The sequence below is a fragment of the Callospermophilus lateralis genome, chromosome 11 (genome assembly GCF_048772815.1).
Source record: "Callospermophilus lateralis isolate mCalLat2 chromosome 11, mCalLat2.hap1, whole genome shotgun sequence".
Lineage (NCBI taxonomy): Eukaryota > Metazoa > Chordata > Mammalia > Rodentia > Sciuridae > Callospermophilus > Callospermophilus lateralis.
The window spans coordinates 90,196,372-90,268,460 of NC_135315.1; the positions used below are offsets into that span (position 1 = coordinate 90,196,372).

At 47.2% G+C, this 72,089-nt stretch overlaps 2 pseudogenes; one reads left to right on the forward strand and one right to left on the reverse strand.

The window, feature by feature from the left end:
• The first annotated feature begins 13,656 nt into the window (after window positions 1-13,656).
• LOC143410670 (adenylate cyclase type 10-like) lies at window positions 13,657-51,557 on the forward strand (annotated as a pseudogene).
• A 2,693-nt stretch (window positions 51,558-54,250) lies between these two features.
• On the reverse strand, window positions 54,251-63,056 carry LOC143410671 (myelin protein zero-like protein 1; annotated as a pseudogene).
• Between the last annotated feature and the right edge of the window lie 9,033 nt (window positions 63,057-72,089).

Below are 72,089 nucleotides of genomic sequence, written 5' to 3' on the forward strand. Positions count from 1 at the left end.
TTTCTGGTCTAATTCCTAAGTGTTTGATTTACTTTAAGTGGAATTTTGTGCAGGGTGGGAGATAAAATTTTTACCCCAGTCTTGTTATTGACCTTCTTTTTGGCAGGTGGTGCTCTGGTCTTTGTGCTGGAAACCTGCCTGTGCCCTAGTCCCTCTAGGGCTTGGGTGAACCCCCAGTCTCTACCAGTCCAGTATTTTTTTGATATTTATTTTTTAGTTATTGGCAGACACAACATCTTTGTTTGTATGTGGTGCTGAGGATCGAACCCAGGCCGCACGTATGCCAGGCTAGCGCACTACAACTTGAGCCATATCCCAAGCCCTAGCAGTCCAGTCTTGTCCCCAAATCATTGCATGGTGGCTAGGATTCTTGTCCTTGGTGATCAACTTATTTTGTGCTTCCTTCCTGCTTAGATTTCTGAATAACAGGGACTGTGCTTTGCTTGCTTATTGGACTGCTACCAATTAGACCCCTCACCCCCATCTTCCCATGCTTTTCCATCCCCATGTTGGCCCCATCATCAACAGTATGAGCTTGCCTGAGCCTCCACTAGGCTCTGCATTTCTAGGCCTTGGCCCAGCTTTCCCATCTATTCTACCTCTGAAACCCTCCTTACCTGCTGGCTTAATCACACCTCTGCCTCCCCTCCAACAACTGCTGGTGTCTATAAGACCAACAGACTCTAGACTCTCCTTTTCCTCTGACAGTTTCTCAGGCACAAGAAGTCAAGTGTTCCCAGGGTCACTCAGGACTAAAAATAACAGTCCACAGCTGCCCAGGGTCCCTGGGGACATCTCAGCCCCAGGGCAGGCTAGCAGCTTTTCTTTACCTCTCACAGACTGGGTAGTTGAGGCTTGTTATTGGCTGTTCTAGAGGTGAGCTTTTCAGTCACAGAACTGATGTTACGATGGACTGGGTGATGCTTGCCTCTGGGCTCTACCCTCTAGATGCCAGAGGTACCCTTCCCTCAGTTGTGGTGGTGAAACCATCTCACCATTGCCAGTCACCCCATTACCACTTACACAGAACATAGGGCTGGGGGGTCAAGTGGCACTAGAGAAAGGATCATGCCACAGTGACATCCCAGCAAAACTCCATGAAAGGGATATCCTCCCTGTAGCAGGGGTTGAAATGACCCAAGGAAGAGGAAATGCTGACTGAGAGGGTCTCCTTGCAAGTGGAGCTCCATCTTTGAGGACCTGAAGCCCTCTGTGTCACAGTCATTTCCCTATTTCTAATTCCGTTCATCTTGTCCCACGTGGGTTTCACCTCCTCGACTTCTGAGAAATCACAGCGTTCATGTCAAGGAGTCTCAAGGTTTTTCTAGTCACCGAGACACAAAAATTGTTGTGGGTAAAGATTTCGAGAAGGTGGCTGAGAACCGGACAGGAAGTTCTGAACCCCCTTGAGTTCTCCTTTCCTTTCTACCCATGATTAGGAGTAGATGAGCACATACAGATGCTTCCAGACCTGTGCAGATCAACCCATCTTAAATTTATTTACTTATTTTTAATTTTTTTATTAGTTGTTGATGGATCTTTATTTTATCTACTTATCTTTTTATATATGGTGCTGAGAATCATACTCAGTGCCTCACACATGCTAGGTAAGAGTGCTACCACTGACCCAGCCCCAGCGCCCCCATCTTGAATTTAAAATACCCTAAGTTGAAAATGCATGTCATGCACCTGACTTACTGACCATCACAGTTTGGCAACACAGTCCACTGCAGGGTGGGGGCTCTTCCCCCATGATGGCTTGGTTACTGGGAGCTGGGTCTCACTCCCACGGCCCAAATTGCAAGTCTGTTGTAGTGCATATCGCTGGACCAAGAAAAGATCAAATTAAAAAGTTGCAGTACCTTTTCTGCTGAATACACTTACTTTTATATCATTGTAAAGTAATATGTGTATACACACACACACACACACACACACACACATATATATATATATATATATATATATATATATATATTTATTTATATATTGTGTCCTATGGACTGGGAGGTCACAGTCCTCTCTCTGCCTCTTCAAGGGGCCTTGGGCAAGTAACTCATCTCCAGACTAAAATCGTACAGTCCCCTTGAGCTCTTGTCCTCTTGGGCCCCCTTTGGTTGTTGGAAGAACATACAGATGTTAAGGTGACACATCATGAGATGCTATCTTAGCACCAGGCTAGTGATTGACAGAACAGGGTTGCAAAACTAATGTTCCACCCAGGGGAGCTGGGAGGGGATGTGTCACCAGGTGCCATGCCCTGTGAGTACACATGCCCTTTGCTGGCCTTTGACAGGAAGGAGCCTCAAGATTTCTGTAGTGGCCTCTGCCTTTCCAGGTATTGTATAACATCGTTTTCCTCTATGCCAAGAAGGAGGAATGGAAGAAGGCTGAAGAACAACTCGCACTGGCCACCAACATGAAGTCTGAGCCCAGACACTCCAAAACTGACAAGGCTATGGAAAGCTTCTGGGTAGGTGTGTTGGGGAGGGGGAGTTTCCACAGTTCTCACTGTGTCAGCGCTGTCTGTGTCTGGGCAGCCCTGCTCCACGCTCAGCATGAGGCCATTTAAGTTCTTGAATCTGGGCCGAGAAGCCAAGGGCAAGAGCACAGGGTGGCAGAGCCCTTGAATCCCTTGTAGTGAGGATCCTTGGCAGCCTGGCACCCCTGGGTGGTAGGATGTTAGAGGCTGAGCAGTGCTGTGAGGGCATAGGCTGCTTGATTTTGAGTCTTAGCATCCTGGCATAAAGCCAGGTACAAAATGGCCCTCCACAAAACATATTGATTATAGGAATAAAAAGAAAAAGTAAATAATAATCTGAGCACTTTGGGAATGAAGTTTTAAATAAGATTTTTTGGTGTGACAGGTACTGTGGATTTAATCCAGGAGCACTTTACCATTGAGCTACATCCCCCAGCCCTTTCTTTCTATTCTTTTTTTTTCTTGGGTTTTTTTTTTTTTTTAATTTTGAGACAGGGTCTCCCAAAGTTGATTAGGGACTCTAGACAGGGTCTCCCAAAGTTGATTAGGGACTCTCCTTTTCCTCCGATACACCAGTCTGCTGCTGGCTTTGCTTCCTTTCCCATCCCAGATACAATATAGTTTGATCTCTTGAACCCTTTACTTGCTGGTTCCTCAACTTTTCTGTCTCCATGTAAACAGCTGTGTGGGATGACATCCCTAGCTGGATCAGCTTCTGTCCTTCACCTGGGATGCTCAGGGGTGCTGCAGTTTACACAGTTGATGGGTTATTGCCAGGCTGGACTGGCTACCTGACTTGTGGTGTCCAGTGTGAAATGAACATCTAGGGCTCTTGTTTAAAAACTTCAAGAATTTCAAAATGGTGACAGCAGGTTATTAAACCAAGTGAGGAACGCTTTTAAGCATGGGTTCTTGTGCTTGATCATAAATGTGGCCCCCACCTTCACACAGCATCCAGGACTATGCATGTGATCATCCTGGAGTCCCAGAACTGCCAACTCCTCTGTCCTCCCCATGGGTCTGCCACCACTTCTGTCCTTAGTTATCCCTCTCCACCCCCTCCTCACGTGCATGCTGGCAGGCCCTCTCATGTGGAAGGAAAAGATTGGGTTTCCCACCATGTGAAAGCCACCAGGAGCAATGTGGCATTGAAGCCAGATTTAAAGATAGGTAGTTAGTGTAATTAGGTTAAATCGGGTCTAATATCGAGTAAAATAAAAAAATGAAGGCCAGAATGAAGGCCATATTGAGAATGGAGCCCAGGAAAGCAGAGCAGCACTTGGGGAAATTGAAATGTTAATGTTCCCAAGGCCCAGAGCCCATTCTAAGGAAATGTTAATGAAGCAGCTCCCAGCAAACAGGGAGGTGCTAATAGAAAGCCTCCCAGGCCCTTCTTGCCCAGATTACTCCTCTGGCCCATCTGTCCCTCACCTTTGGGCTTTCCTGCCTACATTCTAACACTGCAAGATAACAGAACAAAGGACAGGAATGCTGACAGGAGTGCAGGAAAGCTGAATGAAGACCTTAGCTATAAAAAGAGGGAAGACCTCCCCCTTCCAAGGATTTTACCTCTTAGGTCCCCTTCTTCCTCCAAGGAGAAGTCTTTTCTGCTGTCCTTTAATAAAGCTTCTACTTTCTACTCTAAAGTGGCCTCTGTGTGCTTCTCTGGTGTTATATTACTGCACGTGGGAAGTAAGGACTTGCCACCGGTAAACAGCGGTAACAGCGTGGTAGACAAGGACCCAGAATCTCTGTTATCAGTGGTCCCTTTTGTGGCTGGATCTTCAGCTGCACATAGTATGATAAAACTACCCAGCTTTTGAGAAACAAAAGTCGCTCGGCTAATCTTTGACAATCCCTTTTTACTTGAACTTCATCATTCTCTTTCTGTGGGCAGGAGTGGGAGAGGATTTTGTTCCTCTTGCTCAGTGCTAGCCCCATGCTCCCTGGGCATGCCCAACTATTTCTTTGCCCAGTGGAACCTTTAACACCCTTTGGGTCCTGGTCTCAAAGGTAAGGTTACTGAGGCACTGAGTTGAGACACACAGTTAAAAAGCTAGTCAGTTCCTTGCATTTGAATCCAAGAATCTGACCCTTCAACACCTGAAGTAGGAAAGTCCCCAAACTTCTCCAATTGACAGGATCCCCTACCTAGAATCCAAACTGGCCAAAGTGGTGATAGTGGTACATTAAGAGGTGAAAACATCAATCAGAACCCCTTAAAGAAAGGCCTCCTCCAACAAAGAGTGACTTCCAAGCATCTCTCCCTGTAAAAAGAAGGCCAGAAGCCCCTGGACCCAAGGTGGGACTCCCTACATGGCTTAAAGGGTTGTGCATTGATATCAATATCCACAGGTTCAGGAAGGGAGCTGGAAATAATGAGGACAACCACTTCTCCACAACTTCCCCCCACAATGCCCTTTCCAGTATCAGGTCTGTAGCATCCAACTTTCAAAATATCCCCCATCCCTTATGCAGATCCCCATGGTGGTGGTGATATGGCATACTTTTTAAAAATAATAATTGTTAGAGTTATACTCTGAAATATTAATGGGGGAATCAAAATGGCACTTGAGGATTTTTCTTCAATTAATATGGTGGATGGTGGTGGAGTTAGATAAAATAAGACTGAATGTGAATGATTGCTCTGTCTTGCTGATAGGTGTATGTGAGCTTGCTGTATTATTTTGCCTATGTTTGCATCTATCTGAGTTTCTCTGTAGTAAAAGATTTTTAGCAGACTGTGGTGGCGTGTGCCTCTAATCTAGACATGTGCTGGCAGGCATGACAGGCAATGGCAAGAGTCACTTGTTTACTCAACAATAAATAAGGCAGATTATTTTCTGCATTGGCTTTGGGACTGCCCCACACAAATTGGATGGCTTGAACAATAGGAATGGGTTGTCTCATAGTTCTAAAGGCTAGACATCTGAAATTGTCATGTTGGTCAGGCTGATTTCTTTTGAGGGTTCTGAGGGAAGGATTTTCCTGAGTTTGTAGATGGCTGTCTTCTTAGTCCCGTGGGATTCTTCCTGTCTGTGTGTCTGTCTCCATTTTTCCCCTTGTTGCAGGGACACCAGTCATATTGGATTAAGGTTCATATCAGTTTTGTTTGTTTGTTTACTTTTACTCTTCATTTTACTTAATCATCTCTCTAAAGACCTTCCATGCAAATAAGGTCACATTCTGAGAAACTGGGGTTAGGACCTCAATGTGAAATTTTGGTGAACATAATTCAGGGAGGGATTAATATTCCTGAGAATTGAGGGTAGAGGATTCTCCAACCCCTCAGATAGGAAAAGTCTTCTGGATAGACAAGAAAATCCTTCTCAGTAGAAAAATGTTGGATTTCTTTGAGTCAAGTCCTGAGTAAATTTATTCTAAGGTCTCCAAAACAGGAAGATAAAATAAAAACAAAAAGGAGTTATCATTGAAGGAGATGTGCTTTGCTAGCTTCTAGTGGCAGCAAGAACAGTGTAGTTCCAGTGGCCAAGGTCACCCTGGCTGCCTTCTTCAGGGGGCATCAGGGCTAGCCGCAGAGGCAGAGTGGGTTCTGAAACCAGAAATACACAAGCATCTTCGAATGATGTTCATGCTGCAGATTTTTTTTTTTTTCAATCCTGGCAACTATGAAAATTTTTTTATGGAGTTTTGCTTGCAAATTCTGCTGACAATAAAGTTCTGTAGGAAAGAAAGTTTAATGGAAATTATTAGGTAAGTTAGTGGGGGACTGTTTTGTACATTTCCTTGTCTTGGACAATGGACTACCCAAAGAACTGGAGTGGGCAAAGAACCAGATAGGTGATATCATTTAACTCTCCCCAAAGAGTTTTTCTTAGCTTTTTCTTTTCAATCCTGACCACCTTAATAATTTTCCAGCAGTGATGTTTGTGTGCCCTCTCCCTCAAACTCGTTTGTTGAAGCCTTAATCTCTAATGTGGCTGTATTTGGTGAAAATTTCTTGACAGAAGTAATTAAGGTTAAATGGGTCATGAAGGTAAGGCCCTGATCCTAGGACACTGGTACCCTTATAAAAAGAGATAATGGAGAGTTCTTTTATCCTTTCTCTCTCTTTTTTGTCTGAGCATGCACAAGGAAAAGGACATGTGAAGGCAGGGCAAGAAGGCAGCCCTCTACAAACCAGGAAAAGTCCTCCCCAGAAACCAAATTTGTTAACACTTCAAGTTTGGACTTCCCAGCCCCCAAAATTGTGAGCAGTAAATTTCTGTTGTTTAAGCCACCCAGTGTGTAGTATTTTGGGGTTTGTGGGAATGCAGATTTTGCAGGAAGTTCGAACAGAGAAAGGTGGTAGAAAAATTGATCTGTTTCCTGACCTAAAGGTAGTACAGGCATCCTCAATTCAAATTCTCTGTTTCAGCAGTGGAATTTCATGTCAGGAGCAGAGTTATTAGGAAGTATACCAACTTGAATTATTGCTCATTAGCGAGAAAGGAACAAGTAAGTAATTTCTGTTCAATAGTATTTATAATCTTAATCTTTAGTTTTGTTTTTCATCATTATGCACTTGCTACATGGATGTGGTTTGTGTGTGTATCCCAAAAGGTCATGTGTTGGAGGCTTGATCTCCAGGGTGCTGGTCACAGGAAATGGTATGAACTTTTAAGAGATGGAGCCTGGAGGAAAGTCAGTGGAGGTATGCTCTTAGAAGGGATTGAGGTATTTCATTTGGGGCTCTGGTTAGTTCCCTCTAGAGGGTTGTGATGAAAGCTGAGCCTGGCCCAATTAGCCTCTCTGGCTTCCTGTTTGACACTGTGATTTCTCCATCTTGCACATAGTTCCACCATTGCCATCTGCCATGAGGTGATAGGACCAAGGGGGTTCCCTCACCAGAGCCTGCTCTATCCTGTTTGGACTTTCAATATACTAAAACAGTGAGACTCAATAAACCTCTTTTTATTTAAAAAAATAAAGTTTACTCATCTCGGTATTTTGTTATAGTAATGATTAATATAGTACTTATTGGAAATTTTTTATTTTATTTTATTAAGAAAGACAATTATTTCCTTAGATCTTATAGAATATCTGGGTTCTAAGAAATTCAGCAGAGAGTTTTAAGTGTCAAAGAACTGAATAAAAAAAGTCATATAAGTGCATAAAACTAGAAATTTGGGTTCATGGAGATGGGGTGGGGGGTGGGGGGGCTGCGCTGCATGCACACTCACAGTCGGCGGCCTAGCGTAGCAAGCTCAGTCCCGAAATGGAGGCAGCGGCTGGAAGCGGGGCACCCTGGAGGGGAGGCGGAGGGGCCTGGAGAGGAGGCAGCGGCCTCACAGGCTCAAGCTCCGACGAGTATGTGTGTGTGTGGGGGGGTGGGGAGCCTGGACTCTCGAGGCTGTCTTTGGCGCGAGTGAAGGCTTTGGTGAAGGCAGACCCCGACGTGAGGACGTGACGCTAGCGGCAGAGGAAGCAATCTTCATTCTGGCACGAGCCACCATGCGTCGAGAGCGCGAAGGGGTGGCAGGCGCAAGGTTCTGGGGGCGTGGCTTCCTGGGGGTGGGACTTGGGGCTATTTGGCGGAATTTGGGGAGGAGGAAGAAGAGGGTCTGAGCGGGATGTGCTGAGCGGTAAAGTGAAAGGGGTGTTTGCAGTCTGAGGCGTGTGTAATCAGGGAAGGTTGGAGAAGAGTGCCACGCACCTTCATGTGTTGTATTGCTTTGTTAACCACTTTACGAGGGCGCAGAGATCAACTTTAATTTGCACCTCTCCTGGCTCACATACAACTTGCAGCAGTCTAGTAAAGGAACACGGTGGATTTATGAGTAGGGGGGAAGGGACGTAGTGGCCTTCTGGGGGAAGAGGTACTGGAATGACCTTAGTGAAGTCCTGTAACGTCTTAAGTTTCAGAACCTCAGCACCTGCTTGAGCCTTTAACCTTTTTTTCTTTCAAAAACAGGAGTCCATTGATTTTTTAATTTGTTCATTTGTTTGACAGGAACTGTTTTTGGAGACCATTGCAAAAGATGCCTACTGTTGTGCTCAACAAGGAAACAGGAAAACCCTTCAGAGGAGAGATTTGGGTAGAGTGTCTCTATAGTATCTGGCAGTAGACAGTGGAGGGCTGGGTTAAGCTTTCCCTTTGCAGGTTGAGAAGGCAAAGCAGGTGTTTGATTTCTGACCCTCTATCCAGCTGCTAACCCTTGCACATGTCTGAAGTTTTCATATACTGTATCTTGTACTCCCTGCTATATTGCCAAACTCTTCTCTGATAACTTTCAGAGCAAAGAGAATAAATTCAAGAGTAAAGCAAAATGGTAGGAGGATTCACATTTCCCCCTCTCATTGAACAGTATTTGCCTGGAGTTGACTTTACTCTATTAGGCAGCTAGTATGTAAGATTTAGTGATGGAACAGAAATAGATCTCAAGACAGCAAGAGACATATTTTATAAATGCCTAAATTTGTATAAAGCCTTATCTCCTTCATTGTGTGGATTGTGCTAATTTGGAGCTGATGTCCAAATGACCACAGTCAAGTGTCTCTTTTCCTTGTGTTTCAGATAATGCAATAGAAGCTGTCGATGAATTTGCTTTTCTGGAAGGTAAGCTTTTTATCAGTAGGAAATCATTTCCACCTGTTTTTTCCGTGCTAATGATGCAAGTTCAGCTCTTATAAACAAATGTTTGGTTCTCTCTTATTTGTACAGGGATAGTTTCTTCTCCTTACTTCCTATTAGGACAGTGAAAACAAACTTGCTAACTCTATTTATAGTCAGTTTCCCTTGGGGAGTTAGAACTTCTGGAAAACTGCTAACCATAAAGAAGGGAGAGGGAATATGAAGACACATGGTGGACTCAGATGAATTGGAAAGTTTTGTACCTGCTTGTGTTTTCCATCCCTAAATGTAAATAAATAGAAATTTTGTTCCCTCATCATAATGTTAGCCATCAGGAACTATTGCCAACATTTAAAAGGTTACTTCTGTCCATTTTCTTCTTTAGCAGTCTGTATGTACTGATTATTTTGCATTGAGATTCTGTACTTCTTGTAACTATTTTTTTTCTTAGGAATTTTAGGGTAACTCATGTACTAACTAAATCTTGTCATCAAAATAGGAAATATTTGAAGTACCGCATTTTAACTGCTTTCTCAGCTATTTCCTCTACTGAATTCCTAAGTCTTACTCTTCAATCCATATATTCTGATTGAATAGCTTTTCAGAATCCATGTGCCCTCAGTTCATTCTCACCTTCACCCTAACAAGTTGTTCTCATTACCTCCTTTAAGCTTCATTACCTTCTGAAATCTTTTCTTCATTTATTTCATTCTTTTTATTCCATGTTCTGCATCTCCTTATCACACTAGGCCTGTGTTGTAGTCTTTTATATGTCTTTGAAGATACCTTTTCATGGCCAGCTTGAAGCCTAGATCTTGAGTAATCTCTTAATTTGTAGATCTTTGTTCAGCCTCTTTTTCAACCTATTTTTTTAAAAAATAATTTCTTTAGATTCATGTGTTGCTATATAATCCAGTATGTAGGTGTATTCTGTGTGTGGGTGCCTATGAATGAAGAAAAAGTGTAGTCTACAGTTGTTGGGTGCAATGTCAAGTCTCATTGCATAGTTTATGTTTTCTATATTCTTACTGAATTTCTTTGTCTGCTTACTGTATCAATTAATGAGAGTTGTGTATTAATGTCTCCTACTATGACTGAAGAATATTTTCACTTATGGTTCTGGATCTATTTTTCATTATAGATTTAAGACTGGAATTAGGAATATACAAATTTAAAATTATTATATATTGCTCATGATAGAACCTTTAATATTTAAAAATTTACCATTGTTACTTCTAGTAATGTTCTTTTGCCTTAAAATCTATTTGGTCTCGTTGTTAAAGTTTGCCAGCTTTCTTTAGTGTTTATGTGTTTTTTTCCCATCTATTTGTTTTTACATTTCCATGTCTTTGTAAGCGCTGTGTAATTGGGGATATTAAATTCATACTGACAATCTTTGCCTTTAACTGGAGCACCTAGTTTATTTATGCCTAATTTAATTAGTGATAACAATGGACTTAAATCTCCTATCTTATTTTTCCTGCTATTCATTTGTCCTATTTTATGCTGCCTTTTGTATTATTATTCCTTTTTTTTTCCTTTCCATCTATCTATCCTTTTAGGGTTAGTCCATTAGTTACTATATACATGATTAATTTATCAAAGCCAAAAGTTAGAATCTTTTCCCTCATCCTCAGCAAAATGGAATCTTAGAATCTATTAATGCCATTTACAAACCCTCATCCCTCAACTTAACATGCTGTATTACCATGTGTCTTTATCAGCCCACATCAGACATTGTTATTGATGTATGATACAGACAATATATGAGTTTATTCACATGCTTACTACAATTTTTGATCTTTTTGTATTTCTTACCCTCCATTTGTAATCCTTTTCCCAAAAATAAGTCCTTTAGAGCTTTCTTTAATATAGGTAACTGGTAGCTGACTCTCTACTTTCCCTTTTCTTTCTTTCTTTCTTTCTTTTTGAGGGGGAAATGGAAATACAAAAATATTTTACTGCTAAATTCAGAATTCTAGCTGTTCTTCTACTGTTTTTTTGGCTTCCATTGTTTCTGTTGAGAAATCACAGTCTGTCTTTTGAAGGTAGTTTATCCCTTTTTAAGATTTTCTCTTTGCTTTGATTTTCTGAGATTTCACTATGATGGACAGAAGTTTGGATATGCTCTGGGAAATTCTCAGCCAGTTTGTCTAGACATTGACTCTACTTTGTTCTTTCTCTGCACTTTCTCTGGGATTTTCACTAAACATACATAAAAGCCCAACCCTAATTTTGCCTTTGTATGATGTGTTCTGTGTAATTTTTTGTTTTGGAATTTTTGGTTCTTTCTTCAGTTCTTTTCATTTCTTTTAAACCTCTTTGTTTTTATGTGGATACTCTGACACTTGTCTTTCATTTATTTAAGTGGTGAATGTAGTTGTTTATTATAGAGTATGTCATGTGTAATATCCCATCTAATATCCAAAGCCTTTGAAGTTCTTACTTTGTAGTATGTCCAATCCAATATCTAGACTTTTGAGTTTGTCTTTTTATCCGTTCTTTCTTTTGATACTGTCTTTATATAGTGGCCATTGCACTGGAAAAAAATATTTGTTGGATAATTTGAGATTTTATGGTGATATCTTTCTCCAAAGAAAAATTTTCTTTGCTCCAGCAAGACACATAGGAACATTATCAGTACAGTACCTCCTTAATGAGATCTAAGACTGGAAGATTCCTGCATCATAGTGGTGATGTAACCCTTGGGCTATAAGTCTGTGAGGAATCTGATTTAATTTTGGTTACTGTGAGGGTATAACATTATGCGACTCTAGCTTCAAAAAGGGTGGGTTACCAGTCTTCCCCACTCAGGCAGACTTTGGGGTTTGACTATTGATTGGTTCCCTGCCTTTTCTAGATTTTAGATTTGCCTTTTCTTGATTTTTTTTAATGTCTTAAAGATCTTCTCTCGGGCTGGGGATGCAGCTTAGGCAGTACCATGCTCGCCTGGCATGCGTGCGGCCCGGGTTCAATCCTCAGCACCACATACAAAGATGTTGTGTCTGCCGAGAACTAAAAAATAAATAATTTAAAAAAATTCTCTCTCTCTCTCTCTCACTCTCAAAAAAAAAAATCTTCTCTCATTTATACTCATACACATACACATACACACACACTTGTATACATATATAGATGCCCATATTTATATTTATATATTTTAGCTTTATTAGTTGATCTCAGCAAGATGTTGTCATTGTCAAAAGCAGGCTATTATCTTTTTAAATTAGAGGTGTTTCTGGCTTGTTTTTACTATGTTCTTTGCCTTGAGTTATCTGTTTTATGCTAGAACTTTTAAAATAAATTTTTGTCTCTTTTATTTGTGTAGAATTTCTTCAAATTCTCAGTGATGTTTATTCTTTTTAAGAATGAGAGAATGTGAAGACTGGAAATTGTGTGTAGTATAGTGGGGATGGTTGTTGCCTGGCAGCTTTGCTTTAGGATGAGCAGGGTTGTGGTCAGATGTTAACCTGGAGCTTCCAAAGGCCAGTATACAGAATGCTGTGTTGTGGGAGCAGTGTTGGTAGAGGTGCTCTAGTGTCCCCTGATGGTCTGTCTGGCTCTTTAGAAGAGAGCTCTGTGATTCTCCCATCCAAGTTAGGTGTAAATATCTTCACCACATAGAAAAAGTTATGAGGGACATATTAGGGCAATAGTTTGTGATAGAGAAACATGGGTTATTATTTCATTTTCCTCTCTGGTCTTTTATAATTCTTGTTGACTGAGTCTAGGTCATCCCTATGGTTCTAGGCAGATGGGGTTCCTCTTCAACTGCAGCCCCCTCTGGGATCATTTTCCTCTACTCTATTTAAAAACTTGCTTCAGGCAGATTTTGATAATTCACTTTCTTTGTTGTTGTTGGAATCTGTTAACTGCTCATAGGCCCCTATTCATTGTTGCAGATTTATATATTTTTTAAACCTTTTTTTTCCTTTTGAATGTAATTTTGGGTGGCAGGGCATATAAATTTATGGGCTCAGTCCCACATCTTAAGTTGGAACTATCTAAAAGATTATAAACTCTTTTAGCTTATCTCATTTATTTTATGTCACTTACTCCTTGTATGGTTTCCCTGTATGTTTAGTTACACAACAATTTCTTAAACCGTGTCTACCTAATTCTAATTCTCTAGATTGGTATGCTTAATTTCCAGCTACCAACCCTCTTTAGTATCATATTTTTCCCTGAGGAGCTTTTGGATAGATAATCTTCAAAATTAGAATTGCTGCTTGTACCAACATCCTTTCTATTTTAACTTTGCTCAGTTTGTTATATTAATCCCACTCTCAAGGTACCTTGCTTTACATATTGCTCTTTGTATTTTTAGGAACTTTGGATTGATTGCTGAGCTGGGCAGTTTTTGAGCCTTCACTGCATTCTTCAGCTTGCCTCTCTGCAGGCCTCAGCTTTGGAGAACAGAATCTCTGCACATATGCACATCTTCCTGCTCTACCTTTACTTGAGACGGGATAAGCAGAGCTCTTACCTGATAACTTTTCTTTATAAGGTCTTCCACTACTTATGTCTGTCTTCCACTTTAGCCCTGGATGCAGCTGTTGCTGCTTGGGGCAGAGATGAAATTAATTGCATAGGTGACTTAATGAATGATGAGAAGTACGTGGACATCGGGCTTGGCACCCATGTTGTCAAGTGTCGGGTCCACCCTGACTTCCACCTGCTTGTCATCGAGGAGAAAAATGTGGTGTACGGTCAGTTCCCCATACCCCTCATAAACCGTCTGGAGAAGCACTACCTGGACTTCAGGTCAGTGCTGCAGGGGTGGCAGAAGAACATCATGCAGGAGCTCACGCAGTGGGCAGAGGAGTTCGCTGATGTGAAGGCCCATCAGTTCCTGGCTGGCACAAGTACAGCCCTGCTGATGTCTTTATCAGCTTCCACTCTGACACCTGTGCCTCCGTGGTGCTGCAGGCTGTGAAGAGGCAGGGCCCTGGGGACCTGATGGAGGAGCTGTACCACAGGGTGTCTGAGAAGGCCAAGCTGATCCTACTGAACTGTGTCATACCAGATGCTGTGGTGTGGCTGAGCACCTCGACTCTGGGCTCATTTGTGGTACAGGTGCTGTCACACAAATACTGGAACAAGCAGCAGCACCACTCCTTTGCAGATTTCCTCCAGGCCCATCTTCACAATGTGGACCTGGAGCACCATGCCATCTTCACAGAGGTGACTGCCCCCACAGCCTTTCCTTTTTCTCTTTCACCCATGAGCCCTCTATCTCCAGTGCCAGAAGGTCTCAACTCTCTTTAAGGTACTGTTCAGTCTAGGAAACCCGTGTGTCCCTCCATGTTAGGCACAATGAGGATAAGTCCATTTTGGTCTCTCTCACCTGTTTGTGAGCAGAGCTCTATTCTGAGAGCAGCACTGAGCACAATGTTCAGTTCTCAGGATGCTGGGCCCACCTGGGATATAAGTGATTGGCCTGCTTCTCATCCTTGGACAGCCAAAGAGTAATGGACGAGGATGCCTCCCATTTAGATGCCCTTAGTGTCACAGGTGAAAGCTGTGCAGCCAGGTGGGGGCATGAATCATAGTTGGTTCTCCTTAAAAGACATCTCCTGGGCTGGCCATGAGGGCTGGCTGGGTAGATATCAGAGGCAGAGGGCTCCTTGAGGCACAGGTGTTGAGTCTGAATCTGCATCTGTGCAGGAGTCTAGGAAGGGACCACTGACAGAGCTTGAAATTCAGGCTGTGAGTGCCGGGTTGTGGAGATGGGATAGGTGGAGAGACATGTGGAGGGGCTTGTGACAGCCTTGGACTTGGTCTTGACTTCACAGAGAGGAGCTATGAAGGAAAGTGTATGTACACATGCCCTAATAGCTGGGTGATGAAAAGACAGTGGAGTAAGAAAGTGACATTGAGAGAAGGGATCTGTCAGGAAGCTTCTGGCATGGTGCAAACTGCAAATGGTTAGCAGGCACTGTGGCTGGGCTAATCATCAATTCCATGGAGGAGTGGCAGGAGGTGGAGGACAGCCTTCCTGAGCTCATTGCAGCTTTGTGCAATCATCATGGAGACTCCAAGAAGGAGCAATGGGTTTGGGAGCCAGTGGTGACGTCTGTTTTGGATAGGTTTGGATGTCTGCTGTGTGGTTGGGTGTAGGAATGGGAAGCTTGTCAGTAAGGCCAGGTCCAGAGAAGGGGTGTGAAGCCAGGCAGAGTGGCATATACCTGTAATCCTAGTGGCTTGGAAGGTTGATGCAAGAGGATTGAGAGTTCAAAGCGAGACTCCGAACTTATGGAGGCCCTAAGTAACTTAGCAAGACCCTGTCTTAAAATGAAAATTAAAAGGAAGGGCTGGGTTATTGCTCAGTAGTTAAACCCCTGCATTGTTCCCTGGTACCCCCCCCCCCCAAAAGGGGGGGGGTCTGGAGAGCTGAGGTCCTATGTGCCTGGGAATATCTGGGTTTGCACCATGGGATATGGTCCATGGCAGAGAATGGAAAACTACTGAGAGGAAGGAGAGTTGCCAGTGGCTAACTCCATTTGATAGCATGAAGTCAGATTACAAGAAGTAATGGCATTGTGCTGAGCTCTAAAGGATCAGAAGGCTCTCAGTTAGGGTCCAAAGCTGGAAGAGAGACATTGGAATCTCAGGAGGAAATCAAGGCTTCTTTTAGTCAGGGCAAGTCTTCTTTCTGCCATCGTTGACCCTGGAGGTCCTGCTTGCCTCAGCTACTCCTTGTATATAAAAACTGCTCTGGGTTGGGCTTCTTTCTGTCTGAGTGCCCACTGGCCCTTGGTTCTGACCTGGTGTTCTGTGCCCTTGCTTGAATTCCAGCTGATGACTTGTGTGCCCATGTTACATGCCCATGTTCAGATGCCCTTAGTGTCGTAGGTGAAAGCTGCACAGCCAGGTGGGGGCATGGATCATGGTTCTCCTTAAAAGACACCACCTGGGCTGGCTTTCTCCAGATTGCTGATGAGTCATGACTGCGAGGCCCTATGGGTAGAAGTGAAGGGCTTGGCCCTGAAACCTGTGATCTTGTCACTGCAGCAATTTGACACTGAGTACTCATTTCTCAAGGAAGTTTGGTGAGGTGTCATACCTGCCCATTACCCTTGGCCCCTGCCCTGGGAATGTAGTGTGGCATGCCAGAGTGTGATAACCACTTGTAAGGAACTCTGAGTACTATGAGAGGGTCATTGCTCAGCCTCTTGGTATGCCCCACTGGCCCGAGTTGTAAGACAGCCATGTCCATCTGTCTCCTGAGCATTGTGTGGCCCTTTACTTCTCCAGTGTATTGCATCCTCACCTTGTGGAGGGAGACCCCACCTGGATGCTGGGTTCTGCATGGCCTGTGATTCCCTTCATTTTGTGGAGTGTTGTGATCCATGTTTGTTTTGTTTTGTTTTGTTTCACTTGTGCTGGGGATTGAACCCAGGGCTTCTCTACCACTGAGCCATATCCCCAGCCCTAATTTTTATTATTATTAATTTTGAGATAGGATCTTGCTGAATTGCTGAGTCTAGCCTGGAACTTTTGACCCTTCTACTTTAGCTTCCTGAGCTGTGGCTGCCCATGTTTTAGGACAGAGGACTCACTTGGATGATTCCCTTTTTCTTTCAGAAGCAGCTTAATTCTTCAGGATGTCCTGGGCACATTTTGGCTTCCTATGTTTTTCCAAGAAAACTACAAAGAACACACTTAGCTGATGCAATGAGCTGAGCACTCTGAGTGCCATCATCAAAATCCATCTGGACAATGAGGATTTTACATCTGACAGTCTTCATTAAGCCCCATCCTCTGGCATATGGGTGCCCTGAGACATATGCTCTCCCACTTCCTTCCCCATGGACTTCTAACACCCAGGATTACTTATACCTATTTAAAAATGTTACATAAGCCAGTGTGTTGGCATGTGCCTGGGCTCCCAGTTTATTGGGAGGCTGAGGCAAGAGGATAGGAGGATGGCTTGAGTCCAGGTGTGCAGGGCCAGACTGGACAACACAACAAGAACCTGTGTCTTTTAAAATATATTAATAAAAAAATAAATAAAGCATTATAAATATATAGATAGATAGATATAGATATAGATATAGATAGATAGATGAACCAGATGTCAGAGCTCCTCTTCACTTCGGTATTTCTGAAAAATGTAAGCCAAACTCTCTTCTGGCTCTTGGTTTCTCATGAACAGAACCATTGCTATCACATTGATTAAGATCAACTTCCATCAGAATTTTTACACCATCCAGATACTCATGGCCAACGTGCTGGGTCTGGACACTTGCAGACACTACAAGGAGCGGTAGAGCAACCTTCAAAGCAGAGTCAGGAGGCTGCTGGATGAGAAGTTCCACTGTCTTCTCAATTACATCTTCCATGTCCAGGTACCCGATAGGACTGGGCTGCAGGGAAGGACCACAGGGCAAGCACAGCTGCTCCTTGAGGCTTCATGATTGACATCTCCTTGGCTTTATTACCCTTGTCTCACTAGAGCACCAGGTGGTGAGGAAGTAGCTCCCAATCCTTCCTGAAAATCCACCATCTTCTTTTCTTAACAGTACCAAGGTCGTAAGGGTTAAAGCCAGGGCTTTGCACATACTATGTATGCACAGCTCTACCTCGAGCCACATCCCAGCCCCTTCATCCACATTCAGAAGACTTTCTGGAGGTATCTGGAAATGCCACACTCAAGAAGTCCCAAACGGCCCCCAGTTTTGTTGGTTTGTTTGTGTGTGGTACTGGAACTTGAACCCAGGGGTGCTCTGCCACAAAGCTACCTCACTGGCCCCTTTTAAAATTTCTACATTTTATTTTGAGACAGGGTCTCACCAAGTTGCCCAGGTTGACCTTGAACTTCTGTTCCTCCTGTCTCAGCCTCCTGAGTGACTGGGATCACAGGTGTGTGCCAGTGCGCCTGGCTAATGGCCGCCTGTTGGTTCATGTTTTTCTTTCCTCTCCAGTAGAACTGTACAGTGCCAGCCAGCCTGAGCACAGGGTCACTTTCTCCTGCAACTGACTGCCCATGCAAACACTGTTCTGTGTGTTCTGTTCTTCCCTTGGCTCAAGGACAGGCAATCAGGGCTGAAAGGACATAAGGACATCCAAGGAGGATCTCCCTCGAGGCATAGGCAGCTCAGTGGTTCACCCAGGGTCACACAGCTGGAAGTTCCTTCACTGTTTCCTGCACTCAGTGTTCTCATAATTTTTCATACAGTTCCCTATTTCTTGGGAGATTTCTGGGATGAGCAATTTGAGAAAACAGAAGCAGTTGGAAGCACTGTTCATGAAGATCTTGGAACAGGTAAGAGCACCTGTGTGTCAGCCACTGGCCACCTGCCCAAGGGGCTCTGGCTCCAGGAAACATTTGGAAGTACGTGAAAGCTGGACCCAAAAGTGCTTCCCTATCTTCCAGTCTTCCAGCTTTGAGCTCAGAATCAATTCAGAATTTAAATAGACTCAGAGGATTCCCTCAAGCCCACTCCTGGGGCTCGCCTCTCCTGCCTGCCTGACTTCCTTACGTTCCATCATCATTATACCCAGGTTTGCCAAAATAAGAGTGCATTGGTCGTAACTGATATGAATTGTAAGTTGTTGAAATTAAGATTAATGCAGAGTTATTGAAAAGACAAAGATTCGGTTTGGTTTTTCCCTTCACTGTAACAGACCATCAGACACCACAGATACACCACCTGCCACAGAGCACAAATCCCTGAAGTCCTGCAGCATTTTTCTTTCTCTTTTGTCACCTTGTCCAGACAGTGAAGGAGGAAAGAATCATTTTCATCATCGATGAGGCCCAGTTTGTGAATGTGGCCTCCTGGACCTTCATGGAGAAGCTCATCCATAGGGTCCCCATCTTTATCATCATGTCCCTGTTGCCCTTCATGGGCCTTCCCTATCGCCCTTCGTGGGCCTTCCCTGTGCGGCAGCCAGTGCCATCATGAAGAACAGGAACACCACCTACATCACCCTGGGGCCCATGCAGCCCAGAGACATGCGCAACAAGGTCTGCCTTGACTTCAACGTGCGCAGTATCCCCAAAGAGCTGGAGATGTAAGTCACGCTTTCTGCTGCCCCCAGGTCATCAAATGCTTCAGGATGTGCCTGCAAATTCCTGTCCAGTGTTTTTCTGGCCCTTCCTTTAGAGGGGACGCATGCTGTGCCTGGTGGGGCGGTGCTGCTCACCTCTTCCTGTGGCTCCACGCTGCCCCTTTCCACACCCTGCTCAGCAGGTGTTTCCCATGCATCAAGCTGGACTTGGGTCTACCTGTTGTGGTCTACCTATGATAACAGTCACTAGGAGCACAGTCACAGAAGGTGGTGGGAAAGGCAGGCTGTGGCCATGTCCCCCATGGCTGGCAGGTGTGTGGTCTGTCTGTGGAAGCTGTCCAAGATGACTCTCTGAGCTCCTCAGGATGCCTCCACTGGGGCCTTGAGATGAGCCCCCTAACAGCATGCACTAGTTCTCTCTCTCAGGATGGAACCCAGGGTCTTGAGTACACCAGCCAAGCACTCTAACACTGAGCTGCATCCCGGCCCTTTCTATTTCATTTAGAGACGGTCTCGCTAAGCTGCTTCTCTCTGTCCAGTAGCTGGAATTGCAGGCAGGTGCTTTCCCACCCAGACGACGACAGCGTCTCTCCTGGGCTGGCTGCTGACAACCCTCCTGTTCTCTGCTTTTGTGCTTTCTAATGATGTTGCCTTACTCCTGGAAGGAAGATGGCTTGGACAAAGGGTCACTTAAAATAACTCCAACCCTATCCTGAAAGAAAAAGAAAAGGGCTGGGGATGCAGCTCAGGTGATAGAGCACCCTAAGGTTCAGTCCCCAGTGCTCAAAATAGAATAACTCCAGTCAGGCATTGGACTCTCTCTCCCCCTCCCTGCTCTCTCTCTATACATATCTGCATTTTTCCTTTTGATGCAGCAATCCCACTTCTAGGAGACTATCACAAAGATGTGTTGACACAAATATGAAGTAACATATGTACAAAGTTTCTATCAAACTCTATTTGTATTAATACGAGACTGGAAGCTATCCAATGTCCATCTCCAAGGGGACCTAAGTTCAATACACTTAGAAAGAGAACAAGATGAAAGCAACCCCTGAAACTCAAGAGAAAACTGGAGCACATGGAGAATGGGAAGGGAGTCGTCTCGAGTGACCGCAGGCACTCTGCAGTGTGAGCCCCCGCCTTGTCTTGATGGCAGGTACCTGGTGGAGGGCAGCTGTGGGATCCCCTACTACTGTGAGGAACTGCTGAAGAACCTGGACCACCACAAGGTGCTCGTTTTCCAGCAAATGGAGACTGAGGAGAAGACCAAGGTGACCTGGAACAACCTGTTCAGTAAGTCTCTTGGGGACTCTCTTTCTCTTGTTTCAGTACTGGGGTTTGAGCCCGGGGTGCTAAGCCACTGAGCTACATCTCCAGCCCCCTTTGCTTTTGGTTTTGTGTCAGGGTCTCACTAAGTTGCCCAGGCTGCCTCAGCTCACCATCTCCTGCCTCGGGCTCCTGAGTTGCTGGCATGACAGGCATGCACCACAAGGCCGGGCACTTAGTCGTCTTCTGTCACTGTCCTTACGTGGAGAAAGTGTTGAGAATGCGCCTTCCACAGGCTGCTTCCTGCAGGGTCAGAGGGCTTGAGGGGGGAGAAAACCTTGTATCTGACACCCAAACTGTAATAGGACAAAGAGGTCAGACTCCCTGAACTAGGCTAGCACACACCTGTGACAGCCAGGAAAGCCGCCAGGGTCAGACCTGAAGAGCTTGGGCGGCATCCGGAGGTGAAGTGCTAGCTCAGGGAGTCTGCGCACAGGGCCCCACGCTTCAGAGTGTGCTGAGGCCTCCAGTGAGGGATGGCATGACCGAGGCCAGCTGGAAACTCAGGAAAACAATCTCGTTGCCCAGAGGAGGAGGAGCCAGAAAGCCAGCTGAGTATACAGTTTGGAGAGTAGACTGAAGCCCCTCTCTCTTTGAGGCTTTTCTGAGAGGTGATTCTGAGCCTCCAGATTCTGCAGCTCCCAATCCGGTAGGTGTGAGGCAAAAGAAACCCAGGAACTCTCCGCCACGATGTTCTCTGGGTCCCAAGGTCCCCAGCTGGTCTTCTCCCTCTCTTCCTTGGTGTCTTCTTGTGTTTGAGTTGTATGTGGCAGGAGAAGAGGGTTAGAGCTCGCCTCTGTGTCTTCCTAGAAGGGGATCTTTCATTTTTGTGACTTTCAATGAGCGATGGTGATTTGAGGCTTGAACTGCTGGGTCACCACTCAGTCTGCAGGGTCATATTCTTCCTCTGGGGCTGAATTTAGTGGCACATAACAATAAATGCTGTTGAAGATATAGGGGAACATAGGAGCTCTTACACACTGCTGGTGGGAGTGTAAACTGGTACAGCCACTACGGAAATCAGGATAAACATTTCCAAAAAATCTAAAAATATGGACTACCATACGATCCCGGGTCATTAACCAAAGGGATTGAGGTCAGCATACTCCAAAGACACCTGTACTCATGTTTATCATGGCACAAATCACAATAGCCAAGTCATGGAATCAGACTAGGTGTCTGTCACCAATGGAGAGAATATGGCAGATACATACACTGAAGTATCACAGAGGACAATCGTCATTTGCAGGAAAATGGATAGGACTGGAGAGCAGCAATCTCTGAGTAAGTCAGTGAAACTTACCAGATAGAAGAACCCATGTCCTGTGCTCCCTCTGTTTGGAGTGAGGGAAGGGGAGCGACGAGAGAGTAAGAGGGAGACATTATAGAGAAGAGGAGGGGATGGGGAGAGAGGACGAGAATGATCAAAGTATGAGATGGGCATGCATGAACACACCGCAGTAAATCCCAGCATCCTGTATGATTAACATGCACTAATAAAAGTTTAAAAGATTAAATGAGTCAAGTGTTTCCCCCCTTTAAAACTTCTCAGCGTCTGCTGTGAGACCAGGGAGCTTGTGTTTTGGGAACAGTTGAGGACGCTTGCTCCTGATATGGAGGAGGGAATAAATGCATGCGAATGGATCTCGGGGACAAACAGAGAGAAGGTCTGTTGCTGGGAGGTTCCAGCAATGAGAAGAGCCAGTGGGGAGAAAAGGGGATGAGCTGGAGAAGTCCACAAGGCACAGGAATGGCGGGCGCCAGCACATCGTGATTGCACCAAGTGCCCTGAACTGTACCCTTTGAATATGGTTACTTGTAGGTTCCATGAATTTCACTTTAGTTAAAAATATGAAATGAATACATGATCCAAGACTGGATCTCTTTTTGGAAGAAAAAGAGATGTTAAAAGACACTGTGGGGTAGTTGACAAACTGGCAGGTGGACAGAGGATTGCAGGAGCCGGTCCATGTCACCTTTTCCAAAGGCTGTAATTGTACTGAGTTCTGTAAAGATGTCGCTGTTCTCAGGAAATACAGAGTTAGGTGTCTGGGAGCAGAAGGCGTGGGCTGTGCAGCATGTGTTCACACCTTCCCAAAACACCTCTCTGTGCAGGAACCCAGCGCGGAGCACGTGGCCCTGAGTATAAGGTGCCCAGCGCTTGCTCTCTCCTCCCATTTACACGACTGAGTCACACCATGAAGTGTCCTGTTAACTTGTTAGCTATGGCCTGTCCATCCCCACGTGAGGCAGGAGTTTTGTAAACTCCAGAGTCTCCAATCCTGGAAGGGTGCCTTGTGCCTGGAGGCTCCCTGGATAATCGTGGATGGAGCGATGCAGAGCGTGGCTGCTTTAACAGTGGGTCCCCAGGGAGAGTATGAGCAGCCCAGGGCAACACACCCGCTGTCCCCTTCACCTCCCACACCGACGTGCTGGCCTGTTCTCAGGTGCTCCCCTCCCTGGGCTTCCCCATCACACCCTCCTCCTGTGCCCTTTCCCTCTCTTGGGCAAACCCTCCTGTGGGGGTCCCGGGCTTCACCCTCACTCTCTGCTTTCTCCCCCCTGTTGTTTCCATTTATTCATATTTTGCTGGATTTGATTGTACTTGTGTGTGCATGTGTGCGTGCGTGTGTGTGTGTGTGTGTGTGTGTGTGTGCGTGCATGTGTGATCTCCAGCCCTAATCTCACTTTTAATCCCAGGTGCTGTATATTGCCATGTGTGCATTGGCTCTCCCAGGGACCCCCTGGTGTAACACTTGTAAACTTAACGCACTGTCCTTTCTCCACCCCGTTTCCCAGCTGAGTTAATGGCACTGGGCTCAGCATTTGCTTTCCGGTGACTCTGCCTCCACTTACCTACTCCTATCCACCATCACTCTTCTGCTTGCTTTTTTTTGCCTTTTTTTGGGGAAAGGGAGGGCACTGGGGATTGAACCCAGGGATACTTTTCCACTGAGCCACATCCTCAGCCTTTTTTTTTATTCTTCTGCTTTGAAACTCATTCAGTTGCTGAGAGTCTAGCTAAATTGCCAAGGCTGGCCTCAAGTCTGTGATCCTCCTGCCTCAGCCTCTCAGGTTGCTGAGAATACAAGTGTGCTCCACAGTATCTGGCTTAGTCTTTGCTCTTCAGTTCTTAGTCACTTTTCCTGGTGTTACCACTTGCCTATGTGTCCCGTAGCTCTTAAGCACCTCAAGGGCTGCACGTATGCAGCATTCATGTTTTATCCCTTGCAGGAGACAATGCATTTAAAATCCACATGCACACTGAAGAGTCAGATTGTCTGCCACTTGCTGTTTCTGCCACTCACAGTGTCCTCTTTCATGACCTGGTTGTCTTGCTGTTGGCGTAGGACTCACCTCTGCAGGAGATGCGACCTGGGCCTTGCACAGGTGTCTTCCCCTCCCCACCACAGTGTCTTTAATCTGCCAAGTGTGGGAGAACCACGGGGAGGGGCAGGCAATGCATGTTGGGATACCCAGAGACCCAGTTATTCGTCAAGGTCACTTTCCAGACCTCACTGTTTTAAATATCTGGCTGCAGTCATGCCCCAGTCAGAGCTGGGTCTCCCTCAGGGTGTGCCTGTGCCTGAGCATGGGACTGCAAGTGTGCATACTAATGTAGGTTACTGTGTGTGCTGGGAGGGATCCTAAGTCCCCTGTGAACTCTATTCTTACCAAACTGTGCATACTAGGGAAGACACCAATATCGGTGCTATTTATTGTTCTGGGGTGGGAGTTGTCAGGGGAGAACAAAACCATTTTGAGTAAATTTCAATTTTCATAAATCAGTTTTTTTTTTTAAAACAAGGTATCCCAGAATATCTGGTGAGGCAGTACTCCTCTCTTCCTAGTCTTTCTCACACAAGATCCACCTCAGAGCTTATGGGAAAGCCAGAATTTAAAGACAGGATATTAACTCTTGGCTTCCTTTCCTTCTGATCTAGCCACAGAGAATTTCGTTAAGCCAACGGAGGAATTAAATGCATTTTCTCTTAGAAATGAGGAGAAAAATGAAGAAGTCTGTAATCTGGTCAGTGGTGTCAGCCTGAAAAACCTGTCGCCCCCCGCATCACTGAAAGGTAAGGGGCATTCCACCTGGTGCCAGCTCTCTCCAGGTTTTGCCTCCACTTCCCCTTGGATCCCCCCTGCCCCAGGAGGGAGGGGCCAGGGCTCTTGGCCTGTCTGTCCTGCATTGCCCTGGCCTGTCTCTCCTGCGTTGCCCTGGCAGGCTGGTTCTTCTATTTCCGATTAGGAGCCTCCCTCCTGTGATGTGTTGCGAGTCTGATTTGGACAGGTTTGTTCAACTGCACAAGAGAATGAGGTACAGCACATTTTCAGTTAAACAGAAACCAAATATGAGAGGGAAAAGTCTAGCATTGAGACACTTCTGCCGTCTACTCTTGTGAAAAAGGAATGACAAGGCACTGGATGTCACAGGGGTATTATTAATTATGCTTGGAAGAAAAATGGCTTTCAAGAAATGTTCTAGTTTGCACTCAGCCCCAACTCATGCCATCCAGAGTGACTTCAGACCTTGGAACTCTGTCTTCAGTTGGTGTCATTCGTGGGTCCTTCACTACTGCGTCTCCTGCTGTGGGAAGGAGGACTAGCTCAGCTTCTAGTGTGTTTTGGGAACAGTTGAGGAGTTGATCTTTCATCTCTAACCCAAGGTCATCCCAGTGGAGCGTCCAGGGAGTGTCCACATAAGCCACAAGATTCCATGAGAAGCAGGGATCACCGGCACTCTGAACTCTGACGCTTGCTCCTGATACGAAGGAGGGAATAAATGCATGTGAATGGATCTCAGGGACAGAGAGAAGGCCTGTTGCTGGGAGGTTCCAGGAATGAGAAGAGCCAGTGGGAAAAAGAGAGGACAAGCTGGAGAAGTTCACAAGGAGCAGGAATGGCGAGCGCCAGCCGTGGCCTGCATGACCCCTGCTGTCTGTACACATCCCTGTGCCACTTTGACCCAAAGTCAGAGCCTTGGAGGCAGCCTCACTCTGCTCCTGTGTGTCTTTAGAGCTTCAGCTGCATTTTCTCTTTTAAATTTGTTTTAGTTGTAGGTGGACAAATGCCTTATTTTGTTTATTTATTTTCACGTGGTGCTGAGGATGGAACCCAGGGCCCCACACGTGCGAGGCAAGCCCTCAGCTGCTGAGCCCCAGCCCAGCCCTGTAATGTGTCTTCCTGCACAGGAGCAAGCTGTGAACCAGACTTAGCTTAGCTGGGTGTCTGCAAGAGGAGCTGTAGAGCAGGACAGGACCTGTCCAGGATGTGGGTAATCAGATGGGTAACTAGTATCCTTCTGTGTGTGGCTTTCCACCTGCAGAAATATCTCTGGTCCAGGTGGACAGCATGAGCCTCTCCCACCAGATGTTGGTGAGGTGCACTGCCATCATTGTCCTGACCTTCACCATGGAGCTGCTATTTGAGGTTTTCCCTTGCTGGAACATGAAGATGATGATCAAGGCCCTGGCCACCCTCGTGGAGCTGAACATTTTTTACTCCTTCCAGAATGGCAAGGATCTTCTACTGGCCCTGAAGCAAAATGCCACCTCATTTGGGGTTCACCATCACTCCTCGTCTCTGAGACCCAGCCAGGAAATGGGTGAGTCGCACCTGAAGTGAACCATATTTCCCCTTGGCCAAAGGCGCATAAACTCACGGGCTGATCTGTGCTGGGTAGCAGGTTTATCTCTTGCCCACTGCCTGGCTGGCAAGCCCTTCCTGTTCCCTCCAGCTCACAGCGAGGAGGAAGAGCTCTGAGAACTGGAGGGCAAGGTGATTGAGTGCCACATCATTCGGTTCTCCCGGCCTATAATGCAGAAGACAGCTTACGAGCTCTGGCTCAAGGACCAGAAGAAGGCCACTTTTTAGAGGAGAATGGCCCAGGTGCGACCACTGCAGAAGTGGGGACTTCATCCCGTATCACCACTTTATGGTGGACATCCGCCTCAACACCTTGGACATGGACACCATTAAGAAGATGACTAAGCCTCAGGGAATCCAAGGTAAACCTCCTTCATTCCTAATGAACCCCAGCTATTCCTGGGACCTCTGGAGACTAAGATCTAGAAGCAGTGGATCTGGACCCCAGGGACTTTGCTTGGGCACAGGGAGGCTGAGACCTCAGCAGCCTGTGGGGAAGGAGAAGGTAGGAACTGTCCACACAGCTCTGTCTAGCAGAACCCGCCTCACTGTGAGATTGATAGGGCCCAGGTTTGGGGATCCGGGTTCTGGCCTGACCAGAGCCTAAACTAAAATGCCTGTATTAGTTCACAGCAATGGCTGGGATCCAAGGGGGCTGGGATGGTCCAACTTGATGCAGCGAGAGTGCAGTTGTGGCTTTGTTGATCTAGTGTGAAACAATTCCCAATAGAAAGGAATAGGAGTGGGAGAGAATCAGGCAGGGAGGAGTAGGCAGGGCTCCAGAGAAGTGTGCTTGGTCTTAAGGCAGGGTTTCCAGACCACAGCAAAGCATAGGTAGAGAGGCCACACACTAGCAACAAACCTGGGGAAACAGCAGAGGACTCAGGGGCCACGAGGGACTAAGGACTCAGTTCCCACAGGCATGATGCCCAGCAGGGTCACGGTAGCAGCACCAAAGCCAGCTGGGAAAGGCCCAGCTCACGGGCCCTGGTGAGAGGGCCTTGGTGCGTATGGCTGGGTCCAGTGGGAAAGCAGGACTATACGGAGAGGGTGCTTTATTATGAGGATATCAAACCCTGGGAAGAACTGCAGCAGGTTCAAAATAAATATTCATTCCCATTCATTTTCTATTTTGAATGTATTCTCACTGGATCAAACTTCAAAGTGGGGGGTTATTTTCCCTTTATGGACAATGAAATTGAGGCTCTGGAAACTTCAGTAATTTAACACAGAAAAAAGTGAGGGATGTTATTTAGTCTCCTCTTCATCTGATTGCTCCCCCTATCCCAACTTCCTACAGCAAAGGGTTGGGCTTTTAGGGTCATGCTTTACCAGAGATTGCAAGAGGCTCTGCAGCATCAGGTCCATCACTTTAAAAAAAAGAATTCTTTTGTATATATTTTTCTTTGTTGGTGGACTTTTATTTTATTCATTTATTTATATATGATGCTGAGAATCGTTAATGTTCTGAGCCCCTGGGGCTGTGACACAGAGCAGACTTCAGCAAGAGGACATCCAGGGAACTCGATTGTGGCTGAGTCCAGAGTCCCTCAGTAGCATTTGTTAAAATTTTCCTCAGATGCTATATTTTTCCAAGGCTATCGATGCCTTTTTAATTATTGTTATAAAGGTTGTATTATGTGACATGATGTTGACGTTGACATTTGAAGCAAGATACAAAGACACAGTGAATGCTGAGATCCAAGTTGGGGTCAGAGGTGGATCTGCAGAAACTGTCGAGAAAATAGCAGTCTGTCGTGGATAAGGAAGAGCGTCTCTGGGGAGAGGTGGGGGTCCTCTGCACCTACAGCTGGCTGTTTCTCCACCGACTGCCTGGCACAGAATTTGGGCCACCTGCCCACCCAGGAAGGCTAAAGCAAGGTACCTGTGCTGCACTGGGATCAAGCTGCCCTCCCAGAGTGTGGAAAAGATGTGTAGGGTTTCTCAAAGGTCAGACTTAACCCGGCTTGGAGAAGAAGGCAGTCTGGGGAGTCTTGGACATGTGAGAAGAACCCCACAGAGGTCTGGGGCAGGGGGCAGGCAGTGGAGAAGGAGGAGGAAGCATTGCCTGAAGGAAGGAGGACCTCGGGCAGCCCCTAGGGAGATGGGGGAGAGGGCATGAACCCAGTGACCCCTCCCAAGGTCCTTAGTAGAGTGCCGTTTTATTTGGGGGAATAAGATAAGCTGGCAGCTAGCAGATAGGTTCTGAACAGCTGGCCTCCAACAGGATGGCACAGAGAAGAGGGTTCCAGTTATTTTTGGATCCTGCAATAGATCTTGGCCAGATAGCCTGTGTCACATGAGGCCACTCTGGGAAGTGCTGCTGGTGATCTTTCACCAGCACCCCGCACTGGAGTGAGGCCAGAGCCTTACCACTATGGTCAGGACCTGCTGTCTGTACAAAAGTCTGTCACTTACACGGAATTCACAAAGAGCCTGTGTGAATTTCCCTACAAGTGTGATCGCAGACGCGGTAGTCCATGACCGTCCTCTGTACTTTCAGTGGTTCTTCTCAGGGTCTTATATTTTCTACATATTGCTGCCTCGTACTGCTTTTCAAAAAGTCAAATTGTGAAATTTATCTGTCCCCCCCCACCTCCTCGCCACCATGGTAGATGAAGATTTAACTCTTATACAACTTCCCACCATTTTTTCCCTTTCCTGTGTATGTGTGTGTGGGGGGTGGTTGGCTGTGTGGCCCAGGCTGGCCGTGAGCTCCTGGGCCCTAGTGCTCCTCATGCCTCCCCATCAGCTGGGACACAGGTGTGTGCCACAGCTCTGGCTGCACCTCCTAGTATCTCATCACTAGCACCCCAGATGAATCAGTGAGTGCTTCCATGTCGACTGTAGAGATTTCTTAGCGAATGTGTATTTGTCCTAGAGTTTCTAGGAAAATCTCTGAGGCAGTGTCTTCCTCAAGGACATCCTGCTTTGGCCTGGGGAGTACCGCAGTATCTGACCTTCCCACAGGTGGAGTCGGTCCACTGGACCTCCTGGCCAAGGCCTTACCTGGGAGACACATAGGAGGCTGATGTGAGTCAGAGTGAGGAGTGGCTCCTTCTCCAAGCCTCCTTTGAACCTCACATCCTTAAAAATGGTGTTTTCTGTGACTCAATCCATTTCAAGGGTCCACAGCTCCTCCTTCATCCCTCTCCTGGCTCAGCAGAGTCTGCCACCCCCTTCAGCTTCCAGGAACGCAAGGGCCTTGTTGGATATTTCATTTACTCAACAGATACCACTGCGTCCCTACTGTGTGTCACGTACATTAGTGAGCAAAGCAGCATTCTTTTGGGAAAAGTGGATGTGAAGAAGAAGTAACCATGATGTGTGTGTGTGTATGTGTGTGTGTGTGTGTGTGTGTGTGTGTGTGTGTGTGTGTGTGTGTATATATATATATATATATATATATATATATATATATATATATAAACAAATCTTTGGCTGGGGTTGTGATTCAGAGGTAGAGCGCTTGCCTAGCATGCATGAAGTACTGGGCTCGATCCTGAGCACCACATAAATGTAAAATAAACATACTGTGTCAATCTAAAACTAAAAAAAATAAATATTAAAAAATAACAATAATAACAAATCCCACAGCTGGCAATAGAACTTTGGGCAAGGGGATTAGGAGAAGAAGGTCATTAGGGTAGCCCTCAGGAGACTCAGGTAGAGACAGAGCAGGGGTTTTGTCGTGTGGATGGCTAGGATAGAGTGTGCCAGGCAGAGGGGACAGCCAGCACAAGGTCCCTGTCAGGAATGTGGCCCTTCCCGTTCTCCACCTGAAGAGTGTACACCTTTAAAAAACATTTTATTCTCATTTAATGGGGTAGATGTCCTGGGGCTCGGGCTGGGGAGGACTCAGAGGCAGAGTGCTTAGCCTGCTCAGGGTCCTTCATTCACTCTGAGCACTAGAAACAGTGTCTTGACCTGGAGGAGCAGGAAGTACAAGGAGGAGACAGTCTGACCCTTCAACCTGAAGTCTTATTCCAGGCCTTTGAAACTATGGGGTGAGCAGGTGGTGTCTTTCCTTCCTTCTTCTCTTCTATGAGCATTTAGTACCTTTTTTCTTTTGATTTTTATAAATAGTCCTTGGAGTAGGAAGCTCAATAAAATAACCTTTATAAATGAAGAAAATAGAAAACTATAAGTAATATGATCCACTCAGTGGGTAATAAAGGCAGAGAGGATATCCTGCATACCCTGTTTTCTCTGCATCTCATTCTTGCACCATTATGTGTGCATGTGTGTGTGTGTGTGTGTGTGTGTGTGTATGTGTGTGTGTATATATATATATACACACACACATACACACACACCCACCCCTTGCAAAGCATTAAACTGAGGGCCTTGCACATGCTAGACAAGAGTGCTACCACTGAGCTCATCTTCAACCCCTACCATTACAATTTAAAACATTTAAAAACAATACATATAATAATATAGGACATTGAAGGAGGAGGAATAGCTTTTCATTTCTACTCATCAGTTTTTTTTCAACAAACATTTACTTATGTATCAAATATTTATTGAGCCCCGATTCATACCAGGTAGTTATGTCCATATTGGGACCGTAATGGTAAAAATGATGGGATGGTCACGTGTCCATTCACAAGTTTGAATTTCAGTGGAGGCCAGAGGACAATAAAAAGATGAATTAATAAAACCATCCAGGGGCCTTGTGGGACTAAGTGAGTTAGGACAAGTTGGAGAGGATTGCTCAGAATTATTGCTGACTGTGTATTACAGGAGTTCGGCTAGAGGGACTTAATTTTATTAAGTTCGTTTTGCTCTTATGTAAAATGTTCTTCTCACAAGACATTAGCACATCAGGAACCAAAATAGCTGCTGGAACTGCAGCCATCATGTTCCCATTTAATGCCAGTAGAAAGAAGGAAGGAGGAGGAGGAGAAGGGGAAGAAGAAAGAGATCCGTCCCCTTTAAGGGATTCTCTAGAAGTCCTACCCAATATTTCCTCTATAACCCATCACAGAGTTTGAACTCATGACTGTATTCAGCTGCAAGGGAGGCTGGAAAATGTAACTATTCTGAATAAAATTGAGTTTTGTTAGTAAGGAGGGATGGAGGGAAGGAGATGGAGCTGGGGACCAGCAGCTTCTGCCAGAGATCCAGGTCAGGTTGTTAAAGACCCACTTCATCTTCTCTATAGAAACAGCCCAAATGGGACAGGCTCCGCTCCTGTCCAGAGAAAGTCTTGGCAATGCAGGAGGGCAGTGCCAAGGGAAGGAGGGCAAACAGGAAGGATTCAGGTGTGTTCCTGGGTGGGGTCCACTGGACATGCTGCTGGGCTGAAAGAGGAAGGGTGGGGACAGCAGGGAATCTAGCCTCTGCCTGGGTTCTTGCCTTGAGGCAATGAACCATGGCAACCAGCAATGCTAAATTAGGAAAGATGTGTGTGGGTCTAGGTGTGTGGAAGAGAGATTCAAGAGCTCTGTGTGAGCATGGTAACTTTGCATTGCCTGTTAGGCATCCAAGTGGCTCTGGCCAAGGAGGATTTTGGATGTGTAGGCATGTAGCTAGAGTAGATGTCAGGGCTTAGGCATATGAAATTGAAAGTCACTGGCACATAGATGGGATTTAAAGTCATAGGCAGATGAAATAATCTAGGGGGAAATCAGGGTGGGAAAGGAAGCCCCGTGTCCACCTGAGCTTTAGCAGCATTTAGATGATGGCTCAGCAGGCTGTGAAGTGGGGTGGGGACCGAGGCAATCTGTGTTGTCAAAACTGGTGAAAAGAGAGAGCAGTAGCTTGTCCTGAATGCTGCTGAAAGGTGTGATCAAATGTGGGCAAATGCACAGCCCTTCCATTCAGCAATGCACGAGCCACTGGGAACCTTGACCAGAGCAGTTTTATTTCTTCTATATTTTTTATTGGTGCTCTATAATTATACCTAATAGTGGGATTCATTGTTACATATTCATGCAGATGACAAGATAATGATGTAATCTGGTCAGTATCACTCCCAGTATCTCCCATTTCCTTCCCCTCTCCCTCCCTGGTTTGTTTCTTTTCTTCTACTGGCCTCCAAGAGAAGCTTTCCAGGACCAGGGGAGAGAAAGCCCAAAGCATTCAGCCTCTACTTCTGAGGACAAGTGGGAGAAGTCCGGAAGGAGAGGGGTCTGTCTGCAGGAGGCCTGATGGCATGTACAGGGCGGGGCACTTGCTCCGTGGTAGAAGTGAATAAAAGACAACTCCTGAGATGCTCACAAGGCATTTTTAGAAATTGGGATGTCTGTGGAGGGAGGTCGTGGCCTTGGAGCTAGCCGACCCTGTTGTAGCCCTGCCTCTGCCACCAGCAAATCTGGACAGGAGACAGTTCCTCCCTGGCTCTAGGGTTTTTCTGCTCCCTGAATGGAGTCGGCTGGATTAGACAGTCCTCATTTGTTTTCTATTATAAGATCATCTCTGCTGACATCTGGTTCAGCAAAAGGCTTTCACTTCAAGATTCTCCAACCTTGAGTCAGCATTTTGGGGCATTTCATTTAAATTTTATCTGTATTTTCCCACTTGAAACTGAGTCACTTTGTTCAGGATGGTTAAATTGCTATTTCAATTAGTGCAGGGTAGAGGAGTTAGGGTACCATTGTGAACTACGACCAATAGGACATCTCAGAGAATTCTTGAAATGGAGGGATGGTTTACGTCCTGCTCCTGTGATACCCCGGTAAAGCTTAAAAAGTGGCCTGGCTGCAGTTACACTGGCACTCAGACCGCTCCTGGGTTGCTGTCCCTTAGGTCCTCAGAGTTGGTTGCTTTCCTATGGAAGGAGAGAGTAGAGCATACACATAACCCCTCTCAGCCCAGAGGTGACATCTTCTGTGTAAGAAGTATTCTCAAGGCTTCTCATGGTGCAGCAGGGCTGGGGGATGTGGCTTCTGGCTGGGCAGCAGCCCTCTGTGGCCAGAAGGGAACCGGAGTCTTTGAGCACCACACAAAAATAAATAAAATAAAGATATTGTGTCTCATCTAGAGACCAGACCCCTCTGCTACAGGAAGCATTACAATTATCCCCACAACTCTTTTGTTCATTTTCCAGCTAAAGAAGAGATCAACTTAGCTAAATCAGAGGTTCCTAAGAGACCTGAGTTACTTCCTGAAAATCTCAAGTACAGCTATATGTAACCATTTAGGAGATAAGAATATAAATCATTATCAGTAAATTCACTGTTAGACTCTTTCATCTGGTCAGTTCTTTTGGCCTCTGAGATACAATGGGAACATGTCCAGGCTATGTGTGATGATTTTGGTCAGTAGTATCTATAGTAGGTTTAACTGCCTTGTTCTTGTTAGTTTTTAAAGATATTTTCATACCAAAGGAGTACACTAGCCAGGAGAGGTTGTGCATGCCTGACATCCCAGCGTTTCGGGAGTCTGAGACAGAAAGATTGTGAATCAAAGCCAACCTCAGCAAAAGCAAGCCACTAAGCAATTCAGTGAGACCTGTCTCTAAATAAAATACAAAATAGGGCTGGGGATGTGGCTCAGTGGTTGAGCACCCCTGGATTCAATCCCCGGTTACTCCCACTCCCCACACACACACACAAAAAGAGTATGCTAAGCTAGATGTGGTGGGTGCATGGCTATAATTACAGAGAACTGAGAGGCTGAGGAAGGAAGATATCAAATTTGAGGCCAGCCAGACCTTGACTCCAAATCGACTCCCACTGGAGTCCTGCCAGTGTGGGGAGTCCTGGAGATCATCATCCTGCCTCTGGGAGAAAACAACAAAGCCTTATATTACTTCCTGGAAATTGTTGCTGCTTATCTCATCCTGGTACATGGTAAGCTGCTGGGGAAGCTCCCAGAGGCTTTTTTATCTCACCATGTTCCTGATTCCTGCCATCGCCCCTTTCCTCTGAAAACCACCTTGCTGAGAGGCAGTGTTCAATTGAGAAAAGAGAGTTGGAACAAATTGCCACCAGGATCAAACATTGATCAGTACACTGCTCCCTTTAGAGTCTGGCATGGCCTGTCTCCCTGTGTGGGAGGTAAGTGGTCCTATTCCCAGCTCGATACAGCAAGGACTCTGGGTATAAGAGCTGTGGTCCAGCACAGCCTTCCTCAGTAATATCCCCAGTGACGTTCACCCTCTGGTACCAGAATGCCTTCGAGCATGAAATACCTAGAGGTCTTCTGATGGGTGCAAATCTGGTTTTAATCTCATCTCAAAAAAGGCCTCCTCGGGCTGGGGTTGTGGCTCAGTGGCAGAGCGCTTACCTAGCATGTGTGAGGCCCTGAGTCCGATTCTCAGCACCACATAAATAAATAAAATAAACATCCTTTGACAACTAAACAATATGTTAAAAAATATTTTTTTTTAAAAAAAGGCCTCCTCCACTTTTTCTTGATGCAATTTGTGCTAAAATCATCACATATAGCTTTAGGCTCCAAAGCACAAAAGAATGTGTCTCCAGGATAATTATAAATAAGGCTCCAGGACAATGTGAACCATAGAATGACATTGAAATGATCCACTGCTAAGCAACTTGGGTTGAGCTGGGTTTGGCTGAGGAGGTTTTTTACTGCAGACATTCCAGGGGCTCTGATATGCTGAGACACCTGTAGGTCTCAGGAGGATGGGGCAGGGCAGGCAGGCTGGGCTGAGGAATCTAGTGTTTCTCCACCTGTCTGACCTTAGGGCCTCCTGGAGCTGCTGGCCGACTAACCTTCCCTGAAGGAATTTGAGGAAAGGTCTCTCTGGGCCTTGCTTCATCTGCCTCCAGCAGCTGCAGAAGCTCCACACACCGGAGCAGCTGTGTCCCCAGTCCTTGGCCACAGTGCTGGTCTAGTCTGTTTTAAAGTTGCTGTCCATCACAGCAGTCCAATCAACATCCATACCTTGAATTCATATACAATTTTAAAAACTAAACCATTAAGAATGTCTGTCAGCCCTTCGAGTGTTTAAACATGGAAGTCTTGTATGTATTTCAGGCATGTAGCTGGGGTGGCAGTGAGGAGGTGGCCAGTGGGTTCCAGGAGGCAGAGGTTTAGGTAGCCTCAGAGACCAACTCACTGAAGCCTGTGGGTTCCCCTGTCACTCCACACGGAGTGGTGACTGAGGAGGAAGACAGTGACTGACAGCAGGGGCCAGGTGCAAGGTCCCAGTGCACACTGCCAAGGAGAACCTGGCTGGCTTGCTGGACAGCAGCTGACTCCTCACAAGCCTCCTGGCCTCCCTTGGCTGCAGAGGCTGGGTGTGCTGCCTCCCCTGTGCTCCTCTCCAGGTCTGATCTTGTCTTGGTGTTTGCTCACGCCCTGGAGGCTGGTGATAAGTGAGGAGAGCTGCTTGGGGCTCACCTTCCTTTGCTGCCTCCCAGAGATGGCCTCAGCAGAGGCAGTGGGGGCGGTCAAAACTTGCAGCAGCAGGAGGAAAGTTGGGATTGCTAGTGGGTCCTCTTGGCCAAGGGATCCTGCACCCAGGAGCATGCGACAGGGAGCTCTGCCCAGCAGCTGCTGCCTGGAGCTTATCGGTCATTGTCCTCAGTGGGGCTGGGGACAGGAGAGGCCCACAGTGGTGCCTGCCTCCTCTCCTCTGCCATGTACTGTGGGGGTTGGGGGGGGGCTTGTGTCCCTTCAGGGGTCTATCCCGCTTGCTCAGGGCCACTCTCTCTGTGCTGGTTGCAGCCATACGTGTACTTGAACAAGGGAGAGAAGCTGCTGAAAATTCTCAGGCAGAAAAAGTCCTGGAGAAGGACTTTTGAGTCTGCCACATTTTACAGTCTCAAAGGCCAGGTAAGAAGCCACTGGAGGCATGACTCAGTGGTCATTGGCAAAAGTCACCCTTGAGCTTCCCAAGTCCTCCTGCCACCCGCACCAGAGTCCCGCCTGAGCCCGGAGCCCCCAGCCCTCACTGTGGCTTACCGCACAAGCTCGCTGTCCCGGGCCGTCAGCTCAGTGAACCCTTTCAACAACCTCTAGGAAAGGACGTGAGCTCATAATACACGAGCAAGACGCCAAATGCTGACCCTAGGCTGCAGCTTCCTTCACGCAGTTATCCAGCCAGCAGTTACAGTTACACCCCCCATGCACCCCACCCCACAGGAGGTTTGTTTCTGGGCCACAGAGGAGCTGTGTTGTAAGCGTCCCGCCATCTGTGGCTGGAACCTTCAGGCCCACCCAGACTCCTGGCTTCTCCTCTTCCTTCTGGCTGCCTCCAGGTCTGTTTTAACATGGGCCAGATGGTGCTTGCCATGAAGATGTTGAAGAAGGCGCTGAAGTTCTTCAACCACGTGTTCCCCTACAACATCTTCTCCTTGTTCCTCCAAACCCACGTGGAGAAGAACAGACACTTCCACTACCTGAACCAGCAAGGCTCGGACAGCTCCCCTCCAGGGTAAGGGGGAGCTGGGGGAGCACAAGGCAGACCCCACACCACGCAGGTCAGCCCCCAAGCCCCGGCCTCTAGGGGGCGCCAGGACCCCTGTTTAGCTCTGACTAATGGGAGGAAGAGTGTCTAGGAGGGGTTCCTAAGCCAGGGCCGGGTCCCACAACACCTCACAGGCAGCTTTTGCAGAGGGAGTTCAGATGACAAAAGTATGAGGGTCCCTCTGCAGAGCGAGCTCCAGTGGCCTCCTCTGCTGTAACCTCTCACCACCAGGCCACACTGTTGTAACCAGCACCAGCCAGCCCAGAATCTCAGTCTCAAGCCCACTTTTATTCAGTACTGAGGCTCTGGGCATTGTCCCAACCCAGGGACATCTGCCAAAGAGCAAACTACTGCCCATCCAGGTAGCCCGATGAGGACATGGGGTGCCATGGTCAAATTGTACTGGTAAGATTTGTGCTTTCGCTCCCTCTAAAACTGGAACAAGACAGGGCTGCCCTCCTTCACCACTTCTACTCAACAGAGTCCTGGAAACTCTAGCCAGAGCAATTAGGCAGGAGAGAGAAATTAAAGGGATGGGAATAGGAAAAGAACTAAAACTATCCCTGTTTGCTGAAGACATGATTCTTCATGTCTTCACTAGAAAACTTCTAGAACTCATAAATGAATTCAGCAAAGCAGCAGGATACAAAATTAACACCCATAAATCAATGACATTCCTATACATCAGTAATGAATAAACTAAAAGAGAAATTAGGAAAACTATCCCATTCAAAATAGCCTCAAAAATACATTTGGGAATCAATCTAATAGAAGAAACATAAGACCTCCACAATGAAAACTACAGAACTCTAAAAAAAGAAATTGAAGAAAATCTTAGAAGATGGAAAGATCTCCATGTTCTTGGATAGGTAGAGGAAATATTGTCAAAATGACCATATACCAAAAGTGCTATGAAGATTTAATGTAATTCCTATTAAGGTTCTAATGACATTCTTCACAGAAATAGAAAAGGTACTCGTGAAATTCATTTGGAAAAATAAGAGGCCCAGAATAGCCAAAACAATCAGCAAGAAAAGTGAAGCAGGAGGCATCACAATACCGGACATTAAATTATACTATAGAGCTACAGTAACAAAAACAGCATGGCACCCAAACAGACATGAAGACCCATGGAACAGGAATAGAAGACACAGAAACACACCCACATAAACACAGTTATTCATACTAGGCAAAGGCACCATAAACATGCATTGGAGAAAAGATAACCTCTTCAACAAATGATGCTGGGAAAACTAGAAGTTCATACATAATAAAATGAAGTTAGACACCTATCTCTCACCCTGCACAAAACTCAAAGTGGATCAAGGACCTAGGAACTGGAATAGAGACCCTGTGCCTACTAGAAGAAAATGTAGGCCCAACTTTCCATCATGTCTGCTTAGGAACCAAATTCCTCAATAAGACTTCTAAAGCACAAGAAGTGAAATCAATAATCAATAAATGGGATGGTATCAAACTAAAGAGCTTCTTCACAACAAAGAAAACAATCAAAAACATAAAGAGAGAGCCTTCAGAATGGGAGAAAAATCTTTGCCACCTACACCTCAACTAGAGCATTAATCTCTAGGGTATATGAAGAACTCAAAAAACTTAACACCAAAAACAAAACAAAACAAAACAAAAATAACACAATCAATTATTGGGCTAAGGAACTGAACAGACACTTCACAGAAGAAGAAATAGGATTGGTCAACAAATATATGAAAAAAATGTTCAAAATCACCAGCAATTAGAGAAATGCAAATTAAAACTACTCTGAGATTTCATCTGACTCATGTCAGAATGGCAATTATCAAGAATAACAATAAATATCATGAGTAACAATAAATATCAGTGAGAATGTGGGGAAAAAGTTTCATTCATATATTGGTGGTGGGACTGCAAATTGGTGCAACCACTCTGGAAACTAGTTTGGCAATTCCTCAGAAAACTTGGAATGGAACCACCATTTGACCCAAATATCCCACTCCTTGGCATATACTGAAAGGACTTAAAATTAGCATACTATAGTGACTTGGCCATATCAATGCCTCAATTCACAATAGCCAAGCTATAGAGCCAACCTAGGTGTCCTTCAGCAGATGAATGGATAAAGAAAATGTACACAATTTTAGCCACAAAGAATGAAATTATGGCATTTGATGATAAATGGATGAAACTAGAGACTATTATGCTAAATGAAATAAGTCAATCCCAAACAACCAAAAGCCAAAAAGTGTTCTCTCTGATATGCAGATAGTGACTTGCAATGGGGGTGGGGGTGGGTGGAGAACCCAATTGGACAGGGAGGAGAAGGGGACGGGAGGGGGAATGGGAATGAGAAAGACAGTGGAATGAATGGGACATAACTTCTCCATGTTCATACATGAATACAGAACATGTTCAACCACAAGAATGGGAAGTTATACTCCATGTATGTATGATATGTGAAAATAAACTCCACAGTCATAACTAAAAAGAACAAATTTTATAAAAAAAACTATAAATAATACTGAACACAGTCCACAGAAAGCAAAATGCACTTTAATTTTAAAGTCTTCTTTAAAAATAAAAGATTTGTGCATTTCAGTGGGTGGAAATTTTGCATTATAAAACATGATAATGGGGGAGAGAGAGAGTGGGTGGAAAGGTGGGTTAGGCAAGAAGGTTGACCATTGTGGAAGCTGGGTATTGAGTGCAGGTAACTCATTATACTCTTGTTGCCAAGTACAGGTCTGACAACTTCCATAATAATAAGAGTGTCCAGCGTCTCCCACCTGTTGGCAGTTCATACAAGGAGGCTATCACTGGGTGGTGGCCTGGAGAGCCTACAGAGGACTTCTCTTCCATTTTGAGAGAGACCCTAGCGCTATTCTTATACCTTCTGCCTAAGATGCAGCATGGCCGGTTTTCTCCAGCTCTTTTAATCTCACCAAGAGCTGCCTTTCCAGCTTCCAGAGTGGCCCTTAGATGTGGGGTTCCCTGGGTGGCAATGAGATGAGCCAGCTCCTTTACAGAGGTGGAGGTGGGCTCCTGGAGGCAGAGGGGAGGGCAGGAGCTTTACAGGAATCTCTGAGAGGCCTCAGGGCAGAGGTGGGCAGCTGTGCTTGAGGATGATGACAGTGTGTGTGACATGATCTACTCAGAGCATAGGCATTCTAACAAAACTGAAATGTACTGGGATCCTGTATTTTCGTTGGCTAAACTTAATGACCCTAGTTGGCAACCATGTTTAATAAAAGGAATAAGAAATACCTGCACAAGGAGAAAAAATAGAGAAGCGTTGGGAAGAAGGAGCTGCGGTTGCTGTTGCCTTGCCACAACCACCAGGCGACAAGGCAGGCAGGACCCTGGGTCCCGGCCTCGGCTCCTCATTACTGATGAGTTCCCCCGCGTTAGCGGTAGAGGGATCCTGCCCTGTCGTCCGTCCCTGTCTAAAGGAAAGGACCCAGATTCTCCCGTCTCTACCCCGCATCTCTACCCCTCCTCCCCGTTCTCATGGACGGTGAGACCCATGGGTGCTGCAGCCTTGGCCCTCTGTGTCCCACTGCTGGACCGAGGGTGTCCCGAGCGTCCTTGACTCCGTGGAGCAGAGCCCTGGCTCCCGGCCGGCGGGGTGCGGTGGAGGCAATAGCCGGGGAGACTGCATGGCTGGTCCAGGGCTGGGGTCCGTCGTTCCTTCCTCAGCTAGAAGGGTGGTCATTCCAGACCCAAAAGTGATGAACGACGTGCATGACCCTTATCCAGGGAGCGCCCACCCAGACCGGGCTGCCCACGGGCCCCTCGGGAGCCTGCTCGAAGCCCCGGCCTCACCCCCTTGCCCACGCCCTGTGCCCTCCGCTGCACAGGAAGAGGAGGCTGGCCCAGCATTACCGGCAGACCGCCTGCTTCTCCCTGCTGTGGCGGATCTACAGCTCCAATTACTTTTTCCACTGCAAGTTCTACAGCCACCTGGCGGCTGTGATGCAGGTGAACTCCGCACTGGAGACGCAGAACTACTTCCAGGTAGGGTGCTTTCCTAGCGGCTCTCAATCGCTGGAGAGGAGACTCCAAGTCAGGAGGGGGTTGGAGAAGCTCTGGCCCAGAGTGCCCCGCCTTTCTCCAACTTCACACTCTTAGAAATGATCAAGGATCCCACGTGGCTTTTCTCTATGAGTTGTATCTGTTGATATTATCATAAAACAAAAATTGCAACAATTCAAAAATACTTTAAAAGTAATAAACACATTACATATTAACATTCTTCTTTTTCCTTTCTTTTGGTACCAGGGATTGAACCCAGGGACACTCTACCACTGAGCCACAAACCAGCCCATTTTATTTTTTATTTTGAGAGGGATGTCACTAAGTTGTTTACAGTCTCTTAAGTTGCTAAGGCTGGCTTTGAACTTGGGGTCCTCCTGCCTCAGCCTCCTGAGCTGCTGGGATTTCAGGTGCACTACTGCACCTGGCAACATTTTTATTTTTTAAAAGAATTCTGTTTCCCCAAACAAACAATATACAACGACATTGTATTAAAATTTGGCAAATAGCTTAATGTCTGGATTCACAGAAGATACTAGATTCTGACTTGCTTCAGCCTTTACTCTGGTGCAGCTTCACACAGGTTACCTCTGGAAACATGCACATTATACCCAGAGAATGAGGGCAAAAGGGAGAAGCTTAACAGGTTATTCTCTTTTAAAAGACATTTTCAGGCTTTCTGTTGTGCAATCATTTACTTACATTTGCTATTGCTTTTATGTTTCACAAAAATTAAACATTTTGCCTTTTGTTTAAGGGATGTAGACAAGAGGGGCCATGGCGCTTGCCTCGGATGTCCCAGCAAATAGGTGGTAGAAACTCAGTTTGATTTCTGGAAACCCATGGCTTTGGCCGGTGACCAGCTTTATTCCCAGGCTTGATAACCCGTGGTTCACTGACAGGTGCCCGGTGATGTGCCTGGGCTTGGGTCTGGGGACCACCTTAGGCTTTCCCCTCTCCCCTGCCCTGATGCCATTTCAGATCATTAATGCTTACCTGGACTATTCACTCTACCACCAGCTGGCTGGCTGCCAGGGCATGTGGTTCAAGTATGAGTTGATGGTCATGAAGCACATCGTGAACCTCCCGCTGAAGGGCGAGGGCATTGAGATTGTGGCCCTTGTGGCTGGTCGACTGGCCCACATCAAATACATAATGGGCCACCTGGACCTGGCCATCATGTTAGGTAAGGGCTGGTGGGTGACAAGGGAAATGAAGACACAAATAATGCCCCCCCACACCAGAATTGTTTTCTTCCCAGGCTCTCAAGCCCATAAGTTGTGGTCACTGCTTCGGAATCCCAACAAACACTATCTGGTCCTCTGCAGACTTTGTAAATTGCTCTTCCTGAAAAGCAGGTATTTATCTTGAAGCTTATTTATTTTCCCAAGTCAGTCATATTGCTGAATGTTCAGGGCTCATTTTTATCCTGTTCCATAGGACAGGACAGGGAGTCCAGTTCCCAGTAAGATGGGACAGCTGGTGGCCTTCTTTTGCCTTTGGATACCTCTGTTTAACAGAATTCATTCATAAGCATCATCTCTAATTTGGTTGCTCTGGCCATGAGACTGATCAACCCTATTTTGGAATCAGGACTCCAAGCCCTGACAGTTGGCAGGAAAGGGAAATGTCTCATAGGAAGGAAAATGCCCAGACAATAGCAGCCAGGACTGAAGGCCAGTTTGGCCTGACTATGGTCACCCTGGTCTCAAGATCTATGAAAAACAGGCTGGGGCTGAGGCTCAGTGGTAGAGCACTCACCTAGCGTGTGTAAGGCCTGGGTTCGACCGTCAGCACCACAGAAAGATAAATAAATAGGGCTGGGCCTATAGTCAGTTGGTAGAGTGCTTGCCTTGCAAGCACAAGGCCCTGGGTCGGATCCCCAGCACCCCCAAGTGAATAAATAAATATATAAATAAATAAATAAAATAATAAATAAAGAAAGAAAGTTATTGTGACCATCTATAAATAAAAAATGTATATTTGAAAAAGAAGAATCTATGATAAAAACAGATTGGAAAACAAAACAAAACAGATGGCAATTTGGGTTTAAGGTTTGTTTGGTTTTGTTTTACTGTGCAGGACCAGGACTAGACCAGGGCTCACTTCTCCCTATCCACCACTTGGTGATCCTACTGCCTTCTCTGTTTCACAGATACAAGCAGTTGATACAGGTGCTGGGGTGGCTGTGGGACCTTTCTGTGGCGGAAGAGCACACCTTCAGCAAGGCATTTTTCTATTTTGTCTGCTTGGACATCATGCTCTATTCTGGTAAGTGCAGCTCTGGAATTGAAGAGAAGGTGGGTGTGGCCCCTGTGCTGTGTGTTGAGGCAGCCCCAGGGCTGAGGCCTTGAGACTTCAAGTTTTCAGGCTGCATGGATATGACGGGGATGGAGAGGTTCGTGGCTGTGCTGATGAGCAGTCTGGCAGGTGGCAGGATTGTTGAGGAACAGCAAGAAGGAGAATCCCGTCTGGAGGAAGCCTTGGCCTAAGCTGTCAGTTACACTCTCAGCTCAGTTTACCCTGGAGCTGACAGGCCTGTCTGGCCATGCACCCTGTGCTGGGAGGGCTTCATGTTTACTAGGGTATTCTTAGAGACTTTGTGCTTTAGATTAAAGGACTGGGTTACTAATAATGAGAGTGGCAGGCACCAATAGCTGTTGGTGAACCTGACGACCTTGAATTGACTGCAAGTGGACAACCCTCGGTGCACAGTTCACCAGCAGGATCAGCGGGGGGCTGTTCTCCACACATGCATTTTTAGAAATGGCTGCACATATTGCTGCCAGTCCAGAAGCCTGGCTGGGATGGTTGGGGAGAGGCCACACTAAGGTCCTCTTTGTGCTCAGGCCAGGAAATCTTGGTTTAGACTCTGCTCTTGCCTGGTCTGTGCTATGGAATTGCGTTGTGAACCTATAACATTCCGTGATAGCAGGGACTCAGAAACACAGTGGGTATAGGACTGTTGTTCTTTAAGTCCATGGGACCCTCTAGCTCATAGCAATCAGAAAGAACTGTCTCCACAGTAGGCTCTGAGGCCAGCAGGACGTGCACCCCCTCCTACCCGCCACACTCTCCTGCTGCTTTCTCTTTTAGGCTTTATCTATAGAACATGTGTGGAGTTCATATGCCAAAATGAAAACAACAGAATTCTCAAGTTCCAGAGTGGAATCCCCCTGGGACTTTACTCCTGTGTTGCTATCTGGTAAGTGTCTTGGATGTCACTAAGTTTTTAAGGGGAAACGTCTCCTGGAAGAGCTCCAGGGAGTATTTCCAGAAGAAAGCAAAAGCCTGTGTAGCTTATACCTGAGTTGTCTGGAGGGTGTCACAGAGTATTCACCCGGAGACAGGGAGGGGTTGTCTAGTTCATCACCTCAACCAAGGACAGGGAAGTGGCAGTCTCAGGTGTACTGCAGTGAGCAGTTGCTACACACACTTCGCCAGAGAAACCAGAAAGGGCATGGCCCAATAGCCTCTGTGTCCCTGGTTCTTGTCTGTGGATTCAACTGAATCCAGACAGAGACCTGGATTGGGAGATAGTGGTGGGATTGCATCTGTACTAAACATGTACATTTTCTTATCATTTTCCCCTAAACAATACAGTAAAACAATATTTACATGCATCACACTGGGTTAGGTCTCCTAAGTCCTCTGGAGGTGACTTTAAGTCTCTGGGACAGGGTGCATACGTTATGTGCAAATCCTGGCCATTTGCTGTAAGGTACTTGAGCATCCACAGGTCCTGTGTGTGGGGAGAGGGGTCTTGGAACCAGGCCCCCAAGGGGAACGAGGGGCGGCCACACTGCTTCTGAGGAGGGTGGAGCCTCCAAACCAGTCATGAGTGGTGCTTGCCCACCTGAACCCACCCATATCAGAGCAGACAGAAACCACATTGAAGAAGCTGGGACTGCAGGATATGGCCGCAGGACTCCGTGCACCTTCAGCAGCGGGCAGTCCTGGGACCTGCAGGCCTCTTCCCCCTGTGCAGAGAAGATGCACACCATGCCCAGGCCTGCTGCCCTGGCTCTCAAGACGAAGGACAGAGACAGGGACCTCATTCTTTCCCCAGACCACCAGCCAACTGCAGCACTTCTCACTGAAGGAGTGAGGAAGCAGGCATAACCTGGGGCTTCACCTGTGGAGGCCCTCATGTGGAAGGAGACGGGAGGAAACAAGACTCTCTGGTAGCCCACTCCCCATGACCCTAGGCTCAGTCCCATCAGCTTGCTAAGCCTTTGACCAAGCAAGCCTCCAGTGATGGCCACACCTGTGCCTGATGAACAGCAAGCCTCCAAGATGGGTCACAGCCAAACGTTCCTTAAATTCCACAGCCACCCCTCAGCTCAAAGTCCTTCCAGTCTATTTCCCACCCACCTTCAACTACATGCAGCCACATTGTCCACTAGAGGTCTTGAGATGAGAGTCAGTGACAATATGGAGACATTCTTATATAAAATGTCACAAATCAGAGCAGCTTCAAATTTGAATCGAAACGCCTTCTTATTATTAAATTACTTGGAAGAATTCAAAATCTCCAAATTAATTGCCCTTGCCAATTAATGTTCAAGGTCAAATTCACTTGCCATGTGGGTTGAAGTTCAATAATAGTCCAAATGTCATTCTATTTTTTTTTCTGTTTTTATTGGAGAGTTTTTCAACAGTTGTGTCCTAGGCCAATGTGTCTCACATTTAGTGGGCATAAGAGTCACCTGGAAAAGGTGAACATGGTTGTACACACCTATGCCAACCTCAGCAACATGTCAAAATGCTGCCTCAAAAAAAAATCACCTGGCCCCACCTGTCTATTTAGTAGAATCTGGGGACCTGAGAATTCATATTTAAAAGGGGAACCAAGGTGGAACTGAGTTCACCAGTCTGCTTACACCACTCAAGAGTGCTGGCCCCTGCATTTCTCTTTGGAAAAACTGGAGCAGTTTCTTCAAGCCCAGAATTTATAGTCTGATATGTCTCATTTTTTTTTGACTCTAAAGAAAGATGGTGGCTAACATTACCTGGGTCCTCCTAAGGATCTGATTCATTTCAAACCATCATTGTATTCCGTGTTCTCGGGGCTTCATGGCCCACAGCCTCCTGTGTTTTCAGGCAGTAGGCCCCCAGAGCCCCAGGGCTGGAAACTGCACTGAGAAGCAGTGGACAGGATGTGAGCTCCCTGTCCCCAGGGGTGGCTCTTATTGTCTTACTTCCCTGTGGTGTGCAGGTATGCCAGGCTTCAGGAATGGGATGAATTCCACACGTTTTCCAGCAGAGCCAAATGCCTGGTGTCAAGGAGAACCCCCACAGTTCTTTACTATGGAGGAATTGCCAGGTACCTGGAGGGGCAAGTTTTCTATCTGCAGAAGCAAATTGAACAACAGCTGGAGAATGCCCAGGACCGTGGGGTGGAGCTGCTCAAGGTGAGGCCAGGGGCCCTGTCCCTCCTCCACTCATGGCTGCCTACTTTCTGGGCCAACCAATTTCTGACTGCAGAATTTACATTAGACATTTATTTATAATAGATATTTTTGAAGGCAATCCTCCTAAACACCAGAAAGAAGAAAGTATGAGCTGCTTGTATCCCTACTATTCATCGATGATTGCTTTTATGCACTGAGATATCACCTTTCATGTTCTCTCTGATGTGTGTGCATACACGTTTCCATTTGTTGTGATTTGCTATTAAACATATTATGAATAATTTCCTGTCATTAAATTAAAACAAAGCATAGTGTTTACCTAATATTATTATTGTATTATTATATTGTATAACCCAATTATTCTTGAATGAACTTTTCTACAATATTTTATTGCTATTGTTCTGATAAGCAACCTGGTAGATAAGTCTTTGAACATGACAATTTCAAAAATTCAACTGATATGTATTAAGAACTAAACTAAGTACCAGAATACAAGCATGAGCAAATTAAGCTGGGTGTGGGGGCATATGCATGTAATCCCAGCAATTTAGGAGACTGAGGCAGGAGAATTGCAAGTTTGAGGCCAGCCTTAGCAACTTAGCAAGACACTGTCTTAAAAAAATAAAAACGAAAATTTCAAAGGACTGGGCATATACTTCAGTGGTAGAGCACTTGCCTAGTGTGTTCAAGGTCCTGAGTTTAACTCCCTAGTACGGGGGTGGGAAGCAAAGTAGATCTGGGTTACCACCCAGGGAGGACAAGCCCCTCAGGGAATAAAGGGTTAAACTGCGGTGTTAGCATTTACCTTGTTCTCATAAAAACTGAGCACTGATGTGTTTTGTATTGTTGTGTGACAAATTTAATAGCTGGAACCAGCACCCAGGGCTGAGGCTTTATTTAGCTCCGTGGTTGAGCAGGGAGCTTGGGCTTGGTGTGTGCGAGCCTCGATTCAATCCCCAGCACCCTAAACAAAACAAATCAAAAGCACCCGCTTCCTATTTGACAGTTAGGCAGGCTGGAAGTCTGGAAGGGCCTGGCTGTGATCTCTGCTGAAGGTCTTACGAGGCTAGAACTGAGGTAGGGGCCTAGCTGCGTTCTCATCTGTAGAAACCAAGAGTCTGTTTCCAAGTCTTTCAGGCCATGAAGACACAGGCCCACTTTAGACAGGCTGAATGATAAAACCTGAACAAGGCAGGTGGGCCCACAGAGCAGCGCAGCTCACTGAGCTCTGAACATTGTCACTCCTGCTTTATGAGAAGAGAGCTTGGGGCTGGGGACATAGCTCAGTTGGTGGAGTGCTTGGCTTGTGTGCACAACCCTGGGTTCAAAAAAAAAAGAGAGTAGAGAGTGAGTGATACATGGCCCAGGGGAGGGCTCATTACCACTCCCCCCCCCCCCCGACAAACCTCAGGGTCTCTTCCCAGCTTACCAAGTCACTGCCTCCGAACAGGTGGATGTTCAGACTTTGCCCACTTGAAGGTGACATGACACGGAACAGGAGTCTGCAGCTCAGATCTGTGCAACATGTGCTGGCTCTTGGGATAGGGAAATTGCTTGGTTATATAAAGCATTACTTTAAAAATGTCAAGATAGTGAATGTCTCTTACTTAAGAAGATACTCGGGAGAAATCTGAGATATACTTAACTCCAGGTCATTTAGAAAAAAATATTCTTGGCCATCTTACACTGGATTTAATTTATTCCAAGTTTCTCTTTTCCCCAAATGTCAGGTGCATCACCTGACACATGAGTCAACTATCATTCTCACTTTTAGAGATGAATTGAGTACTGATGAAAGTGCCCCTCACTTGTGGTCAACCTGATCAATATGTGAGAACCCAGACAGAAAAATGAGCAGGTGATTAAGTGAAGGTCCATCAATAGTAAAGTGATAAAACCCATTCTTACAAAAGACAGGCAAGGCCAAAAACAAGCAGACGGTGCTGGGATCACAACAAAGGCCTAAAACACTAAGAAGACAGTGGCTTTTGGATTCAGGAAGGGAGTGGGGATGGAAGCCCGAGGCAAGGACGAGGTACATTGCTGGGTGGAGGCTCAGACCCTGGGGGGCAGAGTCTGGATCCTGGAGAGCAGACTTTCTTTTTTTTTAAGAGAAGAGAAGAGAAGAGAAGAGAAGAGAAGAGAGAGAGAGAGAGAGAGAGAGAGAGAGAGAGAGAGAGAGAATTTTTTAATATTTATTTTTTAGTTATTGGCAGACACAACATCTTTGTACGTGGTGCTGAGAATTGAACCTGGGCTGCACGCATGCCAGGCGAGCTTGCTACCACTTGAGCCACATCCCCTTTATTCAGAGGTGGTGGCAGCCCAGCTCCAGCCCCACTGAGTCCTGGCCAATTCCATTTAGCCAACTCCCTGGGCCATTTCGATAGGCTATTATTTTTGATGCAGGCCAGACAAAGAAGGCACATTGTCCACAGGTTGCATGAGTGGGCCTACCTAACAGGCCCTGTGTGTGACCTTGAGTGCCTCTGCTGAATCAAGGTGTTCATGACCTTGGCAGCATACTACAAGCAGCCTGCTGGAGGCTTTGACAGAGGAGCCTACCTACAGCCATTTGGGGTCTGCCCTACACAGACACATTCTGCTCTCCCACAGTCCTGGACATTCTGTTCTGTGTTTCTTTTCTTTTTTTTTTTTAAGAGAGAGAGAGAGAGAATTTTTTAAATGTTTATTTTAGTTCTCGGCAGACACAACATCTTTGTATATGGTGCTGAGGATCGAACCCGGGCTGCACGCATGCCAGGCGAGCACGCTACCGCTTGAGCCACATCCCCAGCCCCTAATTGCTCAGTCTTTATTCTCTTTTCTGTTTTGGAGGTTTCTATTGGAATCCCTACAAACTCAGAGGTTCTCTCCTCAGCTGTTCCTAGTCTACCAATGAACCCATCAAAGGCATTCTGCATTTATTTTCTTTTTTATTAATCTCTAGCACTTGTTTTGGGTTCTTTCTCAGGATTTCCATCTCTGTTTTTCCTGCCATCTATTTTATCCATTAGAGTTCATATTAATCATTGTTGCTTCAAATTCCTTGACTGACAATTCTAATATCCCTCTTTCTCTTAAAATTGGTTTCCTTTTCCGTATAATGTTTTCTTGATAGCTGGACATGATGTACAAGGTACAAGGAAGCAGTGTAAAAGGTCTTTAATGGTGTGGTATAAGGTGTCTGGAAGGGGAGGTGTCCTGTGGCCTCATGACTAGGCTCAATCTTTAGAGAGCCTGCTTAGCTGGACCCTGAGCCTCACAAGTGCAGTGCAGTTGCCTCTCCGAGGGAAGACAGGAGTGCGGCAGTCGGCCACTGCTCTGGTGAACCCCCTGGGGATGAGACTGCTTAGGTAGGTCCTTCTGAGAGCACTGGTATATTTCAAAATGATCCCTTTTTGCCTTTCCCTGCTGGAAGCATAAGGGAATCTGCCCCCCCCCCCCGCCCCCATATTTGCTGCAAGAACCTGGTCAATCTCCTTGAGTGAAACTCTCAACATGTAAGTTTTTCAAATTTATTTATTGTCCCTTTTTTTTTGGCGGTGGTCAAATGCACACAACACAAAGCCACCCACTCCAAGTGTGCAGTTCAGCAATGCTATTGAACACCATCTCTTCTATCTTTCTCCATAACTCTACATCTTGCAGAGCTGGAACTCTGCCCGCTAAGTGCACAGTGGTTGAGCATTTCCAGTTTCTTACGTCCTCTATTTCCTCACTGATCTCTTCTGGCTCTTCTCCCTTCTGTCCAGAGTGGAGTCCTACAGTCTCCCACTCTTCCTCTAGGTTGTCTCCACCTCGGTTCTGCCAGTTCTTGCTTTGTGATTTTGATGGTTTGCATAGACCTCCTTTTGCTGTGTGGAACCTCTTTTATTTATCTATCTATCTATCTATCTATCTATCTATCTATCATTTATTTTTGGAACATCTTTTTAATGACCAAACTCCTTTTTTGTCTCCTATAACTGTTTTTGATTTAAACTCTGTGTATCTGATATTACAGATTTGCATATAACAGTGTGGTAGCTCTGATGGATATAAGATTCTTTCTCCTCCTCAGCATTTGCTTTTTTTTGCTTTTATTTTTCATTGTTCTGGGCTGTCTCTATGCCCTGGATCAGCAGGAAGGCCCACTGAAGCTCTTCTTTGGTCTTTCTGAGCCTATGCCTTTCCTTGGGTGTGCATAGTCACTTTCTAATTTTCTGCATACAGGCAGGTGCTTTGGAATGCTCAATCAAGAGAGAGAGAAGAATGAAGAGAGGGGAGGTTCACCAGCCCTTCAGTGCCCTGGGTGTCCCTGCAGCCAGAGGAGGGCTTGTAACGATGGCAGGAGATGCACTGCCTGCCAGCTGCTTGCCTCTGGGACTGTCCCTCTGTGTCAAAAGCAGCAATCAGCAGTCAGAGTGCAGATCCCAGGTATCTGGGGCAGGGTCCTTTTTGTCCATATTGGATTCAGCAAGTTGTATGTAGGTCACTCAGGAACATGTCACAGCTGCTTGCCATGGGGCTGGTGCAGGAAACAGGCAGCTGCTACTGTGCTAAGTGCTGAAGTTGGCCAAAATTTGCTTCAACTCACCATCCAACCCAGACCCGTGCAAAGCTTCCAAGGACCCCGGAGTTCTGAAAGAGTTGAGTCCTGCAGATTGCCAGGTGGCTGCTGTCTGAGTGGGAGACAGACCCTGGCGCTTCCCGCTCCACTTCTTCTACCTGGAGTTTTTAACCCCCAGATGGCCCCTGATGAGTCTCTGAGCTCATCCGGTGCAGTGCAGGTCCCTTACCCTGGTACTGTTTCCACAGCAGCTTGCCCTGGAGGCCCTGTGTATGCCTGTCTGTCTGCAGTCTTGGGGGTGGCTGTCTGTCCTGTGTCTCGCCTTTCCTACAGATCTGAGAAGAGCTGGGCAGGATTTGGTCTGTTCAGATCTCAACTAGTTTACCACATGGTGATTTCCAAGCTCCTTACGTGCAGAACTAGCTAACTTTCCTTCTAAATTTTCAATCATTCACTTGTACTGCTTTGATAATCAGAGTAAGATGTTTTGTTTTCAAAGTAGTCACAGATCGTGGATGTTGCTCAAGGGTAGAGCACTTGCCTAGCACAAGTGAGGCCATAGGTTCAATCTCTAGTACTACCAAAAGAAAAAAAAAATAGTTTCAGAAAAGTATTGGCAGGCCACTGTGGTCTGGGGTGGGCCCTGGCAGCCCCTCTACCTCATGTTACCATTCTATCTACCATACTTAGTAGGTACGTCTCTGTAACACAGTTTCTCCCTTGATTGCTCATATATTTAAAATGTTCCCAAACCATCTGTGAGGGAAATGACTTTGTGGTCAGTGAGCTGTTTCAGACTCTGGTTGTACCATTCTGTTGTTTTCCTTTAGAACCTGGAGAGTCTTGTGGCTCAGAACACTACTGGCCCAGTCTTCTACCCAGGACTTTACTACCTGATGGCCTATGTCTGCATTCTGATGGGAGATGGGCAGAACTGAGACCTGTTCCTGAACAAAGCCTTGAGGCTCTCAGAAACACAGGGGAACATGCTGGAGAAATGCTGGCTGAACATGAGCAAGGCGTGGGCTGCAGGGGGCTGCAGGGGGCTGCTCTCAAGAAGCCCCACAGGACAGCTTCCCAGTCAGGCTCTCCCCAGCATGGGAGGCCCCGTCTTGGTCCACTCGGGCTGCTGAGACAACACTGCAGCCTGCATCGCTTAAAACAATAGGAATTTCCTGCTCATGGTCTGGGAGCTGCAGGTACAAGATCAAGGTGCCAGATCTGGTGTCTGCCAGGCTTGTTCTTCACCAATGGCGCCATTGGCTGCATCCTCACATGGTAGCTGTGCAGGGAGGGGTGGGGACCCTCAGTGACAGACCCTGCGGTGCGGGGGGGGGGGGGGGGGGGAAGATGGGGGCGGCCGCCCGCCTCCCTGAAGACGAGGATGACGAGGAGCAACCGCCGCCGCCGCCGCGCACCGGCAGCCACTGGGGACAGCGCGGGCAGGGAGCCTCCCGGTGAGGAAGGGGGGGCTGAGGCCTCTCGCCGCCCCGCCCCCGCCCCCGCCTGTGCCTCACCCAGCCCCAGCGCCGACCTAGGCACGCGAGCCCCCCGGCCCGGCGCACCCCAGCCGCGGCCCCCACACCCCCAGGCCGTCCCCGTGCAGCCCCTGGCCCCGGGTCGCGGCTTGGCGCGGGAGGCAGCATGGTGGAGAAGCGCTGCCCGCTGCAGAGGGACGGCGTGTACCGCTGGTTCTTGGAGCTGCCGTCGCCGCAGCGCGTGGAGTTCCTGTGTGGCCTGCTGGACCTGTGCATCCCGCTGGAGCTGCGCTTCCTCGGCTCATGCCTCGAGGACCTGGCGGGCAAGGACTACCACTCGCTGGGCGACTCGGAGATCAAGGCCACCAACCCGGCAGACCTGGGCAGCCTTACCAACCTGACTGACTAGGTGGTGCGCAGCAAGCTGCTAGTGTCTCTAGCGCTGTTGGGCGAAAAGCACCGAGGAGCTTGATGAGTAGACATAGATCAGTATCAGACACACTCGCGCACCAAGCTGTGGTCCTGAAGCTGCACACTGTCCCCAACGCAAGTCGAGGCCTCTCCTTTGTTAGTGCCTCCAGCATTTTATAAGCTGCTTTCTCTCATTTGCTCATCCAAGTAAGCACCACACACCGAGCACTGAGTAGTGTTGGACGTCGAGATACAAAGGCAACAGAGGTAGACCTCTGCCTACTCTGAGGGCCACAGGGAAGACCAACAGATGTTCCTCAGCCCGTTCCATGCTGTTCCAACGTTCTGTCTACCCGGACCACAGGGGAAACGGGGCACACACAGACCCAGGTGTTTAGGACCCTGCTGCAGTGCTTGAAGCCAGGCCAGCTCTGTAACATCGTCATAAAAAGCCAAGGCCAGGACAATGAATAAATGGTCAAAGACCTCAAGGACTTCCCGTGGCGTGGGAGACCCACCCCATTGGCCCAGCCCACTCTCCAGTCTGTTCCCATAGCACCTCCCCTGGCCTCAAGATGTGCACTCCTCCACCTTCAGGGCATCCTTGGAAGCAAGGAAAGGTCTTTCTTTGGTCCCTGCCCACTTTCTTGGTCCACTACTTACCTATGTTTTTTAGAGGCTGGGCTCAGTTAAAGTCTCCACTGACCACTTGTAGGAGGTGATCTGTGGGATAAATGAGAGGAAGTCTTCCTTTTGCTTACTGCCTGTGGGCTAGGGCAGACTGGCCCAACTGGGGTGGACCACGTCATCTGAGGATGTCCATTTGTCCCTTGAGTCTCCCATTTGCCATTTGTTCCTGGGAAAAGCGAAGGCATTCTTCCTATAGTGCCCTCTGCCACTGGGGGTAGGTGGAGGCATGGGAAGGGATGTCAAGCTCTTGACAGCACTTGCCCAGAGGACAGCAGACTTGAGGTGGCTTCCCTTGTGCCCTGGGAGACAGAGGCAAGTGCATTCTGCATGGCTGCTCTGCCCTGGAAGTGCACCCTCCTCCCACCCCAGCACTGGCCCTACTGCTGGAGGAAGAGCAGGTGTCAGGCACCCACCAGAGTGACCAGCTTCCCAGGAGACCAAGTCTTCCAGGAGCACACCCCATGCTGGGGGTGCCCATCCAGCCAGCCCTGCAGGACATCCCGCACCTGCAGCACTGCGTCTGTGACACGGCCCCTGTCCCCACGCGAACTCTTAGTAGCTTATGTGGGTTAGCTCTCCAGCTCAGGCAGGAAAGGCAAGGTCCTGCAATCAGACACACCGTGCTCAAAGGTGTCCTATGAGAAGTCACAAACAGAAACTTTTTTTCCTTTCTGGTAGATTTAAAAAATATATGTTTATTTTTTAGTTTTTAGGTGGACACAAAATCCTTATTTTATTTTTATGTGGTGCAGAGAATTAAACTCAGTGCCTCACACATGCTAGATGAGCACGCTACCACTGAGCCACATCCCCAGCCCTTGCTGGTATATGTTATTGTCAACTCTTACTGCCCCAGTTTGGAGTAGGGAGGGAAATTACTAAAAGGAGGAGCCCCACATCATCACACCAGGTTAGGACCGTTAGGACTTCCTGACCAGAGTTTTGTATGGACCCAATGAGAAAGAAGACTCTCATTAGGTTAATGCTAAGAAATTAAACTCAGGTAGGGCAAGTGAAGTCTGCAGCTTCAGAATCCCAAATGCAGAGTGGACCATCCCAAACAGTACAGTCCACCCTGTCCAAAAGGGACCTGCAGAACAGGGGCCAGCCTCCTGTCCACAGCCAGGAGAGGCACTGACTGGAGAAGGCCAGTTAGGGTGCAGAGGCAATGCAGGTCACTCTTCACAAGCTCTCTCCACATACTTGCAAACCCTGCCTTGTCTCTCTACCTCCTGAGTCAGAGTCTCTTACCCAGTGTAATCCCGCTTAGAGTTTCTCCTTCGGTACAGGGTCATGCTGACCCACAAACACAGCAGTGACTATGCCCACCACCACCCAGACCAGGAACAGCAGCAGACTCTCTGGAGAGAGATGACAGCAGTGAGGACTCTGCAGGGAGGAAGGCAGCTCCCTATGCAGATGGGCCCAGCCCACGAGCCAGGCACCACCTTCCCTGTCCACTCAGCTATCACCCAGATAGGCACTGGTACCCAACTGATGACACTCAAACGTTGGCTATAAAGAACCAACTACAGAACTGAGAACTTCTGATCCCTGGTCCTAAAACCAAAGCAAGACTGAGAGGTGGACTTTAGCATTCTACTCAAAGTAGACATGAATTTCCTGCTTATTCTCAAAAAAGGGGGGGGGGAATATTTGTACTGCTTTTAGAAATGTCAAATTTTTATTCCTAAAAGACATCAAAACAGCATTGATTTTATTGTTTCCCACTGTCCTCTACAACTAGCCACTATCAATTCAGGTTCTGTACAATCAACACTCAAAAGCCAATATCCCTAGGATCAGGTCCACAGGCTCCTGATGGGGGAATCAGTGACAGAGCTGGACAACGGGCAGTTCCCAGCAGCCAGGGCTGGGGGGTGGGCCACAGGTCCACAGACACAGGCAGCACAGCTGTCTGGCTAAAGCCCTCCCTCCAAACACAACTGAAAGGTCACTCTTGTTCCCAGTGGAGCCTGGGATAGAGGAAGGCCACCACTGTGGAGACGCTGAAGAGCCAAGTACCTTTCTCCACCATGTACAGCCTGATGTGCCCAGGCTGGACAATGATGTCCGGAGGGTTCTTGACGTCACAGATGTAGGTGCCATTGTGAATGAACTGCATGTTTTCTGTGTTGATGGATGCATCTTTCTTGTCCAGGTCTCCAGCCCAGCTGATTCTGTCCTTAAACGGGGGGTAGTTGCCCAGGTACACTTGTCTTTGGGAGTAGTGGAAGAACTGCATTTGGAGCAAGAGCACAGTGAGCCACACTCAGTGGCAGAACCCCTGGAGCCTGGATGGACCGCGGTGAGGCTCGGCAGTAGTGCTTGCCTGGCTTGCATGAGGCACTGGTTTGAGCCCCTTCACCACACATAAGACTCCACATGGAAGAAATGCCATGCCCACAACAGGTCTCAGACGTGGAACCCAAGCCAGAGGTGCCCGCCTCTGGAGGCTGAGCTCCAGCCCCATCCTCCAGCGTCCTCATGCTCTCCTCAGACCTGCTTTTAGCAGTGAACTTTCTCAAAGACCTTCAGACCCATCACCATGGGAAGGGGACAGTCTCAGTGCTCAGATCTAAGCCAAGCAGCTGTGCTGGGGGCCTGTGCTCTCATTCCTCCTGGACAAGTGACGTGGTGCTGGGGACAGTGACTTGGTAGATAACCCTACCCACCTCCTGACCTCATAAAAACCTCTATTCTGTGAGTGCCCATGTCCTGGCCTGGCATCAACAGTGTCCCTGTGCTTCAGACTTCTCACCTGATGGCCCACCACTTCATGGGTGGCTACCCTGCCCTCCGAGCTTGTCACCTGCTGTAAACTTCTGCCTACTCATCTCATCTCGACTGAGGCTGCTGTCTGAACTCGTGCTGAGCCTTCATTCCCCTTGCAAGTGTCAGGAGGGGGCTAGCAGAAGGCCTTGGGAAGTGCGGGCTCCACCTGCAGGACAGGCCCATGACATAATAAGGGGTCCAACCAAAAGAGCACGTGCTCCTGCCCCTCAGCCCTCTGCCATGGAGCTGGACGGCAAGAAGGCCCTTGCCATGTGCTGGGCCCTTGATCTTGGTCTGCCCAGCCTCCATCTATAGGAAATAAGCTTAGTTCCTTACACGTTATCCAGCACAAAATGGGCTCAGACTCACTCGACCCACCACTCTTGGAGCGGTCCTTGATCCCTGCCTTCTTCCCAGGTGACTCCCACCCTGCTGCCAGATCTGTTGTTCCCTGTCCTGTCTCCACATTTCCATAGCAACACCTGAGTCATGCTCATCAGAGTGGCCTCTCAACTGGTCGACTCCAGTCTGAGTGGAGGCTAATCTACCTTCTAGGCTAAATGAGGGTTGGGGCTGGGGCTCAGTGGGAGAGCACTTGCCCTGCAGGTGTGAGATCCTGGGTTCGATCTACAGCACCACCTAAAAATAAATAAGTAAATAACTAAAGGTATGGTACCCATCTACAACTAAAAAAACTAAAAATAAATATAAAATGGCTAAATGATCGCCAACAAGCAGAAATAAAATAACTGTTAGTATTGCTATTTATCCAATATATACCCTGCATTTAAGCTGACTCAAATACTCATCAGAAACTGTGAAGGGTCTGAGGTTTTAACCTACTTGCAAACTAACAAATTTCCTGGTGGGGCGTGAGAGGGCAGTTCCAGCAAAGATTTCCTTCCATGAAGAAGATTCGGAGATGAGCCTTATTACGTAGGATGCAGCAGGAAGCTTTGACCTGCTCCCCTTGCCTCCAAGACCCCAGGGATGGCCTAAAGGGGCCTGGGCAGATGCTGCACATGCAGACCCTGCATCACTGCCCAGGAACCCAAGACGGAGCCCAGATCTCTGTCTGTTGTCTGAGACAGGTCTTGCTGCGGTCCAGGCTGGTACTGAACTGGCCAAGTGATCCCCTCCCTAGCCTCCCCAGCAGCTGGGACTACAGGTGTGCCCCACCACACCCAACCTCAAGTCCAAATCTTCAATAGTGGGCAGAAGGCAAGCCCAGCTCTCACCCCAAAGTCACAGCGTCTTCACTACACTGGGCAGTAGGCAAATGTGTCCTCATTCCAGAGGGGAATAGCGTCGGTCTTTCAAAGCCAGTCACCTTACCAAGAAACTGCAGTACAAGGCATTGTGCTCTTCGCCCAGACATGCAGAAACAGGACGAATGCACACCTCCTCGACTGACACTCCCATGGCCACCCTGGAACTTTACCAGCAGAAACACAGCGACCTGCCCAAGGTCACAGGCCCTCCCGATGGAATTCAAGCCTAGCTTCGATGCCAAGGCTCATGCTTTTCCATTACTGAATGCCTCTCAGGAATGGTCATGTCTTGCCTGCTCAAAGCCCTTCACTCTCTTCTTTGCCAGGAAATAAACAAACTCTCAACCCAGGAAAGAAGCCCTTCCAGCAAGAAGTCTGCCTCCCTTCCCACAGCATCTCTATCCTTGCCTGGCATTTCTGGGCCAGCAGTGGTAGCAGCTCTGCAATGCTGCCCACGGCTGCCTTCTGCAGTGGGTTCTCGTGGCAGGTGTCCTGTATTGGACTGTGACCTTAGAAGACAGGGGACGAGATGTGCTTCTCTGCACTTCTTAGCACACAGCAGGAATCACGTTTGTGAACTGAACTGATGAAGATGACCTTGGTCAAACCAGTGAAAGACAGGAATAAAACAGTAAAAATTCAGAAGAAAAACCAGGCCTCATTTTCAACCAGTATTTAAAAAGTTCAAGCTGCAGGTTGTAAGACAGGTCTATCTCCTCTCAAAACACCTGTTTTTACTGTATTCAGCTGGGGCATCTGGAGGTAAGGACGGCACAAGGCTAGAGCTCAGGAGGAGGGAAACAGCATGAAGAGATGAGGTGGGAAGGGAGCGGGCCAGAGCTCCACACAGACTGCTCCAGAGAGTGCACGAGCCGAGGGGGAAGGAGAGGCAGGGAAGAGCAAGTGCACGTCAGATGCGGGGACCCAGGTCGACAGACCAGGAGAGCTGTCTGCGAGAAACACGGGAACCCAGGTCCACAGACCAGGAGAGCTGTCTGTGACAGATGTGGGAACCCAAGTCCGCAGACCAGGAAAGCCGTCCGAGGTGTGCTGGGCCCTAACAAGGGCTACCTGCTCCCTGACTAAATGCATCCTAATATTTTAGAAATAAAGAATCCTTTAATCAGTAACTGCATTCTGTAGTTAACTGTGAGTATAAATTGATTAGGTAAAAATGTGAACCAGAAACAGCACATTCTTATTTGTGTGTGTGGGGGGGTACTGAGAAATGAACCCAGGGCTGCTCTACCACTGAGCTCTAGTCCAGGCTTCAATATAGTTTGAGACAGGTCTTGCTAAGTTGCTGAGGCTGGATTTGAACTCATGATCCTCCTGCTTCAGCCTCCTAAGCTGCTGGGATGACAGGTGTGCAGCACCTCACCAGCTCCAGCAATGCTCTTAACATTACGCCTTGTATTATGCAGATCTTCTTCAACCCACACAACAGGGATAATTCCAACACTGGGGTACTGCTCGGTGGTTCCTTCCCCTTTCTCCTCCTCCGCCCCCCTCTCCTCTCTTTTGTAGCACTGTGTGTTGAACTCAGGAGCATTCAACCACTATGCTGCATGCCCAGCCCTTTTTATTTTATTTTGAGATAGGTCTCTCCAAACTGCTATAGCTGGCCTTGAACTTATGATCCTCCTGTGCAGCTCCTGAGTGGCAGGATGGCAATGTGGCTGGCCTGCTTTATTGTCTGTGGACTGAACAACTCCCTTTTCAGAGGACAGCAGAGGGAAGGCCTCACATGTTGGCTGCAGTCTTTTGAGAGAACACATGCATGGAGTCTTCCCTCCTGCGATGCTGATGGCTGCACCCCCTGCCCTGTCTAGAGCAGCTGAATGACTCTGTCCCTGGTCCTTGTGACCTCTACATGGAGTCTGCTCTCACCCTTATAGCTACCTGAGGGGAGGCTCCTTGCAGGCACCTCTAGGCCATGCCTTTTGCACTCTGTCCCACCCATAAGCACACCCACATGGCCCCATGAGGAAGCTGAATGAATCTGACACCCTGAATCTACCTCACCCTTCCCCACCTCCCACACAGGCCACTCAGAGGTCCTCCTCTTCTAAGTCCTGGAATCTGAAAATTAGGTTTAGGTTCCAGTACAGGGCAACAGCTTTCACCTGGGGGACAGAAGTCATAGCTTTGGCAATACCACATGCAAAAATTAAGCCAATTGGCCAGACATAATGGTGTTTTTCTTCCACTCGCTAGGATTATCTTGTATGTACTTGAAGTTTCCCCAGAGGAGACCCTGAGCAGCTCATGATCTATAGACAAGGGACTGGCAATCCTCTGTCCCTTCAGCAATGGCAGAGGGCACATTCTCAACACCAGAAGTTAAGTCCCGAGATCACAGACTTCGGCAACCCCAACAGCCAGCAGGCAGTCACTGCTGCCGGCCTTTCCATCCGAGCTCCAGGGGGAGGTGTGGGCACTTCTTGCTACATCAGGGCACAGCTGGGGGCATTGCCCAGTGAGATGGACCAGTGCCAGATCTTCCCTCTTCCTCTTCTCTGGAGCCCTAGGGCCATGGAGAGCTCCACCTTGCGATGGCACCCAAGCTCCTCTCACTCCATTGACGCAGGAACATGGGTCACATTCCCAGCATGTGGACTTTGTGATGTTCAAACCACGGTGCTTCTCTGGGTGTTCTTACTTAAGGATGGGCGATGGACTCTGTCCCTGCAAAGTGCTCACATGTGCTAAAATGTGTAGCACTGCTGAAGTAGGGGAAAAGTTCCAAGGACGTGCGACAAGACAACAGCAACACAACATGGTGCATGGGGGTGGTGCCTTGAGGGCCCGCTCCCCAGGGCCTCCTGACGACCTTCCCCCTCCAGTGTCCCACGTTGGGGCATTACCTCCACTTTACAGACCGCCAGCCCAGGTCTAATAAGCACCCACCCTGCACCCGCCCAGTTTCTAACTAACCACCACCCAGGCCATGCCTGTTTCGCCCTCAGCTGCCTCTCTAGGCATCCACAGGTGAGAGAAAAGCCGTGCTGGGACCTTTCCTGAAGACCCTACATGCCTGTTGCACGGTCAGATTGTGGGCTCAGGAGGAGGTGGGAGGGGAGCAAGTCGAATGCCTAAAACAGTTGAAATGGAAACCAGGCAAGTGTTCTTCAGGCACACCACAACCAGGGAATGCAGGAAAGAGGACTTCACAACAGGGCTTGACCGTGGAGGGGCATGGGAAGTAGGCGCCAGGAGCAGGACAGACGCTGCTCATGTTCTCCTGGAGTAGAGCCTGCAGCCTACAGCAGACCAGGACCACACTCATTTTGGAAAAGGACAGTCGAAGAATGGACTGTCCTCACAGGACAGCAGGACAGAAGCCTGTGGCAGGCCTGGTGGGGCAGAGGGCACTCCTACCGACACTGTGGTGTCATCCCCCTCGGGCTGGTAGCTCCAGGAGATGGACGTCAACCAGCCGGTCACGTTAGTGGACTTGAAGTTGCACGGCAGCTTCCCCTGTGTCCTGTTTGCCACAAAGATTTCTTTGGGTGTGTACACCTCCAAGGCCAACACACCAGCTGTCCCTGGAGAGAAGGAAAGCACAGGAATGAGGCTTGGTGTGACTACCACGCGCACACTCACCAGATGACACAGAAGACACAAGGAGGTCGGCAGACACAGGAACTCACTGCTGTCACACCACCCTGCATGCCCCTACGCCCAGCAATTCAGGAGGCCGGGGCAGGGCAAGCAAGCTCCATACACCCATGGAACCTATCTCAAAACTAAAACTAAAAAAGTAAAACAGGGGCTGGAATGTAGCTCAGTGGCAAAGCGTTTGCCTTGCATTCGCAAAAGCATGGGTTTGACCGCCAGTTCCAAAAAAAAAAAAAAAAGAATCCAACCAAAAAAATAAGAAGATTAAAAAAAAAAGCAAAACAGAACTATAAGTTTCTGGCAGGATATTCTAAAGATTTCCTACAGAGTAACTGCTGATGGTCTTAAGTTTTTAAAGGTTTTTTTTTTTTTTTAGGTACTCTCTTTTTTAAATTTTTTGACAGCAGAATGCTTTACAATTCCTATTACACATATAGAGCACAATTTTTCATCTCTGTGTAAGTTTTATCAGTTTTACTAAACCTAACATTTATGTTTTCAGAAACAACAGACATTTTAAAAGCAATTTTAGGTTTACAGATTAAATGGGAAGTGGAGAATTCTCACAAATGTCCCCACCGGCTTCCATTAGTCATGTTGTTCTCCGCTGGTCAGCAACCCCATCACAGAAATGCTGACTAAGGCCCACAGCTCACGTGAGGGCCACTCTGTGTGTACTCTTTGGGTACGATGACATGTGTCCACTGTCACAGTGCCACACACAGCATCTCTATAGCTGGGCCCTGGTTCACTGCCCCCAAGGCCCTGGTGACCTTTCTCGGCCTGTTTCTACCTTTGCCAGACACTCTACAGCTGGAACCAGCATGTAGCTTTTTCAGACGGCCCCTCCCAGCTGGCAAAGTTCACTTCCACTGCCACGTGAGAGCCGGCAGCTGCCCCCGTGGCCTGTCTGTGGCAAAGTGAGGCACATCCTACTCCTCTAAGCAGCTCTCAGATTTGCCCCAGGAACTTTCTTCACCTACATTTAAAGCATTGAACTATATGTTTTTAAGCTAAGAATTTTAGGGCCATATACGTTTCTTTCTAACCTTCACTTAGTTTGAGTCTGTTTTTTTGAGTGAAGATTCCCATTTTAGCAGCAATCCATAATAGTTTCTGCAGTGGCCTCTGATTTTAGATCCTGGGAACAGAGCTGTGTTCATGCAGCCAGCAATGGATGTTTTCGCTGCCATGTCCTGGGCTCAGCTAATGGAAAAGCTTTGGTGGGCAAAACACACCCTGGCGCACTGAGCTCGACTGCTCCTTGAGGCTCTTTAAAATTCTTAGCTTAAACTCACCCAGCCCTTCAAAATGAGATATTTTAAAACAAGCTGTTGGTAGTGAATATGTGCAGTGTTCTGATGATTCTTAAAACCTAACAGGCAGAAAAGGAGCGATACTGTTGCCAGGACTGATGGTCAGTTTCAGAATCTTACTGAGGCCTTAAGGATGATTCTGGCCAGAGAGAAGAGGGCACTCCCCCATTCCTCCCAACCATCTTCCGGATATTTATTCTCAGGACACAGTGGGCAATTTTGGCTATTCTTTTAAATAAACTGATAGCCACACTACATCAAGCAGATTTTTTTTTCTGCTAAAAGAGGGTGGATTACTATTATAGGAAACAATAGATTATTATTTGTGGTCCAAATCTCAAAACAACCCCTTCTTTCAGACCAGAAGCAAACAAAAGAAGTTCCTTGCTATTGTGGGTAGGCAGAAAAGCAGCCCTGGGCACTGGAGTTCAGAACCAAGAAGGAAGCCAGGAGAGCCGGTTAACCAGTTCATGCAGGAAGGGGCTAGTTAGGAGCCCTGACTCACTCTGCCCTGTTGACTAGTTGTCTCCACAGAGAGCCCTACAAGGAAAGCCAGGCTTTAAAGTACACAAACAAGTTTCCTAGGGATTCTTGAGCCAGATCAAGGCCTGGCTGCAGAGCTGTGGGCTCGAGGCCAAGCACCCACGTTTACAGTTAATGATTTTGAGCAGAAATACTATCCAATATGCCTAACCAGCTTTAGGCACTCTAGGCCCGACCTAGTTGCACCAAAGCTGGTTACTAGTTCGTGCCTTTCATTTGAACCATCCCATCACTCTGGCTAATGGGAACACGCAGCTCTTGGAGCCAGGACTGAGTCCAAATCTAGACAATCGGCTAGTTCCAGAAAGAGGAAGGGACTCCAACCAGTGAGCACATTTCCCTCATCCCCTGCTGACCATCGTCCTCCCCAGGGCGCTCTGGCTGCCCTGGCCATTAGCCCTGGCCATTAGTCAGCTCCTGGTTTCCGTATTTACCTTCCCTTTTCTGGTGATCTGGCTAAGACTGGGCCTACCCCTGCCAGTCACCCCAATGGCCACACCTAAACCCAGGTTTTTCTGGCTCGGCATTGCTGACAACTGGGCCAGATGGTGCTGTGTTGTAGGGGAATGTTTGGAGCACAGTCAAGTGTCGGGACTGAGTCCCGGTGCTCTAGACTCTGTGTCAGGGCCTGCATCCTCGCCAGTCCTCACAGTCAGGCTTTTTGACATCTCCTCCTGGCTTCCCAGTGCCCCTGCCACCTGGTTCACTGATCCTGCTGCCATGTCTGAAGCTAAAGCCCACCGTCCCCCAGCCACCCAGCACACGCTTCCCAAGTCCTCCTGTATGCACTGCTTCCCTGCCCAGCCTCCAAAGCACACAGCCACAGGGTGGCCTTCACCCTCCACAGGCGGTCGCTGACCTCCAGGAGACCCTGCCTTTCTCACTTGGTGTGGGGACAACCTGCAACTCCTGCATATCAAGTGTGCTTCAGCCACTCCCAACAGTCCTGCCTCTCATGAAAAGCTCCTAATGCGTCCAGCAGTCCGTCCACATGTCCAATCCACCCATCACTGCAGCCAGACCAGGGAGAGTGCCTGGATCCAGCTGGCCAGATTCAGCTGCCCACCAGCCTAATAAGAAAGCCAAGAATATAAAAAGGAAAAGCGAATTCACGCAGCTTGATCAAACCAGGAGAAGCAGCTAAATTTCTCTGCCTGTCCCAATAATTCGGTTCTGTCTCACTGCAACAAAAGCCAGTGACACCCACATGAAGATTCGCCAGGCTGTGCTGGCCAGAGAACATCAAGTTGAGATTCTCTGGCACCAGGCAGGCCAGAGGGTACTTTTCCCGTTCTCATTCTTAGCATGAGGCAATCTGGGATGCAGAAAAGCCCTTCCCAGCCCACTTTCCTCCAAATCTCCACCTCTGCCAGCTTCTTCTTCTTACTACTGACTGACTTCCTGTTTCCCTGAGAAACTGAACACCTGGAAGGGAACTTCTCACACCCCCAAGCCACCACTGCCCCCACAGCATCTGCCCACAGGTCCTGCCTTCCCGCCATAGGCAAGCGGGTGGTCTTTGTAGAGCCACCTGCAGCTTCTCTACCCTGCCACTCGAGGACACCCATCCGGCAATTCTCCCTCTTGCCCCTGACCTTTCCTTTGGCTGTAAAATCACCACTGCCAGCCATTTAAGTGCCACATTCACACTCAATCCCAGTTTTAAGGGCAAAGCTCAACCCTGCAGCTGTGGCCCTTTCGTCCTCTATTTACAAATCTTAAAAGAACTGTGTGCCTTGCTCACCGTGTCCAGTCTCCCATTTTCTCCTGAATGTGGATATTCAACCTTCACCTCCATGACCACATTGGCGACTACACTGGTGCTGTCCTTCTCAGGGGCTTCTGCGACCTCCAGGTGGTTAGATCAGGGGGTTCGTTCTCAGCTCGTCTTACAGACCTTCTTCTGGATCCCACTCCCCCTTGATTCTATTCCTATCCTATTGCCGCTCCTTCCCTGCTCTCCCTGACCTCTTCTGTCCCTGTCATTCCCTGAGCACTAGTCAACACTCCTCTGCTCGTTCACCCAGGCTCAGACTCTGAGCAGCTCCACATGCCAAGCACACGCTTCGCCCCTTACCAGCGTCACTTGGCTGCCTCAAACTCAGCTCCTGAGTCCCACCCCTCAATGTGCCTTCCCATCCTCTTCTCCCTCAGCACATGGCAACCAGCCTTCCAGGGGCTGGGACCCTTACCTGACTCCTGCTCACCACGGCCTCCAAAGCTGTGGGCAAAACAGATGATCTCTACTGAGACCCGTGACTAGAGCACGAAGCTCCCTGCCCCACCAAGTCGTGGTCTTGCTTGTAGACTGCTGCAGGGCCTTACTCACTGGGCACACTGGTGTCTTACCCACTGGGCATGGTGGTCCACAGGGCCAGAGGAATGATGTGAGAGACAGAAGTTAGATCCTGTCTCTGCTCAAGCTCTCCGTGGCTCCCACGTCGGGATGGGCTCAGTCCTTGCATTCTGTGGCCAAGTCTCGCAAACCTCTCAGACCTCATCTCCCACCATCTTACTCGGGCTCCAGCAACCACTTTGGTCACCTTGTGATGAAGGTGACCATTGACTAAGGTATCTCAGGACAGAGGATGCTGTGGATGGGGAGACTGGGAGCCCTGGGACACTGTGACACTATGGGGGACAAGGAAGAGAATGCCTCAGGTAGGGAGGGTTCAGTGGGAACGCTTGCTTCAAGGTGCACATGATTTTCATGCACCTCACTGTCTGCAGAATCCAAATGTCTTTTCCTGTCTCTCTTTGTGGTGCTCTGGCCACACAAAGCTGGTTTCCACCCATCCCGAGGCCAGGCCTGCCTCTAGGACCCTCTGCCTGCCTGACTGCTGAAGCCCCCAGCGGCCACCCCTTCACCTCAGTACTCAGCACTCCCTGTGCACACCATGGCTACCATCCACTGAAGCAAACTCCCTTTAATTACCAGCTCCACAGTTAACCCTAACTCCTGTGGGACCCCCATCTCCTGGCAGGAGCCTGACTCAGCCTCTGTGCCCCAACACCAGCTGCGGATGACCAGACAGCTGTCAAACATTTAAAACAGATGACAGGCAGATATGAAGATCCCTATAACGTAAAGCTTTGGTTAATGAAACAGAAGCACCTATGTATGTTTTACTACAATAAACAATTTGCCCTCAAATGAGCCCTGAATCCCAGTGAAGTGCTCCTTCACTCCTAGGGAAATCTAGTAAAGGCATTCAAACTAATCAGCACCAATTTCTCACTGCCAGAAAGGGCTCCAAGTGTAAACACTCACACTTAGACATGAATTAAAACATGAAGAATGGAAACAACTGTCCCCCATCCTGTTGTGAGAAGGCTTCACCAGAACAAAAAAGGATAATGAATGGGGGTGTGGTACATGCCTCTAATCCTAGCAACTGGGGAGGCTGAGACAGGAGGCTCACAACTCTGAGGCCAGCTTCAGCAATTGAGCAAGACCCTGTCTCAAAATTAAAAAAATAATAATAATTTTTTAAAAAGGGCTGGGAATGTTGCTCAGTGGTAAAGTATCCCTGGATTCCATCCTCAATACCAATAAAAGTTAAAAAAAAAAGTCAATAAAACACCTCTTTATTGAATAGCTAATAAATGCTGGGTTATATGGGGATGCAGCCTCATTAGCTACCACACATGGACACACACATGGGAATGTGTACTGAAAAGTGCTGTGTGTATGCTGTGTGCAGGGTCTAGTCAAATGCAGAACACCAGAAAACGGCCTGTGGGAGAGAGTTTATGGACCTCCTGGTCTGTATCTGACATGTCATTTATACCACTCTTTTCCCTGTGTAAGTCCCTCCTGCATCATCTCCCCTACAGTACCAAACAGACCATGTGCAGTTGAAGTTACTTTCAATGGAGAGGTCAGGCTCCCTTTATGGAGATGCCCTTGATTTTATCTGGAATGTCGACAGACAGAATCAAGACAGACTGGAAGGGCACTTTGCAGAAAGAGAAAAACATAAGTTGTTGTTTAAAAGCAAATAATGTAGGTTAATTTGACTGAAGAGAGTAAAGTTCTTAAGTTGAAGGGGAAGGCTTAGATTGGATGAAGAGTTGGAACTGAAACACCGCTGGGGATTTTTAGGTGGGCAATATAGTAAAAGTCTTTGGTTGAGATTGGCAGATACACAGAAAAAGGAGGAAAAGAAGAGACACTTGGAATCAATCTTTTCTAAAAGCACTTTTGTTTATTTTATTACACCCTTGATAGTAGACAAATACAAAAGTGGTGGGAGTAACTCATCTATCAAAGACAACAGCACTCACAAAATCATACCATATGAGTCATAAGTCTGAGTCCGCCTTAGATATAGGATGTTTTGAAAAAGAAAGCGTCACAAAGGCCTGAAGTCTTTAACATAGTGAGTACTAAGGAATTCCACCTGATAGTTATCAAATGCTATACAAGTTACATTTTTCACCACCACAATCATTTTGATGGGAATCTTGCTGAGGAGTTTTGCTTTCTTCTGTCTTCATAAAAAGGCAATCCAGTGTGAGTACAATGTTTGGGGAGAAACAAGACCTTTACATAGTTTTAAAACGTTCCCCACAAGATAGTCAGGAATTCCAAAGGAGAAAAAACAGTTCTTTCAGTGAAGAGAAGGGCCCCCAGCAGCACGGTTCTGCAGATCATACCACCCAGGACTCACCCACCCAGGACTCACCATGTGGCCTCCTGCCAGTGCGGATGACCCGCCGAGCGTCCACACCCGCCCAGCGTCCACCTACCACATAATAGTCAATGAAAAATTCTAAAGACAAGGAGGAAGCATCGCAAACTAAGGGTGAGGAAAGAGCTGGGGGGTGGGGGCGGGAGGAGGAGGCACGTGCTGGGGACTTGCTGCTGCCCTAAAGGGCACAGCAACCTGACCTGAGTGGCATGTTAGTCAGCACCATGCTCCAGGATCATTTCCTGACTCCCATCATGACCCTGTGGTTACAAAGACCATGTCCTTAGTGTCCAGGAAGAACACGGCTCCTTTGCTCCTGAGCCCGGAGAGGGGAGAGAGGGAGGGAGAGACTGAGCCAGTGGGAAAATGATAATCTGCAGAATCCAAGTGAAGCACAGATGGTATTCTTTGCACTCTTTCATGACTTTTCTGTAAGTCTGAAATTAAATTGAAATCAAAAATAAGAAAAATAATGCCATTTTCCATTTAACCTTTACTTGATAACCTGGAACTTATGTGGCCACCAGGAACATGCTGTAACCTAGTGATGCCTTCTGGGGCAGCTTGGCTCTGCAAGGTTGAGAGAGCCTTGAACTTTGTGGAAATGCTTTTAACTTTCTTACTCTCTGCAGCATTGGATCAGGTCAGCTGTGCTGTTCAGAAGCCCCTGAGGCACCTCCGTAAGTTTCACTTTTTAAATTTGCCTGTTATTTATTTTTTTAGTCAGGCACAGTGGGGCACACCTGTAACTCCAGAAACTCAGACAGCAGAGGTAAGATTACAAGTTCAAGGCCAGCCTGGGCAGCTCAGCAAGACCCTGTCTCAAAATAAAATATAAGAAAGCTGGGAATGTAGCTCAGTGGTAAAGCGCCCCTGGGTTCAATCCCCAGTACCACAAAATAAATAAGTAAGTAAAACATTTTTTAAAAGTGTATTTTATTTTATTTTATTTGGATGAGGTCTGTCTAAATTGCTTAGGCTGGCCCCAAACTTGCCATCTTCCAGCCTCAGCCTCCTAAGCAGCTGGGATTATAAGTATGTACCACACAGACATCCTAAGTAAATTCTCTAATCTACTGCAGGTTTGGAATCAAATTCAGTGCATGTTCATTTTACAAATGAAAAAACTCTAGCCCAAAAGGTTAATTTACTGAACAGGAATAGGATTTGAATAATTCCAAAGTTCTTTTTTATGTTATCATGCTAATATGACCAGTGCATTAAAGAAGAGCTCACAGTCTCTCAGTGAAGAACTGTTAGCAGTAGCAGGGGCTTGCGGGGGATGACTTCATCAGTGATCTGAGCTTCCCACTGGCCTGTTCTGTTTACTTTCTCCTGGTCAGATAAGTTTCTGCAGATCAGTCCAACTTTGGCCAATTTCAAGATTTACCCATAACCGACCTCTTAACAGAAACCCGGGTTTCATAATCTCTGGGTATTTAGGGCCTACCCTGTGGCTGGAGGTATTGATCCAAGTTGAGATTGCTATCACTTGATTTACACACAACTAGCCAAGTGCAGGGTCAGTCATCTGGAAACAGATCAGTGAGGACACAGCCCTGCAGGGACCTGCTTCCCCTAGAGGTAAGTCCCAGTCACTTTCAGATAACTGATGTCCTGCCCCCTGACTCCTCGGGATTCTTCAAAGAAAAGAAGCCTCTTGAATTCCTCAGGGCTGTTCTCCAGAGGGCTGGGGCTTACCAAAGGCCTCTGGATAAGAGAACTGTCTACAACAACCATCTGTCTACAACAACCAAGTCTGCCAAATGGTTTAAACTGTATTTTGAGGAGGTTATTATGGAATAAATAAATATTAATATTTATTTTTTAGTTGGAGTTTAACACAATACTTTATTTATTTATATGTGGTATTGAGGATCAAACCCAGGGCCTCGCATGTGCTAAGCAAGCACTCTGTTGCTGAGCCACAACCCCAGCCCCATGGAATAACTTTTCACGCCACGTTGACATTTTGAAATAATTTTCAAAAACCCAAATATTTACAAAAATTTCCAGCAACAGGGCCTGCTCAAGTATCTTTTTTTTTGGGGGGGGGTACCAGGAATTGAACCATATCCCCAGCCTCACCCCTTTTAAAAAATAAATATTTTATTCTAGTGACTGAATCTTACTCAGATTCTAAGGGCCTCACTAAGTGCTGAGGCTGGCTCTGAACTCCTGAACCTCCTTCCTCAACCTCCTTCCTCAGCCTCCCGAGCCACAGGGATTACAGGCGTGTGCTACCTCGCCCAGCCTGTTTAAGAAATGTAAGGGTATATGCCCTCAAGGGAATGCCACAGCACCCAAAGAAGGAAGAAGGAATCAGGAAGTTTAGTGGAGGAATGGAATGATCTCCAAGGCATATTATTAAGTGAAAAAAGCAAACTGTAGACACCAAATAAGGTACCCAAACAAAATTATATTAAACAAAACAAAAGTTAACTCCAATGGATCATAGATGCTACTGTTAAGAGCCAAACTAGAAGACATAGGAGCAAGATTTTGTAATATTGGGCAATAACTTCTTAGATATGATACCAAAAGCATGAGCAAGAAAGAAAAAAAAAAACAGATCAACAGAACTTAAAATCTAAATTGAAAACTTCCATGCTTCAAAATATCAACAAAAAGGGAGAAAATTTCCATAAAACAGTGGAAATATTTATTTGCAAATAAATAAAAAGTCTGATAAGTCACTTGTATCCAAATATATATGGAAGAGCCAGGGCAGGGGCTCTTGCCTTTGCAATTGAGCAGGACACAGTCACTAAGTAAATTAGAAAATAAAAAGGGCTGGGGACTTAGCTCAGTGGTAAAGAGTCCCTGGATTTAACCCATGTACGGTGGAAGAGGAGTGTGATTGTGTGTAGATATACCTTCTAATGAATATTATTTGTTTTGCACATCAAAAGTTGCCCCACTGGTAAGGTAAGTTTTTTTAAAAAAAACATTTCAAAGTTTTTCCTGAACTATGGAAGACACAGACTGTCTCACTGCCTGAGACAACAAAAATGACATGTAACTTTGGGAAAATTCAAAATGCCCAAAATGCGAAGTTTTGTTGAGCACAAAAATGACACTACAATTGGAAAATTGTATATCAAACCTCCAGTGACAGATCACAGTCAAAACACAGGAGATCAAAAATACTATATAAGGCTGGGCCCAGTGGTGCACACCTATAATCCCAGTGGCTCAGGAGGCTGAGGCAAGAGGACCGTGAGTTCAAAGCCAGCCTCAGCAATGGAAAGGCACTAAGCAACTCTAAATAAAATACAAAACAGGGCTGGGATATGGCTCAGTGGTTGAATGTCTCCAAGTTTAATCCCCAGTCCGAAAACAAAACAAAACTATATAAGAAGACTTCAAGCTCTGTGTACAAGGTGGGTATGAAACATGAGTAAATTTCATGTCCATACTTGGAGCACACCCCAAGATATCTCATCATGCACATGCAAATATCTCCAAATAAGAAAAAAGAAGAAACATGAAATCTGAAACATTTCTGGTCCCAAGCATGTCAAATCAGGGATGTGCCACCTCTAGTACTTAATCCATGAGCTAATTACAGGACCAAAAGGAGTTAATATTCACAAAGGACTCAGCATAGTAGCTGGTCAAGTATGAGCTCTATATACATTTTTTTTCCAGTGCTGGGAATGGAACCCAGGGCTGGCCCTTGTGAGGCAAGCACTCCTCCATATACATTTGATAAATAAGCAGCTGTAACAACATTTACGTCTACTTGTGAGCCAGAGTGATTCTGGACAAAAATTAAAATGTCTATGGAATGAGATGTTGGCTTCTCCTTCCTTGTAGCCACTACTGCACCTGGGATGAGCCCAGCAGTTTTGGTTCTGTTCACTACATGTCCAAAGGGACTCAGGCCACGCCTGCCTTCACTGATGTCTGCCACAGCACTGTCTCAGGAGGAGCACATCATCTGCCTTCTGCCAGGCTGCTGCACTGGGGCTGAGTGTAAGTGCTCAGTGATGTCTGCCTTCCTTGGAAAGGAGAGGCTGTAAGGCAATCTGTAAGGAAAAGTGTTCAACACTGTTCAATGCTGACGGGACCCAGCAGCAGAGTGAAAAGGAGACACTGTGTAAGGAACCCAGCTGATGATCCAAGTGCAAAGCTGAATCAAGGGCAAAACAAGGCAAAGCTCAGGGAACACATCACAGACGCGTCACTGAAATCACCTTTCACAAATAACCCCACCCTCAGCTGCACTGATAAACACTGGTTTGCAAACATTTTCAGTAATGTTCTCTGCCAGTGTGGTGTGTGTGGCTTACCAAGGTAGGTCTACATCCTGACATGACATTTTAACAGTTGTAAAAACTGAGGTGCCTAATCACACCTCCCTCATCTATGGCCTCACAACAGTTGGGAGGTGAGCCACAGGATGTCCATTGATAGCACGAACAACGCTTTTCTTAGAGAGTGATTTGGGGCTTGCTCTAGAATAAAGTACAAAGGATGGATCATACCCAAACTCTGGAACACAGAGCAAGGAAATATGACTTTAGCCCTAACATTTCCCAAGGCACTTGCTACCGATCACCCAAACAGTATATTGCCACATAATTTGCAGAGCCCAAGCCACAAGGGGAAAAGTACTTGGTACCAAGGTGAGGAGGGTAAGAGGATCCTGCAGAGTTGGCCATTGACTTGCTGTAGTGCTCCAGGGCACACCCTGACCCTGACCTTCCCAAGGCCCTGCTGGGCCTGTGCTAAACCCAGAGGGGCAAAGGGCAAGGGCAACACTCACAGGTGGGAAGGCCCAGAGGACCAAGGGGTAAAGAGTGGCAGGCCAAAACCTGTCCTGGGATGCATGGGCTTGGCAGGGGTCACAACTTTATCTGA